Source organism: Phalacrocorax aristotelis, chromosome 25 (genome assembly GCF_949628215.1).
Source record: "Phalacrocorax aristotelis chromosome 25, bGulAri2.1, whole genome shotgun sequence".
Lineage (NCBI taxonomy): Eukaryota > Metazoa > Chordata > Aves > Suliformes > Phalacrocoracidae > Phalacrocorax > Phalacrocorax aristotelis.
Window position 1 is genome coordinate 1,562,974 of NC_134300.1, and position 66,442 is coordinate 1,629,415.

The 66,442-nt window shown below is 61.1% G+C and overlaps 4 protein-coding genes across 14 annotated transcripts; 2 read left to right on the forward strand and 2 right to left on the reverse strand.

Moving 5' to 3' along the window:
- Window positions 1-20,664: 20,664 nt before the first annotated feature.
- On the reverse strand, window positions 20,665-29,070 carry RHBG (Rh family B glycoprotein). Of its 10 annotated transcripts, none has more exons than XM_075075095.1 (11): window positions 26,816-29,070; window positions 25,182-25,368; window positions 24,610-24,760; window positions 24,333-24,399; window positions 23,863-24,029; window positions 23,500-23,637; window positions 23,203-23,336; window positions 22,921-23,042; window positions 22,511-22,584; window positions 22,199-22,280; window positions 21,769-22,020 (listed from the first exon to the last, which is right to left on the reverse strand). In XM_075075095.1, exons 1-10 carry the CDS (start codon window positions 26,994-26,996, stop codon window positions 22,215-22,217), a joined length of 1,287 nt encoding a protein of 428 aa, XP_074931196.1. In that variant the 5' UTR covers window positions 26,997-29,070; the 3' UTR covers window positions 21,769-22,020; window positions 22,199-22,214. The 10 variants fall into 10 exon arrangements, with proteins under 10 accessions (XP_074931190.1, XP_074931189.1, XP_074931192.1 ...); XM_075075092.1 differs by having other exon boundaries at window positions 24,333-24,480; XM_075075091.1 differs by having other exon boundaries at window positions 21,730-22,280; window positions 24,333-24,480.
- A 75-nt stretch (window positions 29,071-29,145) lies between these two features.
- HAPLN2 (hyaluronan and proteoglycan link protein 2) lies at window positions 29,146-31,936 on the forward strand. Its single transcript, XM_075075098.1, has 6 exons — window positions 29,146-29,488; window positions 29,713-29,826; window positions 30,076-30,426; window positions 30,642-30,758; window positions 30,869-31,054; window positions 31,181-31,936. The coding sequence occupies exons 2-6, from the start codon at window positions 29,739-29,741 to the stop codon at window positions 31,462-31,464; spliced, it is 1,026 nt and encodes a 341-aa protein (XP_074931199.1). The 5' UTR covers window positions 29,146-29,488; window positions 29,713-29,738; the 3' UTR covers window positions 31,465-31,936.
- A 499-nt stretch (window positions 31,937-32,435) lies between these two features.
- On the reverse strand, window positions 32,436-49,999 carry BCAN (brevican). Of its 2 annotated transcripts, XM_075075111.1 has the most exons (15): window positions 49,727-49,999; window positions 43,713-43,805; window positions 43,233-43,625; window positions 42,839-43,013; window positions 42,618-42,745; window positions 41,359-41,652; window positions 39,571-39,828; window positions 38,610-38,798; window positions 37,977-38,438; window positions 35,775-35,882; window positions 35,412-35,570; window positions 34,013-34,095; window positions 33,496-33,640; window positions 33,084-33,266; window positions 32,436-32,985 (listed from the first exon to the last, which is right to left on the reverse strand). In XM_075075111.1, exons 2-15 carry the CDS (start codon window positions 43,795-43,797, stop codon window positions 32,960-32,962), a joined length of 2,688 nt encoding a protein of 895 aa, XP_074931212.1. In that variant the 5' UTR covers window positions 43,798-43,805; window positions 49,727-49,999; the 3' UTR covers window positions 32,436-32,959. The 2 variants fall into 2 exon arrangements, with proteins under 2 accessions (XP_074931212.1, XP_074931213.1); XM_075075112.1 differs by having other exon boundaries at window positions 37,977-38,798; window positions 49,727-49,985.
- A 4,332-nt stretch (window positions 50,000-54,331) lies between these two features.
- On the forward strand, window positions 54,332-61,764 carry NES (nestin). The gene is made up of 4 exons (XM_075074961.1): window positions 54,332-55,239; window positions 56,175-56,299; window positions 56,840-56,913; window positions 57,494-61,764. Exons 1-4 carry the CDS (start codon window positions 54,427-54,429, stop codon window positions 61,264-61,266), a joined length of 4,785 nt encoding a protein of 1,594 aa, XP_074931062.1. The 5' UTR covers window positions 54,332-54,426; the 3' UTR covers window positions 61,267-61,764.
- Window positions 61,765-66,442: the final 4,678 nt, after the last annotated feature.

The following is a 66,442-nucleotide window of genomic DNA, read 5'->3' on the forward strand; positions in this document are numbered from 1 at the left end:
CGTGTTACTTGCAGCGACGCAACGAAGGAAGGATCAGGCCTTGGCTGTTCCTGCGGTGGAAGGCGATGCCTTAGATAAAGGTTGAATAAAAGTGATCAGGATTAGAAAGAAATGAAAAGCCGTGACAATGTTATCAGAAATTGTTTATATATAATTAAAGGATATGTACGTATGACTTTATCGTCTTCCAAATGATAATGTTTTTTTATTTTCTTTCTAATGGGGGATTAGGAAGAAATGGGGTATGGCATACATAAAATGAGCGACAGCAGCGGAATAGCCCTGTCTGCTTTATAAGAGAACAATAACACGTTGTCGGGCTGTTATCGTGGTTTCAAAGGTAATAAATATCGTCCTCAAATTTTCCTCGGCGGGCTGAGATGCACTGTCTCGGGGGTGGGTTCGCACAGAGCCCGCCAGCGCGGCCCCGCTGCGGAAGCTGCATGGGGGGAATCGTGCTTTGCCACGAGGTCGAGACGTTGTCCTTGGGATGCAGCGTTTTATAGAGCGGGGGGAAAACAAGGGTTCAGGTTGAGCCAGGCACGGCTGAGTCTGGGGGGTTTTGTAGGTGGTTGTTTTTCTTTAAGGGGAAAATGTGGGGCCTGCTTTGAGGGGAAGGACATGACCCCCACCCCCCCAGCCTGGCCGAGCTCAGCTCAGAGCAATGCTTGGCTTTGAAAGGCCCTTTTGAGTTTTATTAGGTTAAAAAAAGTTTCAGCCTCCCGAAGAAAATATTAAAATACGTGTTTAAATTGCTAGAAATTTTGGGGATATGTCCTTTGTGGTGCTCCCCTAAAGGACACTTGCTCATCTTTCTGTTCCAGCACAACCCTTTTATTCTGAAAATAAATATTAAGTGTAATTTATATGGGCTTTAAGACTTTTCTGCTGTAAAATTACCCTGCTGGGAGAGTGGTCTCCCCGTCCGAGGGCTGGGAAGCCCCTGCCATTGCAGGACCTGGAATATCTAATCTATTACTTCCCCCCCCGCAAAAAAAAAAAAATCTGCGTTTTGGTGACAACAGAAGCTGGTTTAAGGTTGCAGCCAGGAGAGAGCGAGGGTTGGGCACAAGGGCCGGGGTCGGGGGGACACACAAGAACCTCTCGCAGGGTCTGCCGGGGCTCCGGGGTAGCCGGGCAGTGCCAAGGGCTTGCTCCGTGGCAGCGACGGCCCCGCCGCGGCGCGTCTGGGGAGCACGGCGGGTGCAAGGGCGCAAGGCGGCCGCTGCCTGCGCCAGGGCACCTCGTGTCCCTCCTTGGAGCGGAGCATTCCGGGGACAAATTTTCTCTTTTTGCTGTTTTTAAGAGAAAAGCGAAAGCGGGAGGGTCCCGGTTTGTGCCTGTGACTAATGGGGAAGCAGCAGCAACAATCAGCAGTGATTTATATATTTATGAAGATATTTTCCAACCTGGAACACCTTGATTTTTGCTTAAAACGCAGAGTTGAGGGTGAAAAGTTGTCCACGCTTGGTAAATGGCATGAGCCTGGGTCAAATTTGGGTCAAATATGAAATACTAGAACGTATCTGTGCACGCGTGAGCGTGTATGTACACGTCCATGAAGCAAACGCAGTTGCGTTGGCGTCGGCGAGGGTTTTACGTTGCGGAGGAAAAAACTTGTCAAACCTAAGAATTCTTTATATGATAAAAAAAAAAATGTGCCACTTTGTGCCCTGCTTACAATAAATGTAATCAATTAGTGACTGACTATGCCGGCAGGTAAAAAGGACAAATTTAAAGTTTTTTTAAAAAATAAAAATATCTAGTTGCGGTGCTTTGTAACAGAACTGTGCTGTAGATTAAAAAAACAATATTTAATCTCCATGGCTATAAATATAGGAGCTGTCTTTAGGTACGAAAAAAAAAAAATCATTAAACCCAATGAAATTAATATTAGAGGATCAAGGGGAAAGCTTAAACTACATAAATCACTTATTTACTATTTCCCAGCATTTCCAGCAACTCCGCACTGCTATAGCTTGACACGCTGACGGTGCATTCAAAAGCTGAACCCATTTCTATTTCCCAAGTGGGTTGGGTTTTTTGTTTTTTTTTTTTTTTTTTCCCCTGCAAGTGGCAGGAGCTGCGGAGGCTGCGGTTCGGTCGCAGCGGAGGAAGGACCCAGCCCCGCGCCCGCTCCGGCGGGACCCCTCCGCGGCGGGACCCCTCCGCATCCGCGCAGGCTTTGCTGGTGGCGGAGGCAGCTCTGGGGGCTCACAGGTTTTAGGGCACTTTTTAAGCGGCTCTTGCTCCTGCACCGTGGCCCCTTTCACAGTCTTTTCTGCGTTATCGGTTAAAATTAGGAGGTTTGTCTTTTTAATTTTTTAAAAATTACTCGTTTTCTATCTCCCAGCCATTCAAACCTCTTTTTTCTTCCATTATGTCAGGTTTTTTTGCTGTTTTTTCCCCCCCTCCCCATCACTTCTCTCCCCAGAAGTGAAGCAGACTGGAGGGGGGGGTCCTGTGGGGTGAGCGAGCCCTGGCAGGGGGGGCCCCGTCGGGACCCTCCACGCAGGGGTTTCTCCAGCCCCTTCCCCAGTAAAGCACCATGCAAACCACCCCCCACCCCCCCCAACGCTCGCTTTGGATATTTGTAATTTATTTACGATTAGCCCCAAATTTAACAAAGATGACAGATTGAAGGGGGGAAAGCAATTAAATTAATTTGTAATCTTACATTTCATTAGAAAATGCAAGAATAATGATTGCATCCAGCAGGCAGGGGAGAGAAAAAGAAAAAAAAAATTATAAACGGAAATTTCCCCCTCCCAAATCAGATTATAAAATAAGCTTTTTTTAATTAAATTAGTTGATGCGCAGTTGATCAGAGTAACCCCAGATTATGAGCGGAGTAAACAGACCTGGCAAACAAATAGAAATAACAAAGGACACAAAGTTAACTCCTCTCCCCTTGTTTTTTGGGGGCAGCCTTGGGGGCTGCCAGGGGGTCCCAGAGGCGGGGGGCGGGGGGCAGCCATCTCGCAACAGGCCACCTGGGGCAAATAATTCGTTTGCAAACAGGGTTCTGCCGGCAGCTAAAAGATCCGTGCTGAACTCACAGGGGCTGGGTTGTTTTAAACCGGGTTAAAGCCCAAAACCTGCAGAAAAGGGTCTTTTTTTTTTTGGGGGGGGGGGGGGGGGGGGCAAAATCCCTCCCCCAGTTTTAGCACCTGGGGGTACAAGCACAGAGCCCGGATCATGCTGCTGTTCCTCGTTTTAAAATATTCACTGGCATTTCTTTTCGCTCTTTTTGTTTTGTCTCTATTTTTCCCCCCACGAGAATAGCTCCCCGTTTCGGCCCGGGTGGGTTTTGCTCCCCGCCAGCCTCCCCCGACGGCTGGGGGTGTGGGAAAGTCCCAAATACCCCCCAGTTCCCCCCATTCCTCCCCCACCGAACTTCAGCTTCGTTTTCTACCATTTCTCCTAACGTTTTTCCATCCCAGCAAACGGGAAACAAAACAAAACAAAACGCTTTAAATTGCTTTGATTAATTTTTTTTTTTCTTTCCTCTAAAAATAGTCAAAGTGAAATTATCCCCTTAAAACCCAGGAGGGGAAGTTTGGGGTAATATCGTGTGTTTCTGGGTCTGGTCTTGGCTCTGTGCGGGAGCAAGTGTGAAATCTCGCCTGCCACACGTTCAGACAAAGCCGTCTTGTTACCCGGGATTTGTCAGGTCAAGCAGGATCCCGTTTTAAGCCAGTTACTAAATGTAATTCTCCCGCTTTGCCTCTCAATTTAGCAAACGAAAAAATAGTTTTCTGCTGGGGGCATAAATCGTAGTGATCATTTGCCCCCAGAAGTTAAAAAAATGGGGGATTTTAGCTATGTTATTCTTACTACCACTAATGTTTTTTCCCTTACAGGATGAGCGATAGCAGAGAAACGTTTGAACACGCTAAAATGTCAGCATTTGATTAAAAATTATTCTGATAAAATATTGTCTTTTAAATTACAATTTAAAACGTCCACAATAAAAAAAAAAAAAAAAGGAAAAAAAATCTTAACAAGGCTTTTACAGGGTCCTGAGCTGGTGGGAACCAATTTAGCTCCATTGTGTAGCATCATCCCGGGGTATTTCCTATTATTCTTAGGAATTTGGATTGATTCTTTATTGTGAACCAAACATTTTCTTAGTGCTCCCTTTTTATTTTTCTCTTGGAAAAAAAAATATTAAAAACCCTAAAGGAAAATGCATCAAAATAAGAGTGTGTGTTCTGAGACTTATTCAATGCTTATACAGAAATATGAAATTCCAGGTGTGTGGCTGAACAAGAGTTTTTAAACTTGGGTCAATCCTGCTCAAAACTAGTTTTGATTGAAAAACAATCCTTGAGACCATCATATACAACAGCTTAATCACTTACGAAGCTGGTTGAGATTTTCAGACTATGATTAAAGCAAAAGAACAAGAAGTGTGGCGAGTTTTCACTTTTTAAAGGTAAAATAATGTCTTTTCACCCTCCCTGCTTGGAGGCATTCAGAGCCAGTGCGGCTTGTGCAGCAAAGCAATTGCTGCTCCAGGACTTCCCTGTCGCAGTGGAGACGTTTAAATCACAGACACTTTTTTTCTCCTTAAGACAAGTGGGGAAAGGAAAAAAAAAAGCAAAATACAAATGGGTTTTGAGAAAGCTTCTTTGAAAAAATACAAATATTCCTGGGGATTCAGCTGGGTCCTTGCTCCAGGTGGAACTAGCTGTCGAGAATAAGAAAAATACATGGTTTTTATCACACACCCCAGCACCGTGGAGGGCCTTTCAAAGGGATGGGTGACTTTTGAAGGGACGGGTGCCAGTGCCCTCTCCCCCTGGCAGGGCAAGGTGATGGTCTTGGAGCTGCTCTCTGCTCTGCAGCTATTTTAACCAAATTTCAGGCCACTCTCCTGGTGTTTCACAGCTTGTTGGGTTTTACCATTGGTTATAAGATCTTAAGCAGGCTTTGAGCAAAGGATGGTGGCTTCCAGTTGTCTCTGGATACGTGTTTCACCTGGCACAAAGGGCTTCCATGTCGGCTGCGGCCATGGGACAGCGGCAAAACTGTTAGTGCCAATGCTGAGGATGAGGATGCTTGTTAAAAATCTCTCCAGCAAGGTGCAAATGCCCCCATTTTGCCCAAAAGTGAGGCTGAAGGATGGTTAATGTATTTATTTTTTTTCTTTTTTAAATGTGGAAGGTGGAGGTGTCCTTAAAAGCCACCCCACTCCCCCCTGCCTCCCTCGATTCCCCCACCCTTGCGCGTGGTACCGGCGACCAGCATTGTGCACCGCTCTCCAGCCCCGCTTGGCCTTTTGTCAGCCCCCTTTTCTGTGTCAATCAGATGGCTTTTGTCAGGTCCCAGACATGTTGTGTCCACACGCACACAAATATCCCCGCGCAGAGCGTGGGGAACGCGGCACACATTCAGATCATGCGCTGCACCCTCCCGTGCACGAACACACACACGCGGGGTGCACACGCATGCTAAACAGCCGCCATGGCCTCCCCGGGGCGGTCAGAAATGGGGTTCATGGGCGGCTGGAGCAAAAAGTGGCGAGGGTGCCCGTTCTCTAGCGATGCGGTGGGTGTCTGTGCATCCTCGGGGGCTGTCTGTCCCACTGGATGAAGCTGGGGTGCTGCTGGCACTTCTCTAACTCGCTTTGAGTTTTTCTCGCTGTTGCTTTTCTCCATCCGTTGCTTTAAGCTGCTTTTCTTCAGTTTTTCCCCATGTTTCTCAAGCCTGGGGTGACGTTCAATTGAGTCCTCAAGTTGTTTCTAGAAAGTACATATTTTACAGTGTTGTTTTTGTGAGTTGTTGTGTAATTAGTGACACCAGCTGACAAAGAAACCACAACTTAGGTTCAGGTGGGGGGGACACCCTGAACACCCATCCCATGTATCTTCTCTGGCCAGACTGCCGGGCTCCTCTCCATCCTCAGCCACCCCAAGCCCCAGCCTTGCGGCTGACATTAGGACCCCAGCTTGCTGCACGTCAGAGGGCTTCTTTGGGCTAAAACCCATCCCTTTGGGGACTCTGACCTCTGCAGCACAGGCTGGGGCTGGGGGCCCCACTCAGAGGGGCAGCAGCTCCATTCCTCGGCTGTTTAGGCGGGGCCATTTTCCAGCTGTCCCCTCATGGCATGGTCCCCACCAGCTCCCCAGCCAAGAGGAGGCTTTTGCCCCGTCCCCACATTGCTGCCATAACACCAGGCTGGACTGGGCCTGGTGCGGCCATAACCGCAGGCCAGGTTAGGCCTGGCCAGGCCACTCGGTCTCCTAGCAACCTCTCAGGCCTCAATGGCGCCCGCAGGCCTCGGTAGCACCTGCAGGCCCCGATGGCCCCACAGGCCTGGCAGGGGAAGCGAGGGACGAAGAGGAGGCAGGAGGAGAGCATGGCTACCGGCTCTACGTGCGGAAGAGCCCAGAGCAGCAGCCGCCCTCCCCGGGCATCAACAAAATGGCGGCAGAGGCTCCCAAATGGCGGCGCCCGGCTTGCGAGGCCTGGCGGGGAAGGCGCCGGCGCAGTGCCAGGGCCGCTCCGGAGGGCACAATGACTGGCACATAACGGCCCCTTGCGTGGCCGCCCCTCCGCCGCGGCGGTGCCAGCTGTAGCCCCCCTCCCTCCGCCTTGGCACGGGCAGGCGGCCCCGCCATGGCCGCCTCTGAGGAGGATTAAGGCCGCAGTTGTGTCTCCCTCTTTCTTTCCCCCTCAGTGGCTGAGAACAGGAAACGTGAACCTATCTGAGACTAATTGACTTGCAAATTAATCGTTTGTCCCTGTGCCTGATAATTAGTGCTAACGATTTTTACACCCCCCCCCTTTTTGCTCGCTCCTCCTTTTTATTTTAAAGGGGGCTGTTTTCCCTTTCTTTTTCTTCCCCCTCTCCTTTTATTAATCCATCCCCCACCCAGTTCTTCCCTAAGCCTCCCCAGCTGCCCCTGCCATGGGGTGGGGATGACACCGGGTTTGGGGGCGAAGGGGCCTGGCAGGGCGGCCGCCCCGCTCCGGCACCCACAGCTGCTTGTTTGCTTCCCACGACTCGGTGCCAGCCTCCACGTCTGCCCGTGGAGGACAATAAACCGGGCTGGGAGAAGGGGGTCAGGAGTTTGGGGGGCTGTGGAGGGGCTGGAAGACGGGTAAATGGGTCTACTCGGGGACATGGCATTGCTTCAGAGGTGGCTGCAGCCGAACCTGCGTTTCTGAAGTTCCCAAATACCCCAGAAACGGGTTTTAAAAAAATTTCAAAATCAGCTCAAACGGAAGCAAAGGTTGGGGGTTGTTTTCTCCAGCTTTCCCTGTGTCTTTATTCCAGGGATATATCTAATTTTTACCAGTTGGAAGAGGTGTTTCTCCTGAAGGAGGGCAGCTCAACATGGATATCCGAGGCTGGTGACTGATATCACTAGCGTTGGCTGTTGTGGCTTTGTTCAAAAGCCTCGCCTCAAACCACAGTGTTGCAGGGCATGGAAAATGCTGCTGCTGGAGCGTGAGGTTAATGCGGGTGATGGGGGAAAAGTGGGTTTGTGGTCATTTTTGTGGTCTGGGGCTTCTGGGCACGGCCCAGCGGGGCTCATTTGTGCCTGAGCCTGGAAGAAGCTTAAGGCTGATGGGAGAGGACGCGTTCAGTTCGTTGGCGATATGTCAATGGGAAAATGCAGTTTTGTTGAAATCGACACATTTTACAGGAACATTTCGCTGTCAGCATCAGAACAACCCTGCTAATACGTTATTCCGATGCTTTTATTGAGGACTGGTAACATAAAACACCATAAAGTACCTTTGCTTTGGCTGTTTCATTTCAGTAAACTTTTGCTGTGTATCATATATCTAGTGAGACTGTACTATGCAAATAATTTAAAATTCTGCACGTAATTGTCATGTTTTGATGCAATTCAAACCAAAACACTTTGATGCTCCTACACTGGAATTCTTGAGGAATTCCACATAGCAAATTAAAATTTTTTTTTCTTCCCTGTTTGTTAGGAGGAAAAATGTCATTTGGGGTGGATGCATTGGGGTGGAAGGGGATCCTCTGTGGTGTTGAGCTCCCCTTTTTCCCCTGCCTGGATGGGGTTTGCATCCTTCCTGTGCCAGGTGAGGCGGGCAGTAAAACAGCCCCTCTGTGCCCGTGCTCAGGACCCCGAACAGCCCTTGGCCCCTGGCCCATGGCAGAGCCAGGGTTTGCCCCCCCTCCCTGTTCCTGATGATGAGCCAGGCTGCGGGTGGGACCCCCACGTCCAGCCGTCCCCTCCACAAGGTGCTTCTTCCGCTGGTGCCCAACCGTTGATAATTAAAGGGATCCTTTTCTTTGCAGCTCTCCTCCCCAAACGCTCCTGGTGCCTGACACAATTTGTCAGCCGTACCCCTGCTGTAATCCTATTTTTGCCCCCCTCCCTGCCCTGCTTTGTGTCCAGGGCTCTCTTTGCCTCTCGTTTTGCAGCTCCCGCTGCTCAGGCGTTGCCGGTCCCCCTTCCCTTGGAGCCAGGAGTCTATAAACCCTGATGATGCTCTTAGACTCCACGCTCATGAACTCGGTCTGTTTGGTTTGACCAGAGTTAATTGCACACAAACTCCGGCCTGTCGGCACACAGGGGCTCTTTGTTCCTGCAAGAATCACTTGCCCTTCGAGGTTGCTGTGGCCGCGACCTGCCGTCCCCAAGGGTCGCCCTGCCGACATGCACTGTCAGTTTGATCCCAGCACCGTGGTGGAGGGTGGGATGGTGCAGGTTGCTGCGGGGAGAAAGCCGAAACGGGAGCGGGATGCTTAGGGAGGAGGCATTGGCGGAGGCTTTTGGGTCAGGCTCATTGAAGTAATGTGATGATTAGCGATGACTGTCGAGCTTTATGGCTGGGGAGGGGGAGAGAGGGTGAAAGAGATGTTAGGGGTGGATTAACCCCCGTCAGACCTGTACAAGAGGTTTCCCAGATTAAATACAAGTTCAGTGGTCTGTAAACGTTCCCCTTTTGCCGGGATGCTTCGCCAGAGCTGCTCTGGAGTTAATGAAAGCTCTGCAGCTTGCGATCAGGGACCAGACTTTCATGGCATCTCAATTCCTGCTCGTGCTCACCGGGCCCACATCCTTTCAAAGGGAGGATGGGCTTAACTCCCCTGAATTAACACCTCTGTGTCTTTAGAGACCCCAAATGCCAGATTAACCTGGGTACTTTGTTCCTGTTAGTTTTCCAAGCTGCTCAGAAGCCTCCAGTGGACTTTTACTGGGCTATTGGTCCCTCCAAGAGGATTTGGGTGATGGTCCCACCTACACAACACTCTGTGCCACTGCCTGTGGCGCCAGAGGCTGCACCGGACACTGCTGTAACGCGCCTGGCACTCCATGGCAGTGGAAGCCCTGGGGTCCTGGGTGAAATTTGGTGCTGCTCAGAGCCAAGTACATCAGTCAGGGACAAGTCACTTTGCCCTCCTGCCAGCTCAGCTTTGTGGAGGGGCAGGGGTGTCTGCGATGGTGGGTGCTGGCAGGTACCAGGGCAAGGAGCACTGATCCTGGTGGAGGGCTGGAGACAGCACTGAGGGCTCGGTGGCCCCTGGGCAGGACTGAGACCTCCATGAAGACCCTTTCTGACCGGCTCCCCTTCCCAGCCATATCCTTCTCTGCTGCTGCTGCGGAAGGCAATCCCTTTCCTCTTCAGCATCCTTCAGTCTCCGTCTGAGTGAGACTAAGAGATGAGTTACAACTCATTTCAGAGGGTAAAGGGGCTGATAGCTGGCAGCAGCGGTGGGAACAATGCCCTTCAAAGCTCTCCAGGGTGGCGGAGGGCCCTGGGTGCTCGGCAGTGCTAGAGGGGATGTTCCCACCGACCATCTCGTCCTCGGGTCCAGCCTGCAGCCCGAGCAGGTGGGAACCATCCTGGAGGTGGCCAGCCCTGTGCAGACCCCTCCGTGCTGAACAGGGCGGGCTGGCGAGACGCTGCCTCGAGGCGGTTTCCCAATCCTGCGCACCTGGTACTCTGTCAATGCAGCCACTTGGCTAAATGTGGGTCATTGTAGGAGGGTGCAGCCACTCGAGCAAACAAGCCTCAATTGCCCACTGATTGGGGTGGCTGAGAGCACCATCACTGAAATTTCTGAGGGGGGAGGCATTAATAATCCCCATTCTGTCTCTGCAGCCCTTGCCCCCTTGTTATTTCCCTCTTTGTGTCTTAATTTGGCCCATTATTATTATTTTATAAAAGGGCCTTTTCTCCACCCCCTCCCTCTTGAAGACACTCCTTAGACCGATGGGAAAATGGCAAGGAATAATTATGAAAAACATCAGTGGAGAGAGGGCCATCTGAGAGGGATTAAAGGATTACAATTAAAACTCATTTTAGGGAGGTGATGTGACATTAGCGTTTTCATTCTTCCCCCTCTACCCCCCTTCCCCAAACACCCTCCAGGCTATCTGGGTCTAAGTTGATTAAATGACAAACTCCAGCTCAGGGGGAAACAACAACAAATTAAAAATAGAGTAAAATGAAGAACAACAACCCAAAAATGATTTACAAAATTAAGTGAAAATGAGGTCACTGAGAATTACCCAAAGTCTAGCAGCAGCTGGAAATGGGGTGGACAAAGCACCTGCTGCTAACAGTGGGTTTCTGAGGGTGGGAGCATCTCCCCTCTGCCTGGTGCAGCAGGCGGGTGAAGATGTCTGAGGTCTCTCCTCCAGGACAGGACTTGATTTTCAGTTGGGCAGTGGAAATGTCTGCTTTGACAGATGGTGTTGCAAGGTTGGCGCTCCCCATCGTGTTTGTCAGCCCTGTGCTCCGCCGAGGCAACACAGGGCTTGGCTTCGGGGCCCCGGTGCAGACCCTGCGCTTGCTCGGCTCTTCCTCCAACAGCCTAAAGCAGATTTGCAAGGGGAGAGCACAGCCCGGGAGGTGCACCCATGCAAAACCGGTGCTGGAGCGGCAGAGCAGCGCCAGCCCTCGTTCCTGCCTCGGCTCATCCCTTTCTGGCATGGCTCTGTGGCCCATTTTCTCAGCTCTTATTGCTGCTCAGACTCGCACTTTGCAGCTCCTACTAGTGGCTGGAGCCAGCCAGACCCTGCCTTGCCGCTCGGACAGGTTTCGTGCTGGCCGTGGCACGATTCCAAGGGCTGGAGGTGTGCTCCGAGTCTCCCCGAATAAAGCAAAGCAGAGGGTGATGCCTGTGGCACGGGGACCTTCCCTCTCTCCTCCTCGTCCATCAGGACGCACAAAGGTTTCTGGCGCGGAGAATCCTGACGGAGCTGCTTATGGCGTCGTTAAAATTCAGTGCCGTTGTAAATCTGGGGCGGTGGGAAGGGCAGCGTGCTCAGAGCGGGCTGCTGTGGGGAGCTGACGTTTCCAAATGGAAACGAACACTGAGCTGGGACTTTATTTCGATAAGGAAAACAAATTCGAGGATGATTGCTGGCCATTTCAGCTAAACGGTTATGAAGCCTGGGATGGGGGATTTCCCTTTATAAACCAAAAATGTCTGTAAATCAGATGATTCTGATGATGCGGACACCTAAACCCCCGCTGACAGCCTCGTTCGAAGGGGGGATGACGGGAAGGTGTGGAGGCAGAGACGTGCGACTCAGACTCCGCGGTTCACCACGCTTAGGAAGTTTTGGCTGCCGGCATCTGATCTACAGGGACTGCGATAGCAACAGCGGGGCTGAGTCCACATCCTGCCCTGAAAGCACGGGTCCTACCGCATAAACTACACCACAAAACCCTGCAAGTGCACAGCCCGGGAATGCTTTTCCCCCAACGCCTGCGCATTTCGGCAGGGCGCAGGTCGGGAGCGGAGAGGAGCTTCTCTTTTCTGCATCCTCCTGTTTCTCTGGCCGAAGGGGTCGGGCTGCAAACCCAGCCTCTCCCCTTTCGCCTCCATCCCGCAGCCTGGCATAGCTGGGCATCTCATCACGTGGCCGCGCACGTGGCCGCGAACACTCGTCATGTGAGGTGCCATATAGTGTCTCATATTGGGAGGCAGGGAGAGCTGCAAAAAGCTTAACGGAAGGGAAACTCCCCCTCCTCCCCCCCCCACCCCACCCCCCCCGGATCCAGCCTATTTTCTTTCCTCTCCTTTTGTTTCTGATTTCCGGAACTATGCGGCAAAGCAAAGCGTGGGGAGAAGAAAGAGGCTGAAGAGAGCTGGCATCTGGCAGGGAAAAGAACAAAATAGCAGAGCAGGGCTTTGCTAGGCAGGAGAAGCGAAGGCGGACAGTTCGCAGGGCCCTCTGCCTCCTCAGCAGTGACCCGGGCAAGCCCCAGGAAAATTCGGGGTCTAAACACGGGGCAGGCTCCCTGGCAGGTATAAACTGCAGCGGAGCAGCTAGAATTTTATCTTGCTCATGGGCATCTTGCTGGCTCCCCGCCCCATCCACAGCATCTATCCCTTGCTCCCCGCCCTGCCGTAAGCTTCGCCCACCCGAGCATCCCCAGGCACCCCCGTCCCACCAGGTAACTCCCCGAGGACCTGCACCGCGCCTCCGGCACGGCATCGAAAGGCTGGTGTGCAGCCACACAGCCCCATCCCGGGCTCTGTTTGCAAAAGAGCGGAGGTCGAGGCGGAGGCGATTCTCCCGCAGCCCCTTTCTCTGAGGCTGAAATGATCGGAGCGGCGCACTTCTTTCTGCGATGTCCCTTTTACAGTCAGGGCTGGGAGATGCCTGAATATATTTTATTCCTGTCTTTTTCCTCTGTCCCGGCCAGTACAGAAAGAGGGCTTTGCATACAGACCCAATGAAGATAATGTTAATTAGGTAAATTAATTAGGACCAAGATGCAGTGTTTTCCCCCTGAGGAGGAAATACAGTAAACTCCATTTTTGTGGGCTGTTTATTCAGCCAGGGGGGTCGAAGGAGAATAGCGGTGTCAAAGAAGCTGCCATTTTCAAGGTCCTTGTGTCCCTTCTGCGCCGCCCCAGAAAGGGAACAAAACTCTGTTGACAGCAAAATCTCAGCAGGAGCCCCTGGGCTGAGGGGCACGGGGAAGCGAAGTGGAAAGGGTGCCAGGTTTCCGAGCGCCTGGAGGGAACAGGCTTTGGTCTCTGGCGTTTCAATGGGCCGGGGAAAGCAAATCAGCCCTTTCAAGGCCAATCACGCTGTTCTCGAAGGCACACACTGGAGACAATGTGCCATTGGCAGCGGGGCAGGGGGAAAGGGACTGGGTGGCCATGGCGAGGGCGAGGGGAGGAGGGCTCCCCGGGGCCAAGAGCCGGCGGCCACGCTCCTGCTCCGTCCATCTCTGGAGCACTTGGAGAGGTGCTGGGACCTCCTTAGCCCATGGAGGTTGTTGGGTTGGGGGGATGGGGCACCCATGGGTGTTTCTCTCTGTATTTTGAGTTGTCCTTTGAGACGCACATGGCTCTTCCCTCTCCGCCAGCAGGGTCGCAGCTTGCATGGTGAAGAAGTGTTAATGCACCGTGTTTGCTCAGTGACCCTCTTCCCACTCCAGCCTTTGGTTTCACAGTTAATTCATTCCGCTCTGAAAGCCTGTGACCAGGAGACCGTGATCCCAGCCCACGTGCTTGGTCCAGTGCCTTTCCCTGGACACGGTGTGTTTTTGAGGGGGTCGATACCCTCCGTGAGACGTGCTGTGGGACTGGACGGGTTCGCGGCTGCTCTTGAGCATCGGTGGGTTGGGGTATTTTCATGCCGGCGGCTGCTGCTGTATCTCCTCAAGAGGACCAGCACTGATTTTGCCGGCTCTTTCGCAGCCTCTCCCAGCCCAGCGCTCTGCCCACAGCACCATCTCCCGTCGGCATCGCTCCGGCTCGCAGGGGCAGTGCATCCTGGGAATTTCTTTCCCCGGTGCCAGAATACCTTCACCCCAAGCCCGATCGTGCAGACGATCTTCCATCGTCATATTTAGCCCCCCCTCCCCGTCACTGACCAAAGCCAGGATGAAAGCAGCAGGGTTTTTTCCCTCTTTCTTTCTTTCTTTTTTTTTTTTTTTTAATGGCGTTTCATTAGCCTCCAAATCAGACAGGCTAAACAATGGTGTTCTGTCAGCGATGGGCTTTCGTGCTGATTTCATCTCCTCTCTCATCCGTATGCAAACCAACCTCCAGCAGGCTTTGGTCATGCCATGGAAACCGAGGTGCAGGCCCGGAATGGGGGTTCTCGGAGTGAGAAATCTCCTGTTCGCTTTTTCCCATTTGCATAATGCAACTTTTCTTCCCCCAGACACTGAGGCGCTTTGTTTATAGAAAGCCGAGAGAAAGGGGGATGCCGGGGACAGAGGAGGACCGTGGGGAGGGGGGAAGCGCCCGGTGGGAGTGGAGAAGAGGAGGGCAGCTCTCGCAAAAGAAGAACGCGCAGAGAAAAGCGCGGGGTGACTGGAAGGGAATATATATGAGGATGGGGACTGGGAAATGGGGCTGGGCCAGTTCCCCGTGATCCTGGGACCCGCGCGCTCCTTTGGCCTCTCTGTGCCAGCCGAAGGGTGTCGGGGGGACTTGGCGTGGCTGAGGATCCAGCTGGGAGCCTGGATCTGCACTGAATTAAAGCCGGTTGTCATGATAATGCCCCCCAGAGGAAGCAGGAACCTTTTCAAGCCCTGCATGAAATACCTCAAAGGGTTTTGTGCAAGAAGGCCCTAAGAACCTCAACTGGTGGAAACCGTAGGTTGTTTGGAGCCATAGTGGCCCGCAGGGTGTGCGGGAAGGTGGCTAAGTGACAGCCAGCAGAGCGTAAGGGCCGGTTGTCCCGGGAGGCGAGGAGAGAACCCGGGGGGGGCGATGAAATCATCCCAGATTTATTCAGAAGGGTGCGTGGGGCTGGGAGGGTAGGAGGTTAAGCCACGCAAAATCGCAGTCCATTTCCCTCCCTTGAAATACAGCAAACTCCAGGGCTGCACAGGGAAGCAGGAGGATGAAGGGATCGGATAGTCCAGTCCCTACCGGTGCTCCCAGTTTACTGGAGGCAAGTCACCTCCCACCTCGTACCTCTCCTTCCGCAATCCGACAACCTGGTTCTCTTTTGCAAACCAGTTTAACACCTACTAACGGTGGGGGCAAGAGCTTGCTCTTACAAGTCTCGTCATCTCCGATGGCCGCACCTCCTGAAAATGGACCCTGGTCATTGCTGGCTCCATCCCCGTCAACGGGGTGTTCGATTTACGAGTTGGGTGGATGCAGATTTAATAGTAATAATAACAATAATAGCAATGAAATGTATTAATCAGTGACGGATGACAGACAGGAAACCTGCAGTTAAAAGTATTTTAGGATATGTAAAACTCCCTGTAAATGATTTGCAAATGAGGCGCAGCCAGTAAAGCCGGCAGTGACGGGGATATTTTTGGGCTTCGCCTCAAAGCGGGGCCACTCCGGTTTTAAGGTGCTTTAATGCAAGTTGGATGTACAGACATCCGCTACCGAGTTCAAGTCTCCTGTGGGTACTGTAAAAATGTGATTGATGCTCCAAAGAGCATCAATGCTTCACCAGACCCGGCAAGGTCCTGCAGGATGGGCTGCAAGGGCAGGGCCGGCGAAACTGTGGGCAGGAGCCTCGGTGGTGCACGGGCTCTCGCGGGCACGTGGAAATTGCATGGGTTTAGACTGGAATTAGTTCAAGCCCCGCTTGTGCTGTTTGTGCTTTGAGGCTCCAGTGGCACACGGGACCAGTCGTTCCTCCATCCCCTTTAAAGAGCAGCTGGGATTCATTTTGGATGATCTACGGAACGTAAAATATTAAATATCTACCTGTGGGCAGGAAAACTCTGCAGTCTAATCCCAGCATCTGACGATTACAACATTCTGAGGCAGGGGGAAAAGGGAAGGGAAAAATATTAGTGCTCTGGAGGATTACGCTGTAGCTCCGCAGAGTCCCTTTAGCCAGCGGTAATACCCACCTTGACATCCCTCTCAGGCGGTACCTTCGTGGAGCGCAGTGCTGCGCCGCCGCCGTACCGCGCGGAGCGGCTGGGACGCTGCTAGCGCTCTGGGAGAGGGACGGGGATTTTGAGGCGGCCGATTTGGGGCTTTTTCTCTTGGTTTTTAGTCTGGTTTCTGCAGAAAATGAGATTTCTGCCATCACAAGGGTGCATCTGTCGTTTCTCACCTCTCTCCCAGGAACTTCTGAAATGGGATGACTGCAGGCCCGTTTGGCTCAATGTCAGTTTTTCATCCCCAGTCTATGGGAGCTGCGTTGGGGGCTTTAGTTATATTTGTTTTTCAGAAGCTCATTTCTACAATTGGCTCCAAAAAGCAGTTTTTACTTCGAGACAAAAGACTGGTGAAGGGCTGTGACCCTTCCCTTTGGACAGGGAGAGGAGAGGGGCTGCCTGGCAGGGGTTTGCCAGGGTGCAAACCGCAAGTGCCTCTGCCCGGGACTAACGAGCTCTGCGGTTAACGAAGCATCCCAACATCTCAGCCCAAGAAGACTTCAAACCAAACGGGCTTTTCTGAAGGAGCAGTGCCTGCCTGCTCCTGCCCGCGTTGAGCCAGAGCTGCTTGTGGAGCTGGGCGAAGCCCATCGTGGCAGCCTTTGGGCAGCGATGTGGGAGGAGAGGAAGGAGCAGGCTGTAATTAAAACACTCAACTTGGGTGTAAAACCGCTTCGCAGGTGACTCGTGCCAGGACGGGAAGGGGCAGCCTGCCCGCGGCAGGCAGCGGGTCGGTCTCTGCCGGCGCAGGGAGAGGGTTTCCCGGCATCACTTCCACGCTCGCCCTCCCACCCTCCGGCCCGCTGGTCATGCCAATTTGTCACCAATCTTGGATTTCAATTAAACCCCAAAAGGAGGGGTCAGGGGTTATACAAACACAGTGGTAAAGGCCACTCGCCTGGAGGGCTTTCCTGGGGCCGCCGGTGCCGGCCCCTTGCTTTACACAGTCCCGATTGACCCAGGCTGAGGGCCGGCATTGTTCCCTGCGCTCCATTCAAGAGGCAGTTTGTCAATAAAATTGACCTCTCCGCTCCCGGGGGTGCTGTCGCCTCCTCTTCCTCCCTCTCCCACCGGTTTGGCCAGAGCAAACGGTCCCTCCGTGGTCTTCACGTGCCGAGGGCGAGAGCAGGGACGGGAGCAGAACGGCCATGTGCTGCAGGGCACAGCAGCGACCACAGCAGCCGCTTCTCCCCACGTTGGGGGTTATTTTTATTACTTGGTTTTGCCCTTCAGTCTTTTGCATCTGAGGGCAGTTTCCAGCTGGAGCACTCGGAAACATCATCGCGAGCAGCGCATTCATTCATCGTCTCCTTTCACTGCCATTAGCTACCACTCTTGCAGCCGCTCCCATGAGCATCCCGGGATGGTTTGCTTTCCATCACCCCTCGAATAAGGTTGATGCAGGGACCTGGAGGTCTCCTCCAGCAGAACCAAGCCCCATCATCCCTCCCTGTTGCACAGCCGACTCCGAAGCCCCACGCAGGGCAGCGTCTCTCCCTACCAAGCCGTGTGCCCGCCGGCACACCCGAGCACGATCCCGCTTTTTGGGGAGACGCGAGGTTTCCCGGCGGGTTTGGGCGGTGGGACTGCATCGGCAGTGGCTCCCGCCCGCTAATTGCGCCAGGCAGCATTGCGAACAAGCAGTGCTTGAACCTGCAAGCCTGAGGAGGCCATTTCAGCTGCAAGATAAATGGATATCGCGGAGCAAGTGGCAATTAGCGTGGGTAAAGAGCCCCTTAGTGACTGTCCCTTACACAACACCTTTGTTCCAGGCCCTTCACTTCATATTCAGTTTGTAAATAAACTTGACTCCCAGTTTTACTGGGGCCTTTATTCCCCTCTCTATTTTATTTTATTTTTCTTTTAAACCAGCGAAGAACGAGCCGATTGTTCACCCGTGGGGAGACGTGGCACGTTGAGGCGCTGCCTGGCCTGGCGTTGCCCGCTCGCCCCGAAACGGGCGCCGGCAGCGGCGAACAACAGAGCCACCCACGTGGCCGCCATGCCAGCGATTTTAATTGCTTTGCCCCCACTGACGGTGCCCGGAGCCTCATTACGCTGCTGGCGATGAATGGAGGCCTGAAAACGGAGCTTCGTAATTGCAGTGGGTCGAAGGCGGTGGGGGCTTTCGTTAGGGGGTGGCTTGTTAGAAGGGTTGAGCTCTGCCCCCCAGGTTTGGGGTCGGGGAGGGAGTCTGGGGGGCCTCTGGATCAGCCCCAACGCAGGGACCCATCTCTAACTCATGCTGTGTCCTCCCCGTCACCGTATAACCCGCGGGTCCCGCGAGGCTTCATCCGCACCCATGGGTGGCCTCTGCTGGGCTGGCAGCGAGAGGATGCTCCGGGGCACGGCGGGGTGTGCCTCGGCGGATTTGGGGTGCCTGGCTTTGGGCACACTGCGGGTCTCGACGGCTCTCCTGCCTTCAACCTGCATGCTCAAACTGTGGTTTGCTTTTGTCAGGTCCTTCCCCAAAGGGCAGGGGCTGCGTGGGGAGTTACAGAGACGTTTAGTACCGCGAGCGGTGGCTCTCCCTCCGCTGCCAGCGCGGCCTGGGCTCTTCCCTTGCCATGGCCCAGCGCTGCTGGACTTCCAAACGGCCCAGCGCTGGTGCTGGCGATGCTGTGCCGCGATGGGAAGCCGTTGGGCACTGCCCTTTGTTTGGCACGGGGATGGTCGGGCCCCTGCTCCTCTCCTGAGCCTTCCCTCTCCCATATGGTGCCCATTATTAGACGTGTGCACCAGCCTCGTCTGACAAGGAGCTTTACAGGTGTCGCTCGGATAATGATTCACACTCTAACGAAGGTGGGAAAGATGATTAGCTGGCTTTCTATCAAACAGCACATGGCATCAGCTGTTCCTGGGGGTGGGGAGGCGGTGGGGGCTGCGGATGTGTAAGGACACGTACGCCGGGAGCTCCGGGAGCCCAGGCTTTGTCCTGCCTCTAATTCCAGTGGACTCTCGGGCGCTTCTTTGTGTGCCTTAGTTTCCCCAGCTGTAACAGATAGATGCTGTTATTGCTTTTCCTTGTAAAACACCCTTTGAGCAGCTGATTGAGCTCCTGCATTAGCAAGAGGTGATTTAGGCAGGTCTCTTGGCAGCTGGGCTGCCGCAGGAGAGGGCAAGGGAGCTGTCAGAGTCAGGGCTCTCAGGGGACAAGGCTGGCGGGTGGTGGTGGGGGGGAACATGAATTAAACGAATCCCCCCTGGAAGCAGGGATGCAGCGTGGTACGTCTGGAGCATGTCCTGCGGGCTGCGAGAGCCCCGCGGCACGGGGAAGGGGTCCCTGGTGCCAGCGTGGCACGGGCAGGCGGGCAGGGCTCGCTCCACGCAGATGTGCCCGTGCCCTCCCGTGCCTGCGTTGTGCTGGTGGGGCCTTGGGCTTTTCCTGCTGATGTATTTCAAATAAAGGCTTGTTTAGCAGGCAGGTCCCAGCATCCCTGAGCCTGACACACGCACATGGTGCACCCTGCAAGCTGGCAGGATTTCTTCTCCAAGTCTTTCCACATCTTGAATGTTGTTGGAGAGAGAGGCAAAATAGGAAAATGAGAATAAAATGAGCTTTCCTCAGCTGTCCTTTGCTCCTGTGCAGGGAAAGCGGTGTCTCGCAGCACATCTCCCCGCGTCAGGCTGCGATCTGAGGGCGAGCCCTGCTTTGCAAAGTGACGGAGCAGAGACCTCCCTGCAGGGCTGGGGAAACTGAGGCACGAGCGGCATCCGGCACCCAAACCACCCTCGAAGCAGAAGAGGCGTGAAGGTGGGGTGCTCGCCCAAGCTCCTCACGGCCCGCCGGGGTGCAATCGCCCAGCCGCTGCCACGAGCCGCCTGTCCCGGGACGGGCCCCCGGAGCTGCGGGCAGAGCCGGTGCTGCCTCTCCCCGGGCTGCCGGGATTATCTGCTTAGCTGCACCATCTGTTCGCCAAACTGCCATCATTATGTTCAACTTGGGAAGAAAACGGCCCCTACAGAGAAGCAATTTGTTCGCTGACTAAACCTTTCAGGCTCTCGCCGTCCGAAGCTACCCTCGCCGCTGCCCGGGCGAGCTCTCCGCTCGCGCCCGGCTCGCTTAAACAATCTGCGGGGAGAGTGGCGGCGCGCAAGCTGGTTGCACTGGTAAATGGGAGCGGGGAGGGCGCAGGGCTCCCCTAATCCGATTACAAAACATAACAGCCTTTCAGAGGGGACGGGAGGCCGGGCGAGGGGAGGAGGAGGGAGGTCCATTTCACACCCGACCCCTACGTCTGGGGGTCTCGCAATGATCTCACTGGAGGGGCTTTTCTTCCCGTCGCAGTGGGTTGCTTTTGAAACGTGCTGCGAGGAGATCAAAAAGGGGAAAGGGGCTGCCTGGGAAAGAGGAGGAGAGGTGGGAGGGGGTGGCGCGGGGCCGGGGGTGAGCCCCGCACCCCAGGCTGGGGGGTGGCGACTGGAGCCTGGCACCCCCTTGCTGGGGCACCAGCCGTCGTGTCGCTTCTCCCTCTCGCATCCCTCCTCTAATGCGGCCCCGGGGAGCGGTGCATGCCACGGGGACGTGGGCACGTGGCACGTGTGTGTCCCCCCCCCCGCCACCCAAGCGTGGAGTGGGGCTGGGGTCTCTGCGCGGAGCAGGGACAGCAGAAACCCTCCCCGGGGAATGGAGCTGCGTGGCCCGCTTGTCTGTGTTTTGTCGTGGAAATTCAGTGGCCCCAAAGCGTTTAGCAGATATGTTGATTTCGCCAGGTTTTCTGTAGCAAACTGAAACTGGAAAAGTTAAAGTGAATGGTTTGATTTATACCAAAGTGAGTCGTCTTGAATTTCTGCTGCAGAGCAATGCTTCACACTCCAGGTTTTCTCTCATTTGATTTAATTCCTTTTAGAAAGGATAAAAAGCCCTGTTTAAAAGTGATGTTTTATGGGCAGCCTGCACCCAAATGACTTTTATTCACTTTTTGCCTCTTTGATGCAATCATTTTAAAAAACCTTTGTGTTTCAACGGCTACACGTATTAAAACAAGATGGTCCTGAATGCGGCCACTTTGGTTGGGTAGCGAATCGCTCACCCCAAACCTCACTGCGCTGGCCCTGGGCCCCCTGACCCCTCTGCGAAGGATGGGGATGTGGCCCCCTCCCCGGGGGATGGTGCTGGCAGCTGGGGACCCCTGTGCCTGCGGGAACCCCACATGGCAAGCGCCGGAGTCTGGCGCCGGAGGTGTGAAAGCGTCTGGCAGCCGCCCCTGGGCTCCCGAGAGGTGGGTCCCCCCCAGGCCTCCTCCCACTGGGGACCCCCAGCACAGCCACCATCGCCCCTCCGGCAGCCCTTTGGGGCTGCACCCTTGCTCCAGGTGCTGCAGGACCCGCCTTGGCTTCGCTCGAGCTGCCACGGTCCCAGGGTGCTCGAACGAGCTCCTGGGCAGGAGGTTTGGGGGCTGCTGCCCACACCCAGGGCAGGCAGGCAGGGTGAGAGCCTCTCGGGGTGGGGGCATGTGGAGCCGGGGTGCTGGGTGCTGCTGGGGGTCCTGGAGAGCAGGGGGACCTGGGGACTGCAATGGCCAGGGGAACATCCCTCTCCCAACAGGGCTGAGTGCTGCGGGGCACTCTCCTGCTTTGAGGAGGGGGGCTTTTTCTTGGCCTGGCCAAGTCCCCGGTGCAAGGCGATGGGTGGTAAGGGGAAGGCAGGGGTCACCCCTGTGCTGGGGACCCCGGTGTCACCCTGCTCTTGCCCCTGGGTGCTGGTTGCTCAGGGCTGTCGCACCCTCTGGTGGCCACGGCTCCAGGAGGGTACCCCCCTCGGTGGGGGGACGATGGCGGGGATGGAACAACGGTGAAACCCACAGCATCCGTCTTTAGGGTGAAGGGGGGTCCCGGGGGCTTTGCTTTCCTCCCCTGAAGGAAACCTGAAGGAAACTCAGCCAGCAAAGCCAGGCAGGTGCTGTGTGAATTCACTGGCAAATCCTAAAGCTACAAAAGATCTATATGATTTAATTGTTGTGTGCAAAAGTGTCCGTAGCAAGTCTTTGCTGCTCTCTGTGGAGCCTGGTACACCCCTTCCCCAACACAGCCCCCTCATTGCCTTCCTCTCTTTGGAAAGCAATGGATGGGGAAACTGAGGCACGGAGCAGAGACTGAGCCAAGTCTGGACACCCTGAGGCGTCCCTGGAGCAAGCCGGGCCGCTCCCACTGCAAGCACCCATACCACTGCAGCACCTCTTCACCCTGCAAAGGCCCGTGGGCACCCGGCTGCTCCCAAAACCTTTGGGACCAGGAGCTGGGCCCCACATGGGGACCAGGCTGGCTGTCTCCAGAGCAGGCTGCTGGGAAATTCAGGCTGCCAGAAGCTGCCCAGCCCTGGCAATGCCGGCAGAGGGTTGAGCCCGGTGGTGCAGGACCTCACCGAGGGGTCGGGGTCATTACACCAAGGTGCTGGTGCCCAGCTCCTTTCTGCTCGCCCCAGGGTCGCATCCTTCCTCAGCCACCTGCGGAGGAAGACGCAGAGACACGGAGAGGGGCAGAAATGGGCCCTGCTCGGGGCAAATCAGGACTGGATGGGGGAGGACCTGGGGGGCTTTAATTAAGCCGTGTCCCACCCCAAACGCTGCTGCTAGAGGAGGCAGGGCACAGGCAGCCAGGGAAGGAGCATCCAACCCCTGCAGCTGCCTGAGCCCCGTAAACCCCTTTTTTACCAGCAACCCCACCCCCGCTTTACCTCCCAGAGGACCGTGTTTTCCAGGTACCGCGTGTCCGAGGGAGACCTCAGCCCCTTCATTTGCAGGACGGCTCCTGAGGATGCCGAAAGCCGGGCGAGGGCGGCTGAGAGCCGGGCGGCCGGTCCAGCCCGGCTCCTCTCGCCGGGCTTCCCCTGACATCTAGCGGCAGCGCTGGGCTGGGCTGCGGGGAGCCCCGGCCCCGGGGGGAGCCCCGGCCCCGGCCCCGGGGGGAGCCCCAGCCTCGGCCCCGAGGGGCGGGTTTGCGCAGCGCCGAGCACTGCCGGGCTCTGACCCCCCCCCCCCCAGCTGATAGGGAGGGTCTGCTTTGGGGCTGCTCCTGGTTTTTCCCCCAAATCCATCAATATCCCTTCGCAGCCTCCATCCCATCCCACCCGGAGGCTAAACTCACCCGTGAGGCTGCCCCCGAGCGCGGCGAGCAGCAGGGTGACGGGCAGGGCGCAGAGCTGGCAGAGCGCCTGGTCGCTGGCTGTCCGGCTGCCCTGGGCCACCAGCGGGAACACGAGCTCCAGTCTGCAAACAGGAGACAGGTTTTTGGGGAGCTTGTTCTCCTGGGCAGGGAAATGTGGTTGCTGTAACGGAGGGTGCACGGAGCATCCTCGATTTCAGGGGTTGTGGTGGCCCCAGTTTGGTGCGTGGGGTCACTGGCACCCCTAAATCCGGCTCTTCTCACCTGCCACCATAAGCATCTGCAGTGGCCAGTGCCGCCAGCAGCGTCCCCAGCAAGGCACCCAGGATCCCCGGCAGCCCGTGGATGTTGTGAACCCCACATGTGTCCTGGGTTTTCAGCCTGGAGCGCAGGACGGGCTGGAGAGAGCGTTAAGGAGGAGCCGGGGTTCGGACGGGCATTGCTTGCCCAGGGAGGCTGCGCTGCAGCTCGGGGTTTGAAGGTTTGGGAGCTTCAAGTTGTCAAAGCAGGGTGCTCCCCTGAGCTGGGACTGGTGTCCTCGGCTGTGCCGGGGCGACTCACCGTGAGGAATCTGAAGCCGAGTGGGGGGATCAGGCCGGCCAGAAACCCTGCGCTGAGGGCCCCGAAGGGGGTGACGAGCATCTCCCCAGCCATACCCATCATGGCCACGCTGGCCAAGGTGGCATCCTGGATCTGAACCTGATGGAACAAGGCATGGTAGGGGGGAATTGGCCGCATGGAGGGCACCAGTATGGGGCCTGGGGGCGGGGTTGGGCTTCCTCGGGTATCAAACTGGGTCTTAACGAACCTAAGAAAGCCTAACGGGCATCCCCTTTTGCCCCGGGTGTATTCATGCTCGCCATCCCTGTAGGACAGGACTTGGGCTGTTCACGAGACTTGGGTTTGTCCCGGGGGAGGACCTACCATCCGCAGGGTGCTCTCCTCGTAGAGGACAGGCGAGAGGACAAAGGTGGCCAGGGTGCTCGCCGCCAGCGAGAAGTACGCATTGAGCAGTGCCCAGGGCTCCGTGTTGTCACGGGCTGTGGTGGCTGAGGTGAAGCTGGGCCAGAAGATCCACAGGTAGATGGTTCCTGCGGGGAAGGGGAACAGGCAGGTTTTGATGTTGGGGTTGATCCCTCATGGGAAAGAAACTTCTTGCTAGTACCAAGAGATGCCAGCGGCTGCAGCTTGCAGTGCGGGAGGCTCGGGTTGGACTCGAGGAAAAGCTTTTTCCTGGAGAGTGTGGTGTAGCCCTAGGACAGGCCCCCCGGGAGGTGGAAAACCTCTGCCCTTGATGGTTTGCAGGGCTCTGCTGGTCAAAGCCACAGCCACACTGTCCTAATGTTGGTGACCATGTCTGTGACTCCGGCGTTGGAGGATTTGAGCTCCCATACCGACCACAGCAAAGACATCTGGCTGGTGCCCCGCGTCCTGCTGCTCTTTCCTCTTGTCCCTGTGGGGCTGGTGCAAGATCCGTGAAACCAACAAGCCAAAATAAGCACCAAAGGTGTGGACGGTCAAGGAACCCCCGCTGTCGCTTACCTGGAGAGTACAGAAAAATGCTGTGCAGGAAGCGGGGTTTGTCTCTACAGATAAGGCGGGTCTTGACAGGAGGAGCCTAAACCCATGTTTACCCCCTTTCTGGTGGGCTCCCCCCAAACAGTGACTCACCCCCATGAGACTGAGCAGGATGTATTCGTTGAGAGCGAAGAGGGTGACTCCCAGCAGGGTCAGCAGCAGCATCTGGATGGGGTTTACCCTGCCCAGAAGAGCCCCGGAGGAGACCAGAACGGCTGCGGTGCAGAAGTCGGCACTGACCATGCTGGGAAGGAGAGGGAAGGCGTGGGGCTGGACCCAGCGCTGCTGGGGGGGGAGCGCGGGAGCTGGGGAGAGCAGGGTTTGAGGGGGGGACGGGAGCTGAGCCTGCAGCCCAGACCCTGCGTCCCACCGCCCCTGCAAGCTGAACAGGCAGCCCGAGCCTTGCGGTGTTGGTGACAAAGGGACAGCTGAGCTTGAGGCAGGTGGGGGCCGGTGTGCCCCCCTGAATGCCTCCTGTAGCGTGGGGCAGTACCCGCATGGCCCTCACTAGTGTGGTACGCAAATAACCCAGAAGCCTGGTCCTACTTGTCCTCATAACCCTCCTCCAAAGCAGAGCTGCGAGTTTTACAGAGGAGGGAGCCAGTGTGCCAGGGTTGGGCCTGGGACGATGACGGCTGGGAAGCAGCAGCTCCCTCCCGCCTTACCTCTGAGCTCCCACATAAATTTTGCCATTCAGGAAGAAGTATAAAAACCCCTGGATCAATACGGCCCACTGGACGGCGAAGGCCACGATGAGGATGCTGATGGCCACGCTGCCGGGCCCATAGCGGCCGAGGAAGGCCATGAGGAGCCCGAAGCCAAGGAGAGCTTGGAGGTGGACATCCCGGAAACCTGGTGGAGGAGAGGCAGAAGGATGGGTCTGGAGGCATCAAGGGCAGGCAGCCACCCCCCTGCCTGCTGGTCCCCATGAGGGGGCGCAGCCACCCCCTGCTCGAACAGGTTTGGGGGAGCTGAAGGCTTCAGCTGATATAAATCAGCCTTGCTCCACCCACGTGTCTCTGGAACCGTGGTGGATCTGCCCTTGGATCTCCCTTGGAGATCTCCAGCAGAGAACATGAGCGGTTGCTGCTTGTGCTAGTGACGGGTAAAGCCATATACGCCAGGTAAAGCCATATACGCCTGGCGTGGCCCCCGACACCCTTTGTAGTGGCTCCTGGCCACCCTCTTTACAGCCGCCCTGTGCAGACACCTCGGTACATGCACGTGGTTCACCCTGCAGCCCAGAAACCTCTTGGGGTGGCCGAGAGCCATCTGCACCCATCACACCAGCATGAAGGTGGGTCTGAGACGTCAGCCACCCCCCGGGACCTCTCCGCTGCTCCTGAAAACATCACGTCCTGCTTCATGGGACAAGAGGACCAGAAGAGTGAACAGAAAAATGGGACCAGTCTAGTACCATTTGGTGGCAAATCAGAGGAGGAGGGAGCTGATTTTCGCTGGGGCTAAATGCCCTTTGCACCCCTCAGCCATGCCGAGAGCTGTGTCCCATCCTTCCCCATGCGCCGGAGCCGTGAGTCACTGCCTGCGCCGGGTGGGGTGATGTGGGCAGGCGAAACCGGGAGAACCTGCCTGCTGCCTGCCGGGCAGCCCGGCTGGGCTCAGCTCCCCTCCCTCGGCCACGGCGCTGCGGAGGTGCCTTTCGAATCGCCTGCCTTGCCTCGGAAAAGCCGGGGCCAAGCCCTCATCCCCCAGCCAAGGATGAGTTTTGCAGCGATGCCCGACACGCAGGAGGATGCTCCCGGCGGGTGCAGAGCCCCAACCCCGCGTTAGCCACCGTGGCCGCACCGAGGGAGCTGAATCCTCTGTGGAAGGGGCTTGGTGCAAATCCCTTGGCACCGCAAAACTTCTCACTGGGAAGCTTTGCAGACCCCAAAGTGGCAGGAGCAGCTGCCGTGCTCCATGCCTGCGGATGGGAGGATAATCCCAGGTTTATCACTGCACCGAGTGATCCCCTCTGCGCTCCAGCTGCTGAAACGCATGTCCTAGACCCAAATATCCCTGTTTCCAGCCTAGCTTTGCCCAAGCATGTGGGAAATCCTTGCAGCACGTCCGCTTTCCACCCACCAACCCCTCCTCGGGAGGATGCATCGGTACCCCAACCCTATGGCTTGATGTTCCCCCTCCTCTGTTTTACTCTGGAGTCCAAACTAGAGCTGGACGGTGTGACAGGTCTGCAGCTTGGAGCTAACACGGTGACATCCCGTGTCACCCCCCCCAGCAATGCCTGGGGACCAGGTAGAGCCGCTCTCTGCACCCACCCGGGGCCGGGGGTACTCACGGGGGTGCTGAAAACCCGAGTCCTGGTTTCTCCAGCTGCAGTTCAGCTGCTGGGAGCAGAGGCCAGGGCTGCTCTCTGGGCTGTACCGGACAAAGACGGCAAAAAGGATGATGGTGAGGATTTGAAGGAGGAAGCACAGCCCGGAGAGCCGGAGCCTTGAGGCAGCAGTGTGCTCAGGCATGTTGTGGGGTGGCCGGGACAGTCAAACCCCCCCCGAAATCGGGGAGACACGAGGAGAAGCGCGCTGGAGCTGCAAACTCCGCCTGCCCGGGCCGCTGCCAGGTCCTGCCTTCGCCTCGGTACTTCCCAAGGGCGGAAGAGCCGGCCGGGAGCAGGATGGTGCTGCCAACACGGAAACCCCGGGGCTGGCTGCCCCGGCACGCCTCGGCACCTGGTTTTGCCACTTCAGGGAGCTTGGGCTGCCTGTGCTGGGGGACCACGGGGGGCTTTTGGTGCCTGCATCCATCTCGGCTGCGCGCCAGAGGGTCAGGGTGGGATTTGACCTGCAGGGAGAGCTGTGGCTGGGGGATGCCCGAGGTTTCAACCTTCCCGGAGGTTTGGCACAGGAGAAATGTGATGGTTTGGGGGGATCAGGTCAGCCAGAGGGGACGGGAGGTGGTGCAGCGAACACAGTGGGACTGACCCGCTGCAGAGGTGCGGGGCTCCAGCAAGCTCAGCAAAGCCAGGTTTAAACTACCGAGTCAGTGGGAAAAATGATGGTTCAGGGGGACTTCGGTGAAGAGGTTATCTGTGGGGAGGAGGAGGAGAAGCCGAGCCTTGAAAATCACGGGTGGGGAGCAGAGTCAGGGGGTGCTGTCAGCAACCCGTGCCAGGAGAGGTTGGGGGGGCTGGAACACGAGGGTTTCCTTTGCTTTTCTTTGGCTGCTTCTGCTTTTGCAGAGAGGTGTTTGTAACGCACCAAGAGCGGGTACAAAGCCCAAAAAGGGAGAGGAAGGGAAAAGGAGCCGAGAAGTAGAACAGCCTGCATTTGGGAAGTGGCTCCAGTAACTCCTTTCCGCAGCACGAGGCCAAATTATGATCTCAGATCAGCAGCATCGGGCTGGGGTCATGCCCTGACGCCAACGGGATGGGGAAAGGGAATGAGTCACTTTTGGAGGCCCCGGCAAGTGTCCTGCTTCAGGCTGTGGTTTTGTGGGAGCCGAGGGGTGTAGCTATTGCCTTCACTTGGGAAAAATGCACGAAACAACTCAGCTTGTTGGTGGTACCACGGAGCTGGGAAACAGCATCCTCCAGCCGAGGAGCCCCGAGCCACTGCCCGGGGCCAGGCGCTGCTGGGAGGGGTCGGGGTCCGCTTTTGCCACCGTGGGCATGGGAAGGAGCAGGGAGTGTGATGGAGGGGGATCGTGGATGCTCTCTGAACAGCCACAGACCCACACGTAACTGTGGGGAGCTGCGGGAGAGGAACGTGCAGTGCTGCTGCTGCTCAGCCTTTCTCTGCGTGGGGAGAGAAAAGCTCTGGCCATATTTTGCCCATTAAAATAAGCCAAAACACTGATTATTTTGAGGTGGGAGGACCTCACAGGCTTCCAGTCCAGCCTGCTGGCATCAGAGTGAGGGCAGGTTATTGCACTAACCCCTCCGTACAAGCAGCCAAATCTGAACAGGGGCTGGGAGCGGGCTGGGGGCAAGGGGCCGGGGAGCCAGTGCACACCCCAGCGCCGCTTCCCCCCAGGGAGGTTTGTTTTCTGTGCCGTGCGTGCCACGGCGAAGCCGGGATCACTGTGTCCTTTGGTGCTGGGGACAGACGCTGCTTGTCTTGTGTTTCCTTTGAGAAGAGCTTCCTCCATCCCTGGAGATGGACCCTGGGGGAGGGAGAAGATAAGGGAGCCCAGAACACAGCCCCATTGTGTGGCCTTGTTTTGCTCCCGGCAGCATCCCGGCCCCAAGGTGACGATGGGGAAGCCTCTCCGATGCCTTTTTGCAGGGCAGGATAAGGCCGGTGGGACGCAAGAGTGGCTGGACCCCCCTTGCACAACCCGCAGGAGCCAGGAAGGATGGGAGCAGCATCCCCCCCCTCTGGAGACTTGAAGAAGGGGCCATGAAATTAACCATTTCCCTGACGTCTGCGGGAGCACGGGGGGCCGATGCCGAGGGAAGGCTTTGCCGGCCCGAGGGGCTGCCGGAGCCCTGTGCGGTGCTGCATTTTCCCTGAATTCCCCAATGCTGTGGTCTGCAAATAAAGGGATGTTTGTTAGCCGGGTGCTGTTTTGCCGAGCAGAACAATAAAGAGAAAGACACTCACAATGGGAAATTGTGCTTCCTCCTCCCCGTGCGTTCCTCGGGGAGGTGTTGGGGGGGGTGGAAAAAGAGAAGAAAGCGGGAAGAGACGGTGACAGGGCAGGGAGCGAGGGCACGGCCGGCGCTCGCCGCTCCCGCACGCCATGGGAGCAGGCACCGAGGGACCACGAGGCCGCAGGGCTGCGGGGACGCTGCCAGCGCCGGGACGGTGACAGGGCAGGGGCTGGCTGGGAGCACCTGCTCGCCGCCTCCTGCGTCTCCGTGTCCCCTCTTCCCGGCAGCACTGCGACGCAGCTTTGACCTTTCCAGAGCCCTTGGCCCCACGATGGGGCGGCTGTGACGGAGACGGGTCGCGGCGGGTGCTGGAGGCGTTGGATGGGAACGGTGGCTCCCCGGAGGACGTGGCTGGGGACGGTAAGAGGTGCGGGGTGCCGGGGAGGAGGGGAGGCACATTCTCTTGGCTCGGCCTCCTGCGAGGGGATGTCCCCTTTGCACAGTAAATGTCGGTGAGCCCCCAACGGGGCAGGGCCATCCGTCGGCCCCATGGCATCCCCAGCAGCAAGACCTGCAGATGTCCCCCGCCACGTCCTCCAGTCCCCACCGAAGCCAGGGTGCCTGACCCCTGCGCTTCCCCCCAGGCACCATCGTCCCCCCAGCTCTAAGGATGCACCAGCTTCTCCTGCTTGGCTCCCTCTGGCTCTTGGCAGCACCCCCGGCATCAAGCATCTTCCAGCGGCCGACGGGGAGCCCGGGTAGGGAGCAGGGCCTGGGGGGAGGACTAGGGACTGGAGGAGGGAGGTGATGCTGGGGGTGGGGGTGTCCAGCCAGGGCAGGGGCTGAGCTGTACATCCCAGGGGTTGCAGGAGCAGGGAAAAGGGGTCAGGATGGGTGATGGAAACCAGGCTGGAGATGCCAGTGATGGTCATCGGGTTGAAGGGGTGGTGGGGCCACAGCAAGGCTCCACCATGAGCCGACGCTGAGGCTGCCCAGGTGTGCCGCAGCCCCCCCACGCCTGCAGTACCTGCTGGAGCCCCTCCACACCGCGGTGCACACGCAGAGGGGTGCCACGGCCACCCTGCCCTGTGTCCTGCGAGCCCTGCCCCGCAACTACCGGGTGAAGTGGAGCAAGGTGGAGCCAGCCAACTACCGGGAGAACATCATCATCATCACCAACGGGCTGTACCACAAGAACTACGGGCCGCTGAGCCCTCGGGTGCACCTGCGGCACAGCCACCGCTACGATGCCTCGCTCACCATCACCGACGTGGCTCTGGAGGACGAGGGATGCTACCGCTGCCAGCTCGTCAACGGGCTGGAGGATGAGAGCGTCTCACTCACGCTGTACCTTGAAGGTGAGGCTGGGCTCCCTCCCACCACATCCCCCAAGGATATGGGGGAGAGTGGAGAGGGGACCCCGGACTGGACAGGGGGTCCATGGGGTGCCTCCACCCCTCGTGTCCCCTGCGCCCCAGCCTTATCATCAGCACCAAATCCCTGGGGATGATAAGCCAAAGCCTCCTCGGGGAGAGCATCTCCTTCACCCTCCGTCCCTGTCTCTGTCCCCCAGGCGTTGTCTTCCCCTACCAGCCCAGCAACGGGCGCTACAAATTCAACTACCATGAAGCCAAGCGAGCCTGCGAGCAGCAGGACTCCCGCCTCGCCACCTACCAGCAGCTCTACAAAGGTGAAGCATCCAAGATTAAAAAAACCTCATCCGCCCCCAAAATGTGCCTCGCTGGGCACGGGAGCAGGGAGGAGGGAAGTGTCAGTGCTGAACCGCCTCTTGCTCCGCAGCCTGGACGGAGGGTCTGGACTGGTGCAACGCCGGCTGGATTCTCGACGGGACTGTCCACTACCCCATCATCAATTCGCGGGAGCCGTGCGGCGGCCGCCTCCTCCTGCCGGGTGTCCGGACCTACGGGGCCAGGGACAAGCAGAAGGACCGATTCGATGCTTTCTGCTTCACCTCTGCTCTTCAAGGTAGTGCTGGGGTCCCCCGTCCCTCCCACCGAACCCCGATGCCCACCCGGATTTGCAGCCGGGCTGGGGTTGTTCCCAGGTTATCCGTGGTGGCCGCTCACCCACCGTGTCCCCATCCACCCCCAGGCGAGGTCTTCTTCATCCGGGGCCACCTGAACTTCAAGGAGGCCGGGCAAGCATGCCGCAACCACGGGGCTGCCATCGCCAAAGTGGGGCAGCTCTACTCTGCCTGGAAGTTTTCCCAGCTGGATCTCTGCAACGGGGGGTGGCTGGCAGACGGCAGCGTGCGGTACCCTATCATCACCCCCCGCGAACGCTGCGGGGGGCTGCCGGACCCCGGCGTCCGCAGCTTCGGCTTTCCCAGCAAGGAGCTGCGGACTTACGGCACCTACTGCTTCACGAGGGAGTAGGAACGCTGGGAGGAGAGGTGGGCTGAGCGGAGGGGACGGTGGTGGGATGCCGGCCCTCGTCACCCAGGTGGAGGGCTTGAGGCAGGGGATGATGGGGGGGGGACCTTCCAGTGATTTCAGGTGGTCCGTGCATCCTCCAGTGGAGCGGTAGAGCCAGGTTTGGGTGCTCGGTGCATCATCTGATGGAGCTGCTCCCCACACTCCAGCCTGCTTTGGGGCTTGGTGGGTGCTCGGGGCTTGCTGGAGAAGCCAGACCCATCACTGGGCCAGGAAGGGGGTCTAATCCAGCCCCCCCAGCAGGCAGCACAGGCTCCCCATTCCCCAACCTTGCTGCGTCTCCCACCCCGTCCTCGCTCCCCGCGGCCACGAGGACTCTGGCTGGTGCAAGCGCACTGGAGGGCCGGGCATTAACGAGCGTGACTAATGGAGTTTCGCCTTCTCGATTAATAAAGCAACGGTAAAGCTGCACGGCAAAGCCATGCTCTGGCCTGGCCTCTGCCCCCCGGCACTGTCTGGCCTCTTGACGAGGGGAATTTGACAAGGACTTTCTGTCCAAGCAGGGGGGCAGCCAGCGTGGGACCCCCCCCGGCCACCCTGTCCTGGGGGTTATTGGCGTTCCTGGCTCCGCGTACTGGGGGTTTCTAAGTTTTGCTGTTCGACACAGCCAGGGAGAACTATAAAAAGCACCGGAGCTGGCACGGCTCCCAAGTGTTTGCCGGGAGCAGCATCCCAGCCCGAGCCCTGAGCAGTCCCCAATGCCACCGCGATGTGGGGGCACTTTGGGCTGTGCCCCCTCGTTTCTGTGGTCCCGGGGGATGTCGCTGTGCCCAGGCTGTGCCGGGGGCTCTCCAGTTCCACCGTGCTGGTGGGTGCTGCCACGCTGCCCATTTTGGGGCTGTGCAGCCCTGTTTTTCCCACCCCTGTGCCAGGGCTGCCCCGAATGACCAGGCCACCACTCCGTGCCTTCCATTTACTGGTTTTAATACCCACAGAAGCACAGAGGGGGGGTCTGGGCAATGCGTACCCACTTTGAATCTGCAGCAGCGGCTCCTGCCCTTCCTGGGAAGCGCACAAGGGCCCCCCTGCACCCTGGGACGGGAGCTGAGCTGCAGCACAGCTTGATGTCCCTGTGGCACCCCCCAGAAGGGCGTCACAGGGTGAGGACCCTTGGGCCAGAGGTGGGAGAAAGTGGCTGGAGGTGAAGCTGGCACGTCGATGCCATCACCTGCCCACGGTCCCCCACCTGATTTTGACTCTGTTGTGACTCCGGGAACAAAACACCCCTTGTGCTACATTTTGGGTCGTTGTTGGTTCCTTTTGAGGGGATCTTTAGTTATTAGGATTTCTTTGTACAGATATAAAACAAACAAGGAGGCAGACACCCAGCAGTGAGGTTTCGTGCCATGCCGGCGTCCACGCTGGCGTCCCAGTGCCGTCCCCATCCACGCCGGCTCCAGGACCCGGGGAGGTGGTGGCTTCTGCCCTGGGGTCTGGCTCAGTCATCGGGGGGCTGAGCCAGGCCTGGTGGGGGGGGGACACAAGAAGCCCCAGGTGAAGGGAAAGCCCTGAAGGCAGATGTTGGGGAGGAACGGGGGAGCTGGGGGGAGCCCCGCGCTCACCAGGGCGGCAAACCAGCTGGGGGGGCTCCCACGTCCCGTCCTCCCGGCAGCGGATGATGGGCGAGCGGCGCTGGACGAAGCCGCGGCGGCACTGGTACCGTGTGATGGAGCCGATCTCGTAGCGCTGCTTTGGTTTGCCAAAGGCGCGGGCGTTGCTGACAGCGGGGGGCGGCCCGCACTGCACTGCAGGGAGGGGGGGCAAGGGGTCATTGCACCCAGCCATGGATGGACACCCCCCAAACCGGAGCAAAACACCCCCCCAATAAACCCCAAACACGCCGAAAGTCCCCGCACACGACCCATTTCCCCACTGTGGGGATGGGGGAGAACCCCCACTTCGGGGTCACGACGGGGTGCAGCCCCAGGCCCCCAGCCTGGGGCAGGGGTGCGGGGAGGGGGAGGCACAGCTTACCCAACCCCATTTTGCAGGTGTAAGAGAGGTGGTAGTTGCAGGGCACGTCGCTCCACTGCCCCTCGTCGTGCCACACGATGACCACGCAGTTCTCCCCAGAGAGGAAGTAGCTGTCGGGCTGCCCGGGGTGCCAGTTCTCGTAGAGCTGGGGGGACAGGCAGGACGGGGTGCACAGGGCACCCCAGAGCACCCTTTAAAGGGCGGGGGGTCCACACCAGCATGCACCCGTCTGCAGCCTCCTGGCCGTGACAGACCCGTGGGAAACGGGGTGCCACCTCTGTGCCCCATGGCATGGCCTTGGGGCCCCAAAGCTTGGGGTCTGCTCACCCACGGCACCCCCAAGGATGCCTGGCTGAGGCAAGCGGCTCTTGGGGGAGCTCCAAAGCCTGGTCCCAGGGTCAGACCCCATCCCCTGGGCACATTCCCATCCGATGGAGAAGGATGATGAGGTGCCGGGGGGGTGGGGGTGGTGGTTCTTCTCCTGGGGGGGCACACCAGGGCTGGCAGTCCGACTTACCAAGGGGCTCCCATCAGACCACTGGAAATCCCCCTCGATGGTCCGGTCGTTCAAGCCGATCCACTGGTACTCCCTGTACTCATCTGGGAAGGCAGGGGGGTGTTTGGGGGGGGTGGCACAGCCAGGTCCCCCCAGCACCCCCTGTCAGGAGGGGGCTCAAGGGAGCTGGAGGCTGAGTTTGGGGAGTTTGGAGGTCTGGGGGTAAGTGCAGGGAGGTGTGGCGGGGGGAGAATTGGGATATGGGGTTTGGGGACAAGGGGACCCCCGAAGGGGACACAGCGGGATCCCCCCTGCACCCCCGGAGGAGCGGTGGGAGGGGGTTGGCCGGGAGAGGGCGGCAGAGCCCTGTGTCCCCGCGTCCTGCCTGGCCTTGCCTGCCCCTGCCTGCCCCTGCCTGGCCCTGCAACTCCCTGCCTGGCCCTGCCTGTTCCTGCCTGCCCCTGCCTCCCCCTGCCTGGCCCTGCAACTCCCTGCCTGGCCCTGCCTGTTCCTGCCTGCCCCTGCCTCCCCCTGCCTGGCCCTGCAACTCCCTGCCTGGCCCTGCCTGTTCCTGCCTGCCCTTGCCTGTCACTGCCTGTTCCTGCAGCTCCCTGCCTGGCCCTGCCTGTTCCTGCCTGGCCCTGCAACTCCCTGCCTGGCCCTGCCTGTTCCTGCAGCTCCCTGCCTGGCCCTGCCTGCCCCTGCCTGCCCCTGCCTGCCCCTGCCTGGCCCTGCCTGCCCCTGCCTGCCCCTGCCTGGCCCTGCAACTCCCTGCCTGCCCCTGCCTGTTCCTGCAACTCCCTGCCTGGCCCTGCCTGGCCCTGCCTGCCCTTGCCAGGTCTCTCCCTGCCCCTTTGCTATTTCACCTCCTCGTCCCTCCAGGCCTCTTCCCTCCCTGCCCTGTCCCCACCGCTGCCGCCCCTGCTCTGCCTCCCCCTGCCTTCTCTCCACGTTTGCTTTCAGGCAGGTTGCTGCTGCCTTCAAATTTACTTGTGTGTGGCCAACCTCTACTGGTCTGTTCGCCCATCATGCATCCATCTGTCTGCTCCCATGTCTATCCACGTACCCATCCATCTTTTCTCACATCTATCCATGTATCTGTCTACCTGTCCATCCATCCATCCGCCACCAGCCCCGCGATTCTGCTGTGTCTCGCACTTCCCCTACCTCTCACTAGCCAGTGAGCATCTAACCGCACTCCGGTCAATCCATCACATCAGCTATTTCCTTTATTTTCTTTGACTTCCCTAGACCGTGTCTGCCCCTCCCTCGGCACAGCGGGGTAGGGCTCTGCCTTGGCTCTCGGCCGCTTTTTGGCGTAAGGTTTAAAACTTGAAGCCTAGCGTTGAAGGATGCTGAGGGTCCCAGGGCAGAGGTCCGGGGTCAGGGATGCAGCGGGCTCCGTCGTGCCATCACATACTGTTGATGAAGTCCTGCTCTTCGGGGGTCAGGATGGTGGCCAGGTGCCCCCCGTAATGCCTGCACTGGGTCTCCGCATCCTCCCAGCTCCTCCGAGTGGAGAAGTGCTTGTAACAGGCTCCCTGGAAGCTGTCCCAGCCGGGGCTGCACTGCTCCAGCGCTGAGCCGCAGGGGGAATCAAGGGGGGAGAGAGGAGAGGGTCAGCGTGATGGAGCCCAGCTCATCAGCAAGCAAAAAAAACACCGCAAAACCTGATTTCCCCACGTTTATGCCTTCTGGGCTGCTGGTTCAGCAGCTGAGGCTGCAGCGGGAGCTCCGCAGGGGCCCAGCTGGCGCGGTCGTGGGGGGGACCTGGGGGACTCACATCTTTCACAGCTGCTGCCTCCGTAGCCGGGCAGGCACAGGCAGGTGAGGTGGGCGCCGTCCTCCATGCAGGTCCCTCCGTTCAGACAGGGGTTGGGGACGCAGCCACCTGCAAGGCACACGCAGCCTTCCTCACCGCGGGGGCTCAGAGATGGGGAGCGCCTCGTTAAAGCCTCATCCCTGCAGTGAGCACCCTACAGCAGTCAGACGCCTGAGCCGGCCACCTCAAGCACCAAGTCTGGGGCAGGGGAAGGACTCGGGCGCACGGCGACGTGCCCGGAGCCGTCCCGTCTGCCCACGCTGCCCTCGGTTTATGGGAAGCGCTCAGCTCGGCCGCCGCGGCCAAGAGCTGGCTGGCCTTGGTTCTTTGGCCTCTCCCCAGGGCACGGGGACGTGAGCTGGATGCCCTCATCCTCCACACCAGTGGGTTCGCTGCCATGCCAGCCCCTGGCCCGCTCCTGCCGCCCGGGGCCGGCTCCCGCTTTCCCCTGGAGCGGAGCAGCGAGTGCACTTTGGGATGGGACGCGCAAAGGACACGCGTGCGGCATGTCCTGGCCGCACGTCCTCAGCCTGGCAGCAAGGTGAGCCTCGCGCCTGCCCCCCCGGTGTCACCTCCAGCCTGGCCGAGGCTGATAACTCAGCCGGCACCGTCCCTGACCCGTGCGGCCCCGCTAGCCCGTTACGGTCATTAAGGCGCCTGGAGCACATCGTGTGCTCCCAGCCCTGTCTCAAGAGCATGATTAAGGGCTGCCGCCAGCGCCGGCGGAGCGGAGACTGAAAGTCCTTGACACCCTCCAGCCTAATGATGCCCGTTTAATGGTCCTTGGCTCGGAGGACGATGCTGCCATCCCTCACCCATCCCCAGACACCATCACCTCCCTGCAAGGTGCCAGCGGCTCACTCGGGACACCCGGCTCATCGCCAGCAGACCGAGACATGGAGCGGGGTGAGCTATTTAGGGCTCTAAAGCCACATGGCCGACTCTTTCTGAGCATGTCTCCTTGCCAGGGCAAAGGCAGCCGTCCTGCGAGGTCTGGCCACCTGCATCCTCCGTGCCACGGGACCGAGCAGGGCACTGCCAGACCCGGGGTGGGCAGGGACCCCGCATGGTCCCCTCCGCTGCAGCTGCCCTTGCAGGGAGCCAGGAGGGCAGATGGGACAGGGGCTTGGCTGCTGTAAGCAGGGTCGGAGCTGGGAGCACCCTGGCGTGGGTCTGGGTGGGTGACACCCACCTGCGGCAGTTCACGCACCCACTGCTCACCCATCTCAGCCCCCGTGTAGGGGGAGCGGGGCTGAGGGGGGGACACTGTGCTCCTCGGAGGGACTGCAGCGACTTTGGGGTGCTTGGCCATTGAGGGCTGCATGAGGTGGGGGTGCGCTCGGAGGGGGTCTGTACCCCATCACCCACCAGTGTCCCCTGCATCTCCAGGGTAAGCCCCCGCTGCTCACACCATGCACCTTCCAGCCCTTGTCCCTCCTCCCGGGGCAGCACGGGGTAAACCAGCCCCGGGGGGGGCTCACAGGGGGCGCGAAGCAGCCGTACCCCACCTCGCACTGGGGTCCCATCCAGCCCGCTCCCGGGGGCTCGCGGGATTGGGGGGGGGCTGGGGGATTAGTTCGTCAGTGGGAGAGGCGTGCGGGCGGTGAGCGAGGCAGCAGGCGCGAGGACGAAGGGAAGAGCTAGCCGAGATGCTTGTTCTAGAAAGCTTTTAATTCCCTTTATTAGTATCACTGTTAGTCAGAGTGGGGTTTGGGGCCTTCTTTTTATATTTTTTTTTTCATGGAAACAGTCATTAAAACACTTCACAGAAGTAGAAGAGATTTAAGTGCATGCAGAGCTCGGACCAATTTGTTTGACAAATATGTGCTTCTCCAGACCTGTAACCTTCCCTTACCCAGCTGAGGAGGAGAGATAGAGAGAGAGGAGAGACGGACGGACGGACAGAGGGAAGCACAGCATGAAGGAAAGGTATTGGCTTTCTCTAGTGCCAGAGAGCAGCCAGGAGGGCTGCCCCGAGGGCGAGGGTGGTGCGGCGGGGACCCCCGGCCGAGCGGGTGCCCGCCCCGACGCTGGCCCGTTCGGTGGGGAGTGCGGGCAGGGGGGCAGCTGTGCTGGGGGCCGGGTCCCCCAGCGGGGTCCCCGCCGGGGCCACCCCAGAGCTGCCGGTACGGGGAGAGGTGAGGCCATCCCTGCGGGTCCCACCTGGTTCTCCAGGAACGGCTGCAAGGAAACCCTCCACGGTTGCAACGGAGGGAGCGGGTTGCTCTTCCTCCTCCTCCTCCTCCTCCTCTTCCTCCTCTTCTGAAGGTGCAGCAGGCATCCCACGGTCAGTGCCTGGGTGTCGCGGCACAGCCTCCTCACCTCCTGTGGCCGGTATGCTGCTGCTGCCGCCAGGCACCTCTGTGTGCCACGGTGTGACCGCTGTCACCTCCGCCACAGGGACCGTGCTCCCGTCCCCTGGGGACGTGGGCGAGGGGAGCCACAGGGCCCCCGACTGCTCCTCTCCCTCCTCCTGCGGCTGCGAGGGCGCGGGGGGCAGCGGGGACACCCTGGGACTTTCGACCACGTCTCCCGAGAGCTCGGCATCTTCAGCGGTGGGGATGGGGGTGCTTGCCCTGCCGGACTCGTGGCCCCGGCGGGGGGTCCCACCAGGCTCTCGGCTATCTGTCGAGGTGGCAGAAGCGACACTGGTCGGCGACGTCACCCAGTGCCCGGGTGCCCCGGGGCTGGCAGTGTGGGCTGGCCGCCCCACGGCGTTCCACGGGTAGTCGGGACGGTGCGTGGAGGCAGCGGGGCTGGGGGGCCGGGGAAACCCCTCCGGAGGCTCCGTGTCACCTTCTGCAGCCCCTGCTGGGGATGGGGCGCTGGTGGGTCCCTCTACGCCCACCCGTGCGGCCGTGGAGAGCGTCTGCGTGCTGGTGGCTCCATCCGGCTCCATGGGCTGGCTGGGGTCTTGCCCTCCACCTGGGCTCTCTGCCGATGTGCTGCCAGGATCCCTGCCCGGCGCTGCTCCCTGTTCCTCCTCTGCAAAGGGCAAGGCAGAAAGGCATGAGCCACCGGTGCCAGGGAGCCAGCCAGACCGCGGGGCCACGGGCACCAGCATCGCCCACCGGTGCTGCTGATCCTGCCGGCGGCGGGCAGAACTGGGGGGGCGACACCGGCACAAAGATGCTCAGGGAGACAGAACCGGCCCCAAGCCCGTGTGACGTTGTCCCCTCTGAACCAGCCCAGCAGACCGAGCTCCGGCTCGGCCACCGCCAAGCCCAGCCCCGACACAGGCTTCCCTGCGGCAGGGGCCATGCTCAGCCCCTCACCGCTGCGCCTGGCCTCCTCTCCCTTCGGCTGCCAGCACCCTTCTCTGGCTCTTTGCGTTGCTAAACCATGGTCCGGCACTGAGCCTGCACGCTACACCCAGCCGAAGGAAGGACGGACAGACGTCCCCGCGCCGGTGACTTGTGCACAGCCCTACACCAAGACACCAGCCCCCCGGCCATGGGTGCTCCCTCCATGGGAGGGATGGGAATGGCTGGGGTGACCCGGGCACCCACGGGCGCCTCCAACCTCTCCTGGCATTCCCGGCGCCTCCGTCCCTGCGGCTCCTCTCTGCACCCCATCCCTGGCACCGCCGCAGCGGGACGGCTCGCGCCCGGCTGCTGTGCCCTGCCCAACTGTCCCTGTCACCCCATCCTCCTCCTCGCGGGGGACGGGCTCCCCGGTTTTGCACCACAGCTAAGCAGGACGCCTGCCTCGGGGACGGCCGGGGCCGTGGGGGAAGGGGAGGCAGAGGTTGGGTGACCTGAGGACACGGAGGTATCTAGCGGGGGGTGCCGGGCCCCTGGCCCCAGTGCGTCTTCGGGGGACGGGCTCGGCTTTTCCAGCTCAGTGTCCTTAAAGAAAGGGACGGCGTATATAGCCCCTCGCGACTCAATCTCCACTTGCGCTTTGGGCAGCTGCAGCTCCTCCAGCTTTTCTGCCACTGTAACAATCTCCTGGAGGCCCTCGGGCTCTCTGGCTCGGTATTTTCCTGCAGCCTCAGGGAAAGAGTTTGTCCCTTCTGTGGGCAGAAAGAAAGTGGGATATTACTGCCCCATCCTGGCCCCGCGGCAGGCAGAGATGCCCTCGCTCCGGCGCGGGGCTGGAGCCCTGGGGACAGCCTGGCACCCCGGCGGGGACCCAGCTCTCCTCGACCTCCCCTTTCCCCTCTATGCGGGGTCAGCGCGGGGCAGGATCAGGCCCTCCCCAGGCGCTGCCGGAGCCAGCGGGGCCGACAGCCCCAGCGGGAGCTGTGGGGCTTGGCAGCACACCGCGGGGCCGGATCCTGAGCCCTGTTTCCCCGGGGCGATGCCGATTTACGCCATCTGCGCTGGCCCCAGAGCCATGCTCCAGCCCAGCTGCCCCCGCAGCCGCCCGGCCAAGGCTTGTGGCTTCGGCAGGCATCCAGGCAGCGCCGAGTTTTACGCTTGCAGCATTTTCTGCTCATCCCTGCCCTTCCCATCAGCGGCTCTTCCCGCTTCGCCTCCTCCCCTTCCAGTGAACCCTAAACCTCGATGCACACGGGCACCCCCACCCCGGGGGGACCCCTCCACGCCCCCATCCCCACCCCGGGGAGTGCAGTTAGTGGGTTACAGGGGTCACCGATTCATGGGACGTGTCCATCCTGCCTAAGCCATGGGGTTCCCTGCCAAGAGATGGGGAAACTGAGGCACAGAGATGCGCGGCATCCAGGTGATCCGAGAGAGAGCGTCCCCCTCTGCGAGCGCCCGTGGCCCCGAGGGGCGCACAGAGCCCGTGGCCCCGTGCACTGAGGTGTGGGATCAGGAGAGGAGGAGCGGCTCTTCCTCCCTCCGTGCCTGCTATCCCTGCCAGCCTCCATCCTTGCTTGTCCCCTCCCGGCTTATCGCCACGTCCGCCAGCGCGCAGGCCATTCCTGGAGCGCCACTGCCCGCGGGTCTCATTTCTTAGCAACTATCGTGATATATATCGCCCAAAACCAGCCTTGCAGGGAGCCAGCTGTGACCCTGCTGGCCACACCGCTGGGGGATGAGCACCCCCAGAGAAGTCCCCACGCAGCTCACACAGACCGATGGTGCCATGCAGGACATCCCTGTTCTGTCACGATATAGTGGTGTGCAGTACTGAAGACACGCAGAGCATCCCTATGCTGTCACGATATATCAGCGTGCACTGTTAAGACCATGCAGAGCATCCCTCCTCTATCACGGTGTATCAGCATGCAGTATCGGGACCATGCAGGTTATCCCTCCCCTATCGCGATATAGAGACCACACAAGGCACCCCTATCCTACCCCGGTCGGGTGATGCGCATGAATGAGACGGTTCCAAAACTACTCTATCGCGATATCGCGACACGCAGCACAGAGAGCGCATGGGGATCCCGATGCCATCCCGACCCTGCAGGGCATCCATCCCAGCTCCGCTGCACCCAGTGCCTCGGCACGCGGCGGGCCGGAGCCGGCACCCCGCACCCACCGGGCACCCGCGCCCTTGCCCGGAGGCTTCCCAAAACCTCACGCTGGTCCCCGCCCGGGAGCATCCGCGGGCCTGGGGGGGTGCCCCTCTTTACCTCGAAAGCAGTACGCATCGTATCTGCTCTGGGCATCGGGGAATCCCGTCTGGTTGCGGAAGAGGAAGATGGTTTTGACACCTGGCAGGGCCCCGCCGCAGCGTTCCCGGGGGGTGACGATGGGGTAGCGCACGCTGCCGTCGGCCAGCCAGCCGGGGCTGCAGGAGTCCAGCCCCGCGCTCCAAGCCGCGTAGAGCTGCCCCGTGCTCGCCAGCTCGGCGCCCAGCGCCCGGCAGCGTGCCGCTGCCTCCTCCAGTGTGAATTTCTCTAGGGCCGTCTCCAAAAAGATCTCCCCTGCGAAGAGAGGAAGGAGACGGGCGTCAGAGCCGGGGAGAGGGGCATGGGCTCCGGGAGCCCCCTCGCCTCCTCCGCTCTCTGCACGACCCCAGGAGCTGGCTCGGAGATGGGGACCTCCGGCGTGGAGGGCCCTGCCTGCCTCCGCTCTCCCTGCACATGCACGCGACAACCGTGGCTCGGGCACGGCCGGAGCTCTTGTGCCACGTGGGATACCTGCCCTCGCAAACGGAGCTCAGATTTTAAAACACCCATGAAAGGGACTGCGGAGGAGCAAGTCCGCGCCCTGCACAGCGCAATCCGCCTACGGGATGTTTCTAAGGGGACCCGCAAGCCCAGCTGATGCTGTGGCGGGGCTTCACGGCGAGAAGGGCTGGAGAGCGGCGGCCCGAAGCCACACGCCGCGTGCCAGCCGCCGCGACCGCACCGCTCTCCCCATCCCAGCGTGTCACGCCCCGCATATCGGCGACCTGCACCACATCCCTGCCGCCCGCCTGGCATCACCCCAACCAACCCCACAGCAGCCGCGGCCGTCGGCGGGGAGCACCATCGAGGGAGGGACCGGCCACCCCCGCGCCTGGGCGGGATGTGCCCGAGCTGCAGGACGTGCAACGCCCTGGCGCATGCGAAGCGCGGCGTGAGCTTGCCCGAACCCCAAAACACCACGCGGCGCGGTACCCACGGCGTGCCGCCAACCCGGGGCAGATCAACCTGGGCATCCTCCAGGGAGAGAGCCCCGCGCCCCACAAAACCCAACCAGGAACGCTTCGGGAAGCAGCGCAAAATCCCTGGGCTTGCGTGAATCGAAGCGCCCAAAGCTTTGCAGAGCTCAGGGGTTTCGGAGCCAGCGCCTGCGGTTCACGGGGGGGCTTTTTCACTTGGGTTTACAACGGGTTATTGGGGCGAGTTAGCACGGCCGCAAAAAGCAGGGGTGGGTGGGATGGGGCTGGCGGCACCGCAGGCACCTGGGAGGTCCTCGGCGTAGCAGTACACGTCATACATGTCCTCCGGGTCCACCACCCCGTAGTTCCTCACCCCGGGGAAGCCGTTCATGTCTCCGTAACAGGCCTCGCGGGGCGTGTGGATGGGGTACCTGGGGCAGGAAAGCACAGGGGAGGGCTGGCAACTCGCGGAGGGGTGAAGGGGAAGGCGACGGGCGCGAGACCCGGGCGGCGGCGGTACCCACCTGACGGTCTGGTCGGCGATCCAGCCGGCGTCGCACTGCTCGTAGCCCCCGAGGTAGGCAGCGTACAGCTGCTCGGGGGTGGCGATGCGGGCGCCAATCCTGTCGCAAGCGTCCTGTGCCTCGGCAAAGGTGTAGGCATAGCGCATGGAGCCCTCCCGGTAGTGAAACACCACCCCTGCGAGGGGGGGACACGGGCATGGGCAAGGGGCTTTACGGCAGCCCCCACCCACATGGGTGCATCTAACCCGGGTGCACCTTTGCAGCAGCCCCCACCCACATGGGTGCATCTAACCTGGGTGCAGGAGGGGTTTCCTGAGCCAGCACAGGGCACCTGGGCAGGTTGGGTGTCTGCTGCCCCCCACCCCAAATCCCAGCGCCCCCCACCTCGAGGTACCTTTGACTTTGACGTCGAGGATGTCGTGGCCGTCCTCGATGCCGTGCTGCACGTCGCAGCGGTAGATCCCCGAGTCGTTGGGCCGCAGCTCGGTGAGCAGCAGGGAGGCGTTGGTGTAGCGCTGGTGGAAGATGGGCAGGGAGGCGCGGAGGCGATAGTCCTCGTTCACCTTCACCCTGTCCCCCCGGGCTACCAAGATCTCCACCTCCCTGCCCTCAGCGATGAAGGTCCACTTGACCCGGGGGGTTCCCAGGACCGCCCGGCGCCCGGCCGTGCTGGCGGTGGGCTGGGGGCCGAGGTAGGTGATGAGGCAGGGGATGGTGATGTCGCCCGCCAGCACGGCGTCAAGGGCTGGGTGGCGCGGGATGGAGACCTGCAAAGCCTTGAGGTCCTCTGGGTGGGAGAAGAGAGGAGCCATGAGCGGGACCGGCGCGGGGTGCTCCCCCCAGACCCCCACCACAGGGCAGAGAGCTGAGTTACCTGTGCCATCTCCGGGGCCGAACACCTCCGGGACCACCGTGGGGGCAAACACCCAGAGCAGCAGCAGTGGGAGGGCTGAGGCCATCCTCTGCCCTGCAAGGAGGGAGGAAAAACCACCGGCTGTGCTTAAAATTCAAAGCAGCATCAAAAATATTCTTTCCCTGCACGAGGGGGAGAGGTCAGGGGGAGACCCCAGCCCGCCTGCGTGGGGACGGGGTGATGCATGTGGCATTGGGGCCCAGAGGGAGAGGCCGGCACTGGCACGGCCGCGGGGCAGCCTGGACCCTTCGATGGTGGAAAGGAGAGGGGAGAGGAGGAAATGTGCCCTGGTTAACAGGAGGAAGGAGAGAGCACGAGCAACTGGGACCATTGGCTGGGCTGCACTGGGTCCCATCCAGCCCCACCAGCCTTCCCACGGCGCCAGGTCCCCTGGGGACAGCAGAGCCCAGCCTGGCTCCGACGGCACGGAAAGTCTGAGCCCAAAGCCTGGCCGTGGCGGGCAGGGAGGCAATGCCAGAGCTGGGGCTGCGTGTTCGCAGGCGCCGCAGTGAAAAACCTCAGAAGGGGGTTTTATTTAATAGCGGGTGTTTGGCAGGAAAGAGGCAGCGAGCCCCGGCTGGGGAGGCGAGTGTGCGAGCGGGGTGTGCACGTGTGGTCTCGTGCTGCCGCATGTGCGTTGCAGCCTGCACACGTGTGGGTGTGCACATGCGTGTGCGCTCGCGCACGTGTGCGCCGCGACGGGGTGGGTTGTGCGGAGGGGGTTGAGGTCAGCGAGCTGCCGGGCCGAGGGCACACAAAGCACCGGGGCGGAGGGGGAGGGAAGGAGCAAGAGGGCGTCTCTTTGCCATTCAGCTCACGCCAGAGGTTCCCCACACGCTGGGAAAACCAGGGCCGACCAAAGCAACCATTATATTCCAGGCCTGGCACAAAGGGCTCTCCTGGCGGGCTGGGGACCGGCGCTGAAAGGAGAACCCAGCAGCAAGCACTGCCATCGCCGGCCCCCGGCCCTCCCTGGGATCCGCTGGGGGTGCCGGGCATGCCACGGAGGGGCTCCGGCTGCCCACTGCCTCTAGAGAGGCGCCCATCCAGATGCAACCATCCAGAGAGGAAGCTGATGCTGGGGATGCAGCACAGCCCCGATACCCCCTCACCCCTGCGCAGAGGCTCCTCAGGGGGCTGGGGTTCTCCTCAGCTGCCCATACTGGGGGTGCACCGTGCGGTTCCCCGGGGATGCACCACGCCATTCCCCAGGACAGGAGCACAGTGACCCCGAGACTCAGAGCAGCTTTGTAATTTATGAGCTCTTTGTGCCGCATTGATTTCGGCGGCCACAGAAGCGGATTTGGCACCTCTGTGGATCTCTCTGGGCCTCCTGACAAGAGGCTGTCCTCGTCGCCTGCATCCCTCTGCAAATAGCGCTCCCTGAGTTTACCCATGGACCGATGCACCAGGGAGGGGGGGTTTATACAGCCCCCAGCACCACACACCACGCATGCACAGCTCCCAGCACCACGCACCATGGATGTACAGCCCCTGGCACCATGCACCATGCATGTACAGCCCCTGGCACCACGTACCATGCACATACAGCCCCTGGCACCATGCACCATGCATGTACAGCCCCTGGCACCATGCACCATGCACATACAGCCCCTGGCACCACGTACCATGCACATACAGCCCCTGGCACCATGCACCATGCATGTACAGCCCCTGGCACCATGCACCATGCACATACAGCCCCTGGCACCACGTACCATGCACATACAGCCCCTGGCACCATGCACCATGCACATACAGCCCCTGGCACCACGTACCATGCACATACAGCCCCTGGCACCACGTACCATGCACGTACAGCCCCTGGCACCACGTACCATGGATGTACAGCCACTGGCACCACGTACCGTGGATGTACAGCCCCTGGCACCATGCACTGTGCACGTACAGCCCCTGGCACCACGCACCATCTATGTACAGCCCCTGGCACCACGTACCATGGATGTACAGCCCCTGGCACCATGCACCATGGATGTACAGCCACTGGCACCATGCACCATGCACATACAGCCCCTGGCACCACGTACCATGGATGTACAGCCCCTGGCACCATGTACCATGCACGTACAGCCCCTGGCACCACGTACCATGCACATACAGCCCCTGGCACCACGCACCATGGATGTACAGCCCCTGGCACCACGTACCATGCACATACAGCCCCTGGCACCACACACCATGCACATACAGCCCCTGGCACCATGTACCATGCACGTACAGCCCCTGGCACCACGTACCATGCACATACAGCCCCTGGCACCACGCACCATGGATGTACAGCCCCTGGCACCACGTACCATGGATGTACAGCCCCTGGCACCACGCACCATGGATGTACAGCCCCTGGCACCACGTACCATGCACATACAGCCCCTGGCACCACGCACCATGGATGTACAGCCCCTGGCACCACGCACCATGGATGTACAGCCCCTGGCACCACGCACCATGGATGTACAGCCCCTGGCACCACGTACCATGCACATACAGCCCCTGGCACCACGCACCATGGATGTACAGCCCCTGGCACCATGCACCATGCACATACAGCCCCTGGCACCACGTACCAAGGACAATGACCATCACGTGCAGACCCCGACCCCCCTCCATTCCCAGCAGGAGCCCAGCACAGGCAGCCAAAGCCTGATCGCCCAGGACCTGGCCAGCGGTGGCAGAGCCAAGCCAGGGGCTTTCTCTGCTCTGGCTGGATCATTTGAATTCAGCCCCACAGCTCTGGAGCGAGAGACAAAACCCTCCTGCTCAGCAGCCATGGCTGGGCTCCAGTGCGGGGGCTGGCTGCTGTCCCCCCCCGGGCGGCCAAGTGAGGAAGGCTTTTGTCACGGGCGCCTTTTCTTCCCGTTCCCAAGGCACCGCAGTGGCGTGAGCACCGGCCGGCAGCGGCCGTGAAGCCCCAGGGAGGAAATTCAAGGGATAAAACTCTGCAGGAATGGGGCAAACTGGGCCGAGCAGGTGCCTGCTCCCCTCCCGTGCCCATCGCTGGCTGCACCAGGGTGCCAGCACCGGGAATGGGATGCGGAGAGGTTTAAACCTAGTTTTATCTTGCCCATGGGTGATGCCCTGAGGTCCTGGAGTCCCCTGATGACAAGAGAATCTCAGACGTCATGTTTGGGGTTTGGGGTTGGATTTTTGGGTTGTTTTTTTTTTTTCCTATTTGCCACAATTGGAAAAATTTTCAGCCCACATGTCAGGGGGGGAACAGCTGGGAGCAGGACTAGGGAAAGGCAGCCAAAAAGCTCAGAGAAGGCAGGGATGGTGGCGGCTTGAGGGGCTTAATCATCTCTGAGACCTCGTAGCTCAGGAGCTGCCAGGGAGGGACCAAGACATAGGCACGCACCCAAGTGGCAGAGCCGGCTAACCTCCATTTCCGTGGGAAACCAGGTGGAAAATGGAGCTGAAGTCTATTTTGGGACAGGAACAACCTTCCTGTCTCCCTCCAAGCTTGACCCCACTTCCAGAGGCAGCTCCTTGAACACGGGACCAGCTCGATTTGGTGCTGCAGCACGTGGTCCAGGGTGAAAGGCAGGAGATGCTGCGAGGGGACGGCCGAGAGCCGGATCCCTTCCCATCCCCGGAGAGGGGCTTTCTCCTCCACAGCCCCCTTGTCCCCTCCACGTGATGGTTACTCATCCCGGCTCACAAGGTGCCCTGCCAGCCCGCAGCGAGCCGGAGGGGAGGGACAGGCAGCGGAGCGGTGGCTTTCCAGGGATGCTCAGCTGCAGAATGAGTCAGCAGCCACGGGCAGAGTCTGGCCCCGCTCCAGGTGCAAGCGGGCAGCCCCATCCCCACCACCAAAGGGCTTCGGACACCCTGCTGCCACCCCAGCCAGCCGGACATACCGACGTCCCCGTCCACGCTCGCACCCATCCCAGCACCCACGTGGCTGCTGCCGTATCAGTTCCCCCCCACCCCGGCTCCTTGCTGCAAACTGGTCCTGCATCCAGGATCCGTCCCCACCCCTGGATGTGCATGGGGTGCAGCCGCGCTCGGAGGGGTCCCTGGTGCGGGGCAGTGCGGGGGGGGGACAAGCCAGCTCCCCTGGGAGGGGGCTGGGGCGCAAGGGCTGCACTTTGTGCAGGGGATGCAGCAGAAAGCGCCCGGCAGCCTCTTGGCAGCAGCCGCTGGCAGAGCTTAAAAGGCCGGAAGCAGGTGGGGAGAATGGGGGGTCCCTCCGGCTGCCAGAACCACTCAGCCCCCCCATCCCAGCAGAGAGAAAGGGGCTCCTTGTTGCAGGGCTGGGATGCAGGGATGTGCCCCCCGTAGCAGAGGGAACTGGGGGGGGCCCGGGAGGGTCTCTGCAGAGATACAGTCCCTCACAGAGGGGTGGAGGTCGGAGCAGGCACCACAGGGACCCCCACATGTGAAGGTTTGCACCCCCATCCCCGCCTTTCCCAGCTCTGAGGCTCTGATGGGGAAACTGAGGCACAAGGTGGGGCAGGAGAAAAGAGGTGGAGGATTGGGGGGGGGGTCCCCAGATTTCGGCACTGCCACTCAGTGGTGCCTGCTACTCCAGGGCTCCCCGGCCCCTCTCCATGCTCACCAGAGGACATGCAGCTCCTCGCTCCCAGCTCAAGATCACGGTGCCCTGGGGAAGGACCTGGGCTCCCAGTTTCCCCAGTCTAAATGCACCCCTTGAAAAGCAGCCCTAAAGCATCCCCACCACCCTCTCACTGCCGTGCACCCACCCACCAGCTGGAAAAGGCTCCGGGCTGGGGCAGAGGGAGTTATTCCCACCCCTCCAGCAGCCGAAAGGAAGAGCAACAGGTTCTGGGATGGACTGAGACGGGAGAAGTCAGCGTGATGGGAGAGAAGGCGGCTTTGGCCAAAAGCGGTCCCTGGAGGGGATGCTCAAGGGCAGCCCCTTCATCCCAGGGACAAAATGCAGGAGGGGAAGGGGTTTGCAGCAAACTACCCCAGCCCAGGGAACCCCACGAGGGACCTGGGGTTCACGCTGGGGCTGCTCGGTGGGGAAAAGCCATGTCAATCCTGCAAAACGTTTCTGTTTTCCACCAGCCCCTCCTGTCCCTGCCACTGGGACCGTGGGCAGAGCTGGGGGAGGACGGGGAGCTCCAGCGGTGCCCTGCAGCCACCCCAAACCCAAGGCACCTCTGGGTGCAGCTTTGCCCCTGAAAACCTCCCCATGGAGAGCAGCGACATGGCCGGGCAGAGGAGGAGGGAGCCGAACCCCTGGGTCTCTGTGCAAGCCCCTGCCCAGCTCCGTGCCTCAGTTTCCCTTTCCACTGCTACCCTGACTGCAGCCTCCCTGGGGCAAGGACCCGCCTGGAGGCTCTGTGGGACCACCAGGGTGGGCTCCCCCATGACGGGACACCCCAGATCCATGCTGAACCCCCCAACAGATCTCCCAAAAGAAGGGTCCCATGGCAGCAGCTGCTGAAACCAGCCCTCAAAACCCCTCTTACCCCCAACACCTTCTGACCTGAAAGCTGACCGGGCAGCGGGAAGGGCTGGGCTCCAGGCTGCAGCGGCCGGGCAGCACCAAAGTCCTTTTTCCATCCAACTTAGCACGAAATCCCCCCTTCAGCCCCCACTCTGCCTCCAGCGCTGCAGAGCCAGCACCGGTACAAGCTGATCCATTAAAAAAAACTTGCGGAGCGATTTTGTCCTCCCAGGGGGGGTCGGTGACAAGGACAAACCTCCCTGAAGCAGGACCACGGGGACCACCAGCTTCGAGCATCCTCCGCTTCAGGGCAAGAGGATGCCCTGTGCCCCCCACCCCACCCCGTGCCTGCATCCCGCAAGGAAAAGCTCAGCATCCCTAAGCCAGATCATCTCTCCTCTTACTTTCCACCAGCGTGGAGGTGAAACAAGATATTGAAATTAATAGCGCAGTACGGCAGCAGGCAGCTGCCTGCCCAGACCACGCATCGCCCCGCAGTTGACCGTCGGCCGAGCCCAGCGCGTTCCCCGCATCCCACCTTGCTCGGTGCGCGGCGGCAGCCCCGCGGCGGCCCTTCGTCGCGGCGGGGGGAACGGCAGCGGCGGGGGGGGGTCCCCTTCCCCAGGGCCCCTCCGCGGGGCTGAGCTGCGGCCTCTCCGGGGCAGCGCAGGCAGCGGTCGGCGGCAGGTTGGCAGGACAGCTGGGAACGAGCTCCACCAGGCATAAGTGCAGGCGCCGAGAAAAGAGGAGTCCTCTGTGTGTGTCCGTGTCCTCGTCTCTTTTTTTTTTCCCTTCCCTTTTCCCTCCTCCTTTTATATTTATTCCTTCCCCTAATTAAGAAAAAAAAAATTATTACCGTGTTGGCAGGCGCTTCGTCCCTCCCCTTCCCTCCCTCCTGGCAGCTGGCAAAGCCAGCACGAGATGCCGAGCGTGGGGAAAGGAGGATGTTCAACCCGGGCACGTTATTTAACCCAATGCAGCAGAAGTGGAGGAGCAGCCAGCGCTGGCTCCTCCGGACCCAGCCGGAGAAGGGGGACCCCCCGCCACGACCCCCCGCCACGATACGGGAACACCCTGTGGATGGTTATTTTCTAATATTTGGTAGCCTTAGCTGGATGGGGAGGGGGTTACGGGTGGGGGTCCCGGTGGCCAGCGGAGGCTTTGTCATGCAAAACTCCCTTTGCAGCAAGGCTGGTGGATCCCCACGTGGGTGGAGGCACCGTCCGGGGGGCTGGAGGGACCCAGGGGCTTCACGGCACTCGTAGCCGAGCTCAGTCCCACGGAGAACACGTGCCGTACCTCAGTTTACCCGCCTGCATCCGTGTCGCAGGGACCCAGGATGATTAATGCATCTTTAGGTTTGATGGCTCGCAGATTGCTCCTGGAGGAACGTGTTGGGAGCTGGGTGCACTGGGCACCCCCTGGGATTCCCTGGGCACCCTCTGGGATCCGGGGTGCTGTTGGGGACCCTCATTTGCAGACCCAAGCCACTTGGGAGAAGGACAGCACCCACAAATTGGCATCAGGGCTTTTTTTAACCAGCTTGCTCAAACTTTCTCTGGCGTGGAGCATCCTCTGCCCGGGGGGGCCGGTGTGGAGCCTGCCAGATAATTGCTCGGGTGAGTTTGCAGAAAGCTGCAGCTCCCGAGCAGAATTAATCATTCGTCACCCTGGGAAATAATTACGGGCGGCGGAGATGGTCTGGTTAGCAGCGCAGCCCGGCGGGTGATGCAAGCCGCAACGCTTTGCCCCCGAGGCAGCCGCATCGTGGTGCGGGGCCGGGACGGATGCCGGGACGGACGCCGGGACGGACGCCGGGACGGACGCCAGGACAGGCAGGGGTGAAACCTGTGGGCTGCCCCAGGCTCTGCCCCCCCATACCCGACCCATGAGGTCACATCCTGCACCCGGCACTTTTGCGGCAGAGGGCTCGGGGCTGGGGGAAGCGCAGAGTGCCTGCTCAGCAAGGAGCGTCCCCCATCCTAATTGGGAACAAATGTTCCCAGCCTGGCTGGGGTTTCCTTGCTGGCTCAAAGCAAATATTCCAGGGCTGCCGCTCAGCCTGCCCCTTCCCAGGGCAACTCCTGGGCCGGCAGCATCGGCGAGGCAAAGCCCTTGGGACATCCAGCTCCTGAAAGGGACAGGAGAGGAAGGAGAAGAGCAAGACAGCAGCAGGGCACAACCCTTAGACATCAGAGAAATCCCCCGCCCTGCCTGCAGCCCCAGAGGTGTTGGGGGCCTCCCAGCCTTTCCCACTGCCCCAGGCCCAGCCCCAGCCCCAGCAGCCAAGGGCATGGGAAGGGGTCCAGCCCCATGGGGACCCCGTCCAACAAGCGCAGTCCCTGGCCACAGGCGGTCCCCAGCTGCGTCGAGGCTGAAAGGGCCCTGATGCCCAGCTGTGCTTCCTCCGCCTCCTCCTTCCCCCTCCAGCCCTGCTCAAAGCCACGTAGCAGCATCTGCCGAGTGCCCCGTGCCAAGCTCGCTGGTCCCCCCAGGGCCTCCCCCCCGGGTCAGCACGTGCTGTGGCACCCAAAAACCTGCCACCCCCCACAAACCTCCGCTGCCACAAAACGGCAGAGATACCCCACCCCAGGGGTCCTGACCCCGAGCATCCCCCAGGGACATGGATGTCCCCACCCCACATGGAACCTGACCCCGAGAATCCCCCAGGGACATGGATGTCCCGACCCCAGGGGTCCTGACCCCGAGCATCCCCCAGGGCCATTGAGGTCCCCACCCCACATGGATCCTGACCCCGAGCATCCCCCAGGGACATGGATGTCCCCACCCCACGTGGAACCTGACCCCGAGCCCCCCCCCAGAGACATGGATGTCCCCACCCCAGGGGTCCTGACCCTGAGAATCCCCCAGGGACATGGATGTCCCCACCCCAGGGGTCCTGACCCTGAGCCCCCCCCAGGGACATGGATGTCCCCACCCCATGTGGATCCTGACCCCGAGCATCCCCCAGGGACACGGATGTCCCCACCCCAGGTGGATCCTGACCCCGAGCCCCCCCAGGGACACAGACATTCCAAGTGACACCCAACCCTGAGCACCCCACAGGAGGAAGGGATCCACAGATGTCCCCAACCCCAGGGTACCCCCCCAGCCTCCCCCAGGCAGGGAGGTTCTGGGACCCCTCTACACCTTGGGGATCCGCAGTCCTCCCTGGGCTGCAGGATTTGGGGTGCCCCACTGAGCTCCAGTGCCAGGTGGGGGAGAAGGGACAGGGCACAAGGGGGAAAGCCAAAGCAAAGGCATCAGGAGGAAGAGGGGAGTGAGGCCAGGGAGGAAGGAAACGCTCCATCCCCAAGCACTTCCCTGCACAGCCACGGGCACCGAGGGCCGCCTTGTGGCAGACACCAATATTGGGGGCCAGCTGCCCTTGGGCAGCCCCGGGGCACCCAGTCCCCCCTCGGGCACCCAAGAGGAGGAGCAGACTGGGAGCTGGCGGAAAAGCCGAGCAGCCAGGCAGCGGGGAGGGCCAGCCCCGGAGAGGATGTGCTGTGGGAACGAGGAGAGGGAGGACGATAAAGGTGCACGGCAAGGCTCCATCGCCCTGCTGCCGGAGCTCCGGGCACCTGGAGATGACTTGCCCGACCCTGGCGCTCCCTGTGCTGCTTAACGGCATTTCAGCCCTGGCTGCGAGAGGCAAAGCAGAGCCAAGCCAGGGCTGGGGCCGGGGAGCCAGACGGGATGTCTGGCCGGAGATGAGCCGGGAAGACGATGCCTTCGGGGACCCCTGAGCCGGGGCATCCTCCCTCCATGCCAAAGCAGGGGCTGGGACCCCTGTTACTGATGCTCCCAGAGGTGGGGGGACATGGGGGCCCCACCAACTCCCGGGTGGTGCAAGGCTGGCAGGAGCCCAGGGCCGGCTCTGGGTGGCTCTGAGTGGCCTTTGCCAGCAGAGGGGACTGTTGCTTGTCTCTCCGGAGGAGCTCGCCTGGAGCCTGACCCATGAGACGGCTCAGGAGAGGACATTTACTCTTCTCCTCCTTGCCCTGGCGAGGACAGATCAGGGATTCTCCCATGGGAAAACCATCATCTCTCCCGGAGAGGGAGGACCAGGAGCAAAAGCTGGCAACCAGCCTCACCCCAAATTATGTTTTCCTCCCTCTTTTGTTCACAGAAACCTCCCAAGTTTCAATTTTTAAACCTCTTCCCCTCGCCAACCCGCTGCCCTCCCCCCAGATAAATCAGCTGGGAGGAAAAAAAAATTTAAAAAGAGAAGAAAAACACTATTCCCCAAATGCTCCCAACGAAGCAATTCATAACCCCACCGTGACGGCTCGGCCGTGCGGCTGAAAGCTGTGAACGAAACCAAATGTTGAGCTGCCGCTTGCCAAGTTTCGGAGGCTGCCGGCGAAACCGGCGGCCAGCCGCGGCCGCGAGTCCCCACCGGGCTCCCGGCTCCGCTCGGCGCCTCCCACAGCGCACATCTGGAGAGAAAGAAGGTTGCAGCTGGGCACAGCTGGATGCAGCACCCCAAGGCGGGGGGGTTGGCTGGGATGATGCCCTGTGCCCCCCGCTGCCTCCCCGAGGCGGTTCTCCCTGGGCAAAGGGATGCCCAAAAAAATGATGCAAAGCTCAGCCGCGCCTTGTGCTGAGCCCAAAACTGCCCTGGCCACTGAGAGGCACTGGTGTCCCCAGTGAAACCATCACTGCCCCGGGACTGTGAGACCCTCGACGAGCCCCGCCTGGGCTCCCCGGCCCCGGGTTTTGGAGCGGCATGGTGCCAGTGAGCCACGGCGGAGGGATGCCTGCAGCCAAGCCCTCGAGGACACACACCCACCCACCACATCTCCCAGCCTCCACGCCGAGCCCCACGGCAGCCCTCTGGCACCCCTCCGGTACCCGGGCATGGCACTCAGGCTTCAGTGGGGGGATTTTCCCAGCCAACCCACACTGGCAGGGGGGGAAGCCAACCCCTCAAGCCACCCTCCCAAAGTGCAAAGAAACACCTTGTGCTTCCCCAGGGCTGAGAAATCACGGCGGCGTTTGCTGGAGCAGGGCTCAGCCCTCCCGCAGCTGGCGTCAAGCCCACGTGGGCTGGAGCCAGCCCGGCTGCGGAAGAGTTAAGCCCCGCTGCTCACCCGGGTCTCAGGGGCCTCCCACTCACCCGGCGTGGAGTATGAATAGCTGCGCTCCCCTCCGCTCCCAGCCACTCACTTCCCTCCCTGCCTTCCCTCTCATTCAGAGCCCCGGCATCCTCCCCGGCATCCTCCGGCAGCGCCGATGCTGAGCATGGAAAGTTTCGCAGGGGCGAGAGCCCTGGGCGAGGAATCGCTGCAGATGTGGGACCTCAACAAGAGGCTGGAGGCGTACCTGGCCCGCGTGAAGTTCCTGGAGGAGGAAAACGAGGTGCTGCGAGCCGAAATCCAGAGTGCCAAGGGCAGCCCCGCCGGGGACTCGTGGCGGGCAAAGTACGAGGAGGAGCTGCGAGCCCTGCGGGATGCACTGGACCATGCCTTCAGGGAGAAGTGCACAGCCGAGCTGGCCAGGGACAACCTCTACGAGGAGGTCCAGCAGGTGAAAAGCAGGTGCCAGAAGGAGCAGGCAGCCCGAGAAGAAGCCAAGAAGCAGCTGTCCTTGAGCAGGAAGGAGCTGGAGGAGGAGAGGAGAGCGCAGATCTGGCTGAAGGAGAGAGCCGTGCAGCTGGAGAAGGAGGTGGAAGCCTTGCTGGAGGTGCACGAGGAGGAGAAAGCAGGGCTGGACCAGGAGATCGCGAGCTTCTCACAGAGCCTGGAGAGCTTCCGCTGCGCGCCGGTGGCTTTCCAGCCGGTGGAGGTGGAGGACTACTCCAAAAGGCTCTCGGAGATCTGGAAAGGGGCGGTGGAGACCTACAAGACGGAGGTGTCACAGCTGGAGGGTTCCCTCTGCCAGGCCAAGGAGAACCTCTGGAAGGCGGTGGAGGACAACCAGCAGAGCCAGCTGCAGCTGCAGCACCTGGAGAAGGACCTGGCGGGGCTCAAAGCACGCAAGGAGATGCTGGAGGAGAGCCTGGCCCGGCAGTGGCAGGAGCAACGGGGGGAGGCAGAGAAGTTCCAGGTGGGTGAAGGCACTGGGGAGGTGCCTGTCCGGAGTGGGAGAGTGGCGTGCTGTGGGTGCCTGGGGGGATGCTCAGGGCACCCACCTCCTGCAGAGGGATGGGGGAGGTGGATAGCAGGAGGCAAGATGGAGGGACCAGGGGAGGGATGGATGGTGGCCCTGGGTGAGCTGCAGATGGAGAGGAAGCTGGGGAGGGTGGGAGGAAGAGCAGAGTAGCTCCAGGACAACCTTGTCCCCATCACAACAGGGACCCGGGGCCACCCCACTGCAGGGGAGCAGCACCCAGACAGCAGGTCCTCCCCCACCCTGCCCAGAGCTGCTGCTCCACATCCCGCTGGGCTCCAGAACCAGGGTCCCAGGGGAAAGGCAGGCCCTGCCCGCTGCCCCCCGGGTGCTGGGTGCAGGCAGCAGGGTGCAGGCAGCGGAGGGGGGTGTGTGGGGAGGATAAACTCTGACCGACTTTGCTGCAGCTGCAATGCAACAGCTGCAAAAGTAATTCAGCAGAGGGAGGTGGCGGGGGGGGGGGGGGGACGGGGCTGGAAATGCCAGGGACGGTGCAGACGCCGCCTGGGGAAGGGTCCCTCTTTGTTCCAGGTCTGGAGACTGGCCAGGGGCACCATGGAGCAGAGGGTGCCATGGCCTCAGCTGCTCACCCAAAAGATGCTTCTTTCCCATGCCGGTGTCCTGCAGTCCCAAACTCCCCCAGCCTTTCCTCCCTCCTCCAGCAGCCGCCTCCCCCCTCGCTTTTCAGCCCCGCTCCTCTTCTCGCCCCCTTCTCCCCACCTTCCGCCCCTCTATGCTAAAATCGAGAGCCAGCACCCCTCTCCCCGCAGCACCCCGAGGGGTGCTGGGTGAAAGCGAGAGCCGCCTGCGTGGTCCCACGTGCGGCAGGGCTCAGGCAGGGTCCCTGACCCCCCTCTCCGTGCCCCCCGCAGCTGGCGATGGAGGCCCTGGAGCAGGAGAAGCAGACGCTGCGGGTGCAGATCGCCCAGGTGCTGGAGGACAGGCAGCAGCTCATGCACCTCAAGATGTCCCTCAGCCTGGAAGTGGCGACCTACAGGTGAGGTCCCCGACGGGGACGAGGCTGGGGAGCAGCCCCTTCCCCGACACCCTGCACGGCAGTGGGCACAGGAGGGGGCCTGGGGCACAAGGGGGGGTCTGGGGCGCAAGAGGGGGTCTTGCACAGGGGCAGCCCATGCCCCTCTTCCAGCCCTTCCAGATGGCCCCAGACAAAGGCAGGCTGCCAGGGGACTGGGGGGACAATTAGCATGAGAATAGGGGCTGTCCCTGGCCGGCCAGAGCTGAGGGGCCTCCCCGGCAGAGCATGATGTCACCCGGCAGCGAGGACACTAATCCTGGGGACTGGGGGGGATGGGAGGGGAGGCAGGAGCAAGGGAGATCGATCCAGTCCCCTCCATCCCCCCATCGAGCCAGGACAGGGCAGCAAAACCATCTGCAGTCCCTTTTGTGCCTCAGTTTACCTGCAACGCAGCCACGGTTGCCCCAGCGGGGTGTGCACAGGGGGCAGCTCAGCTCTCACCACGGTGCAGACGCCCACCCACCCGCCCCATAGCACCCACCCCCCCGCCTCTCCTTGCAGGACGCTGCTGGAAGCAGAGAGCACCCGCTTGCAGATGCCAGCCGGGGAATACAAGCTGGCCAACGGCTTGCGAGGTAAGGGAGCACCACCGGCACCGCCGCGTCACCTCGGGGAGGGCTTCGGGGGGATGAGGCTGAATATAGACGCGAGCATTTTCCTGGCAGCGCTCGCTCGGCCACGATAGGAAGGTGCAAACAGCGGCCAGGGGCTCCTGGCACGGGTCTCACAGCCACAGCGCTGCAGATAAGGCCTTATCTGCTTCTTTGCCTCTTTTTTTAATTCCTCCCCTGCACGGGAAGGTCAGGAGTGGATCCACGTGCCCAGCGGGGCCGCGGGCTGTTGTAACAGGCTGGGGATTTCTATTTTCCTCCAAAAAAACAAAAAACCAACAAGGAAAGCCTGTCACCTGCGCGCTTCCCCCAGCAGCAAGACCTGACTGTGGCTACAGCCAGGAAGAGCATCGTCCCCACACGGTGCCGAATCCCCTGGGAGCATCGGCTGCACTCGAGGGAGGAATTTCCCACTTTCCGTGAAGGGGCTGTTTAAAAATAGGAGAGGGGGCAGCGAGAGGCACCCAGGCGGCAGGGGAGGGATGGGGGAGCCGTACGAGCGGCTTTTCGGCGGGCTCACCGCGCTCCCCCTCGCTCTTTGCAGATCTCAAGCTGGAGGTGAGCAGCGGCAGCAAGCTGGCCCCGGTGAGCGCCGAGGCCAGGCGGCTGCTGCCCCGGGACCACCGCACCAGCCCCTCCATCTTCCCCAGGGCAGAGGGGAGGGGGCAGCCAGCAAAAGCCCAAAGCAATGCCCTGACACCCAAAAGCCAGAGCCCCGGTACCAGGGAGCTCCAGAAAATCAGCTCGGTCCTTCATGCCACGGCACCGCAGGCTGCCAGCATGGCCAGGGAGGCGGGTGCCCCCAGCCACCCCGCACCGAGCCCCTCGCAGCCTGGCAAAGCCGCCCCTTCTCTCTCCCCAGAGCCCCCCAGCCCCGTGCCACCAGAGCCGGGGAGCCTGGGGGGAGAGGGTCCCGCCTGGCCAGGGGGAGATGGGGGTGAGACGAGCCAAGGGAAGGAGCATCCTCTGCTCGGAGCCACGGCAGAGACCCACGACGCCAGTGCCGAGCCCCCGGGAGTGGCACCCACCCGCAGCCTGCAGTACCCAGCCCAGCTGGTCAGCGAGGTGCTGGAGGATGCTCTCAAAGAAATGAAAGACGATGCTCAGCCCAAAGAAGAGCCCACACTCAGCGCTGCGTGGGCCCCCCGGGATGCCCGTGCCCCCAGCCCCGTTCCCCTCCCAGAGGCTTGCAGAGGGGCCAGGGGAGGGCAAGACCCCTCCGAGGGCGCCGGGACCGGGGAAGCCCCCGAAGAGGAGGAGAGGGCTGGGGAAGCCGTGCTCCAGGAGCTGGGTGCAGAGAGCAGCGCTCTGCGGGACAGAGCTCTGTCCCCGCCAGGACTGCATCCCTGCGGCACGGCTGCTTCCCTCAGTGCCGCGGTGAGCCGGGAAGAGATGGGAGTGTGGGAGGAGGAGGAGATGCCCACCGTGCTGAGCCCAAGGGAACCAGAAGTGGTGGCCCAGGAAGAGGACATGAACAGCCCTGGCCAGACGGGGACTGGCTGGGAAGAGCCAGAGCGAGGGGAGGACGAGGTGGAGATCCCAAGCATGGAGGCATCACACCCCTCGGAGGATGAGGAGGAGAGGGGACCCCGCAGCCCCTGCGGGGAGGACGGTGATTTCCAGGGTGAAGAGATGGATGCACAAGAAGTGGAGTCCCCGCAAAGTGAAATTGAAGCTACTCGTGCTGTCCCTGTGGAAAGCCACCTGGTTTTGCCCATGGAAAGTCACCTGGAAGAGGGGCTTGTTGATAGAGAGCAGGAAAAATTTGAGCATCAGGAAATGCCTGTGTGCGAGACGGATCTGGATGCAGAGGAGGAAAGCGGCCAGGAGACGTGCCCAGGGCAGGAGACATGCCCGGAGCAGGAGCCCTCGATCATCCATGAGGCCATCCCAGCAGAAGAGGCTTCATCGGGGGCTGAGGAAGATGCCATGGGAGGAGAGGACCCAGGTAGAGCAAAAGATGGTGAGGGAGAAAAGGGAGAGGCCAGCAGGGAGGCGCTGGGAGGAGAAGATCCCCAGGCAGGAGAGGCTGTGGGACCTGAAGCCATGGGGCAGGAGAGCGGAGCCCAGGAGGAGCCTGGGGACCTGCAGGAAAGTGGCTTTGTAGAAGAGGTGCTGGAGCAGGAGGAGCTGGAGCCAGAGCTGGGACAGGAGCCCTGGGGTGGGAGGGACGATGGCAACAGCCAAAAGCCCCATCCAGAGGACTGGAAGGTGACAGCAGAGGACACAGAGGGGGCTCTGGGGCCAGAAGAGCCAGCCTGGGCAGATGACACCCCTACGGGTGCAGGAGGGCTGGAAAGCGAGGGCAGACACAGCATGTCACCAGCAGAGCTGGAGGAGACCCAGGAAGATGATGAAGATGCCGAAAGCCAGGGGATGAGCCAGGAGCAGCCACTGCTGGAGGCTGAGCCGGCACCAGGGCTGGTGAGGGATGAGCAGGAGGGCACCGCAGGGCAGCCCACATGGGCACCCACGGATGCCCCCGGGCAAGGGGACAGCCAGGAGCCGGCCGAGGCTCCGGAGGAGTCGTGGGAGGTGCAGGATGAGGATGCTGACGATGAGCTGGGCTCAGAGCCGGGGCAGCTGGAGAGCAGCAGCACCGGCCACACGGCACTTCAGCAGGTGGCGGGTGCCGGTGCCGAGAGCGGTGAGTCGGCGGAGGAGGATGCTGGGCGATCGGGAGAGCTGGAGCAGGCGCCGGGGACGGGCAGGATGGTGGAGCTGGAGGACACGCTGCCAGACAGCACGCCCTTGCACCTCTACGAAGGGGAGATGGTGGCTGTAATCGCACCCGGCCAAAACCCTCCAGAGACTGAGGAGACCACAGAGACCGCCCCCACATCCGAAATAGCTGCGGAGGATGAAGGATGGCTGGAAGGCGGGGACAAGCCACCAACTCCCACCGTGCCAGAGAGCCACGAAGAGGAGGCAGGGATTGAGGTAGCCCCTGCTGTAGAGGGTGCTGAGGAGGAGGAAGGCTATTTCATGGTCTCTGCTCCCAACCAAGAGATGTCCAGCTCGGAGGAAGCCGAAATCTCTGAGGACTTTGAAGAAATTAAAGTTGAAACAATCGAAGCCAGCAAAGATGATCTGGAAGCTCCTGGAGAAGCATCTCCGGTGCCAGAGGACGAAGGGCACTTTGAGGTGTTTGTTGGTGAAGCAGGTGAAGATGTGAAGATGTCCACAGAAGAACCTGAGATGCCAAAGGATGAGGATGAGGAGGATGCTGGGGGTTTTACTGCCGAGCTGGAGGAAGGTCAAGCTGTGCCCGAGGCAGATCCCCAGTCCCCTGGGGCCGTGGGGCCCTTAGCAGGAGGTGCTGATGAGTCGGCCGAGGGTGCCGCGGGCTCCGACGTACAGGAGGGACCAGGGTGCTCGGAGGGCTTGGCCACCGAATCGGTCGAGGAGCTTGACGGCACGGTGGAGCCGGAGAGCGATGCCAGCAGAGCCGAAACGCTCCCAGGCTGTGACCTGGGGCTGGTGGGGCAGCAAGAGGAGGAGGAAGAGGAGGAGGAGGAGGAGCCCATCCCTCCGGTTGGGCTTCAGGCGCAGGTGATGGCAGTTTCTCCGCTGCCTGACCAAGCAGAGCAGACATCGGATGAGCAGCCGTCTGTGGAGGAGGAAGCACCGGACGGTGACAGCCCTCCCCTGGCCGGGGACGAGGAGCCCCCCGAGGCTGACCCACCTCAGCCAGTCTCTGCATCAGAGCAGGGAGGTTTTCTGGAGGTGATTAAAGAACCCCCAGAGGTGGATGACCTCTCTGTAAAGATGCCGGCAGACGTCATGAAAGACTCTGATATTTTGGAAATTGTCGAGCAAGCCCTGGAGTTCAACCAGGAGGTGGTGATGGGGGCGAGGGCGGCCGAGGGTGGGCAGCGAGATCCCAGCAGGACCGAGCTACACCAGGACACTGGGGAAGACTCCCTGCCCACCTCACCCAGCGAGGAGGAGCCGACGGTGCAGGAGGTACCAGCAGATGCAGCACCGGGGACAGAGGGTCCGGTTCGGGCTGAGAACGGGCTGCACCGGGAGGCCAGCCTGGAGGACCTGACCGAATTCACTGAGGAGGTGCTGAACGGCATCGCCGGCGTGCCACCGGCACAGGAGTTCCCTGCGGAGACCACAGACCCCACCGCAGTGATGCCACCACAGCTCCCTGCTCCTGGAGATGCCACCCCGCGTGGCAAGCACGGTGGGGCCGACACCGTCCCCATGCCGTCCTCTTTGGGGGATGACGTCTTGTGCCTCACGCCTGACCAGCCGCCAGCGTGCCGGCTGAGAGCCGAGCAGGAGCCCTGGTCCTCGGGGGACGAGTGACGACGGCGGGGGGGGACCCCTCCGGTAGCCCCCTCCCTGCCAAAACCCAGTACCCTCACTTCTCCCACCCTCCCATCTAACGCTTCTCCATCTCCTTACGATTTTTAACATATCTGTGTGGAGTTTTTGCACCCCTTTTCAGAGTGAAGAACCACCAAGCTCAGTTCCTTCCCCCCCCGCCAGCCCCCCAAATTTGCATGCTTGCTCTGGGACCCCAGCCTCATTTTGTGCCCCCTCTGGGTGGGTTGCTGTGGCTGTATTTAATTTAAACCCCATGTTTCCCCCTTCCCTGTGATCTCCTCCCTTCAGCTCCCCCCCACCCCAGCACAACCACCCCAGGAAGACCAGCTGGAGGCTGGGACCCCAACACACTGCACCCCGGGACCCAGTGCCTTGGGGCAAGGGCACCCCGGGGTCCCCAGCCCCAACCCACCGATGCTCGCGGGGCTGACCCACGCCTTGACGTTAATTTAATAAAGCCTCATCCTCCTGCTTGGACCCGCTGCAGCCTGGCTCTCTTCATTCCCGTTCTCTGGGGGGACAGGAGGGGAGGGGGCAGCAGACCTGAGGCAGGGCTGGGGGGGGCAGGGGAGGGCATGGCTTGGCGGGGGGTTGCACTTCCAGGCTGCTTTGTGCCAGGAAAGCATGCCTGGGGCCATCCGTCAGCATGGGCTGTGGACAGGGTCCCCAGGACGATGCTCACCCATCCCCAGGGCAATGTACCTCCCTGGGGCGATGCTCCCCCTTCCCTGGGGTGATGCTCCCCCATCCCTGGGTTGAGGCACCCCCCTGGGGCGATGCTGCCCCATCCCCAGGGCCCTGCGGATGCCGCTCAGGGCTCGCCGCTGGCCGGGCACTTCGCCGCCCGGGCTGGCCGGCGGGAGCGGGACGCGATGCCAGCCCACCCCATCCCCGTGCCAGCACCTTCAGCAATGAGCCAGCAAAACCAGCTGCTATTCCTGCTCGCATCGGGCAGGCTGCCCGCGGGACAGCCAGCAGCCGCACAGCCCCGGGAGCCGCTGGGTGCCCCCGGCATCGCAGCGGGGACCCCGTCACCCCGGCCGAGGCGGCTTAGCCCCTTCTCCCAAAGGGTGCTGGGCTACGAGGAGCCAAGGGGGCTCAATCACCCCGTTGTGCGGCCGGGCGTGGGGACGGCACAGGAAGAGCCGCATAAATCAGCCTCCGGCCAGAGAATGGGCTCCTTTATGCCGGGCAAAGGGCTGAGTCACCCCAGGCAAGGGGACAAGAGGACCCGGGTGGCCACGGCATCCCTGGGGACCGACAGCCTCGCACCCACGGGTGCACTCAGCATCGCTCCTTGGGTGCTCGGGGACTGGCTGCCCGCCTGGCTGGCCCCGCCGCTCGCCCACGCGCCAGATTTAGCCCGGCCATGCCCGTGCCAGTGCCCGGGGATGCTCGGAGCCAGGGACCGATAAGGACCCAACGTTTATCTGCCTTCCTCCATGTGAAGCCCCCGGCCCCCTCCCCTGCCCGAAGGCGACGGTTTCCTTTTAAGGCTAAACTCCAACGGATCCAAACACTGTAATAAAAAAAAATAACCCCTCCGATTAGTTTAATCAGGCGCCGAGCCTGTGTTCAATCAGCCCTTGGCCCGAACGCACCCCTCCGGTGAGGCCTGGGCAGCGTCATCCCCGTCGGCGGCCGATGGCAACTCCAGTAATGCCCCCCCCCAGACCCGCTGTGTCCCCCCGAGTGGTGCCCCGAAAGCAGGGCTGACTGAACGCTGGGGTCCCCGGGCGAGGAGGGGCGGCAGCGGGATGCTGCGGAGGAGCTTCGCAAAGCGGGGGGTGACATTCCTCCCGAAATTAATCCACATTCCAGCCGGTGCTGACAAAGCGACGAGGGGGGACAGATGGTGGGGGGGAGGGGAGCCCCTTCCTCACCCTGAGGAGGAGGAGGAGGATGGGAGAAGGCTGCTGAGGGCTGGGGGTCACCCGGCGGGGTGGGGATGGCTGCCGGGTGCTTTGCAAACCCCGAGGGCTGCAGCCCGGAGAGCAAAACCCCAGCAATGCTCAGCTGCAGACTGCAAGAAATGCACGAGTGAGTGTGCATCGGCGGGACCGAGTGTGTCCCCAATGGGACTGAACATGTCCCCAGTGGGACCAAGTGTGACCCCGATGGGACTGAGTGCGACCCCAATTGGACCAAGTGTGTCCCCAGTGGGACTGAGTGTGACCCCGATGGGACTGAGTGTGACCCCAATGGGACTGAGCATGTCCCCAGTGGGACCGCATGTGTCCCTGATGGGACTGAGTGTGACCCTGACAGGACCAAGCACGTCCCCGTGGGATGAAGCCCATCCGCGATGGGACCGCATGTGCCCTGATGGGACTGCGCGTGCCCAGGTCCCCCCAAGCCGGACCCCAGTGCAGGGCTGCAGCTCGGATGCCCACCAGACACCCCCTGCCCCAGACCAAACCCCACCCGGTTCCAACCCACCAGCCAAGCACGCGCAATCTGATTTTGGGGACCACGCTGCTTTCGGGGGACAGAAAGATAAGCAGAGGTGCCAACCCTGCACCCAAAACCTGCTCACGTGCCCAGATGGAAGCACCGTGCCAGTGCACATGTGCGTGCTAAGGGGTGCAAAGTCGGGGTGCAGGGGTTCCCGGGGGCCGCAGTCACGGAGGGGGCTGTGTGGGGCTGGCCATCCTGGTGCTTTAAGAGCCCCCCACAGCCCCCCGCAGCCTGGCCCCCCGCCAGCCGGGGAAGGGTTTTGTTTCCTTTAAGGCTGGGCAAGAGGGGGATTTCAATGGAGCCCACACAAAAACTCCCTGTGGGGTGAGCCAGCGCCGGGACGGGGAGGGGGGGACGAGGCGGGATGACCTCAGCGATGACTTCATTCTGCTTGCAGCTCCCAAAAATCATGGGAACCTTATAAGGAAAGGACTAAAAATACAGCTGGAGGGGCGCGGGCAGCCCCTGCTCCCCCTCCTCAAAATGAGCCCTTGGAGATGCTAAATCTGGGCAAGCAGGAGCCACGCTGGGGCCACCAGTGCCCCGGGGCTGTCCCCGAGGGGGACGTATGATGGGGACAATCAATGGGGACCCAAAAACCCCCACGGGAGAGGCAGGCTGGTCCCCCACGCGAGACCAGGGCAGGGATGCGGGCAGTGGGTGTCCCCCCAGCAAGGCATCGCCTTCCCCAGCCAGCACCGTCCCTTCCCGCGACACCCCCAGGGACGTGCCGGGGGGGGTGGGTGGCTCGCCCACCCCCCTCCCCTGCCCTTCACCCAGGTCAGACACCCCCCAGGAATAGCTCCCGCCAGCTATAATAAGCTCCATCCCGGTTTTGGGGGCTCGCCCAGCTGCCGGGTCGTGACCCCTCCGGCAGCACCGTGCCCCAGCGCCGCGACAGCTGCTGCCAAATCGGGGCGACGCGGATGCCTGCGGCCGAGCCCCGCGGCACGAGCCCCGCCGGGAATGCACGCCTGGGGCCGTCCGTCAGCATCAGGGAGGATGATGGGGTCCCTGAGGCGATGCACCCCCATCCCTGGGGCAATGCCTTCCCCCCCCCCGGGTGCCAGGCTGCCGCAGGGCTGACCCCCATCCCCACGATGCTCCCTTTGCACCAAAACGGTTGGAGGAAAACGGGGGAACTGGGACACCCACCTGCCACCAACCAGCACCCCCAAGACCCCCTTCCTCCACCCCAGCCCCAGTAAACGCAGCCCCAGCAGCGCCGCGGAGGGCCACAGCACCCATAAACACGGCGCAGGATGTGGCACGCAAGCAGTGGTCCGTCACCAGTAATTAAGTGGGGGCGTGGGGTAGGAGCGGTACGGGAAAAGGGCTGTGGCGTGGGAAGCAGCCCAGCCGGCTCCCGACACGTGCGTGCCAGCACCGTGCCTCAGTTTCCCTTCTCATCCAGCCTGCCACGGGCCAGCCGCAAGTGGGAAGGGGCTGAGCTGGTAATGGGGAGAGGGGAATCACCCCCCCACAGGGCACCCCATCATCCCAGGGCACTCAGCTGCACCCTCCCCGTGCGAGCCGAGGGGCACCTGGGATGGGGGGCAGCGGGCGCAGGAGGTGACTCACCCCCGGACACGGCGGCCGGAGGAAACGCCGACAAAGCAGCTCCTTCCTCGCGGCGCAGCCGGTCGCCGGCATGCAGGTGGCACCGGGACAAACAGTGCTGTCCCCCACGCCCCCACCCCCCCCCGACCCCGACCCCCCCGGGCCAAACCCGCCGTGGATCCAGACTTTCGGGATCAAATCCGCCGCGGGCCCGGTGGACCCAGACCCGGTGCCCACGGGAGGTTTGCGGCACGGTGCCAGGCGAGGGTCACGCTGTTGGTGACAGGATGTGACCACGGCCAGCCCTGAGTCACCGCGATGCCAGATCCGGCCCCGGGTAGGGATGGGAAGGTCCCTTGGATCCCAGTTTGGGGACCATGTGACCAGTTTGGGCACCCCCTGCCCAGTTTGGAGACTGCGTGCACAGTTTGAGGACCCCATTCCCAGTTGGGGGACCCCATTCCCAGCTGGGGGACCTCATTGCCAGTTTGGGGACCCCATGTTGGACCCCACTCCCAGCCCCTCGCCATCGATCAGCCGACAGCGGCGGCTTCTTGCAGGAATTTGACCCAAATTCCCCCCCCCGAGCAGGTGGGATGAGGGTTGTGAAACCCCAGCGGGGCGACAACTGCCCGGTGGGGTTGGGTTTCGGGGTGGGGGGGTTGGGGGGAGATTTATCGCCTCCAGGTTCATGGGACCCCCCCTGGCATTGCCCGGGGCGCTGCTGCCGCCCCCCGGCGTGGCTCTGGGGGGGGCAGGGCCGCCCCATGGAGGGGAGCAGAGAGGGGCCCGGCTGCTTGCCCAAACATGGCCAATGATTTCGGGGGGGGTGACACAGGAGCTGGCTCGAGGGGCGGTGGAGGGGGGGCCATCGGGGGTGGGGGTGCACCCTGTGGGGGGCACCCACACCCCACCACGACCCCAGCAGCACCACCCCAATGTCTTCCTCCTCTTCCTCTTCCCAGGGGTTTGTTCCTTTGTAACCATGGGGACATAGGACCCCCCCCAAACCCCTCCCTGCTGTTGGCAAACCCCCCCCCCCCCCCAAAAACAAAAAAGCCATTTTGGGGAGAGGGGGCACAACCAGGCACCTCCCCAGAAAGGCTCCCGGCTGGGAGCACAAGCGCACCCCCAAAAG

Excerpts from the sequence above, each read along its gene's own strand:
- RHBG (XM_075075087.1), bottom strand. The coding sequence starts at position 26,996 with ATGCCTGAGCACACTGCTGCCTCAAGGCTCCGGCTCTCCGGGCTGTGC. Across the intron at positions 24,761-25,181 it reads ATTTATGTGGGAGCTCAGAG|CATGGTCAGTGCCGACTTCT; the intron begins GTAAGGCGGGAG and ends TCTCCTTCCCAG. Across the intron at positions 23,043-23,202 it reads GCAGATGCTTATGGTGGCAG|ACTGGAGCTCGTGTTCCCGC; the intron begins GTGAGAAGAGCC and ends TCCTGTTTGCAG.
- HAPLN2 (XM_075075098.1), top strand. The coding sequence starts at position 29,739 with ATGCACCAGCTTCTCCTGCTTGGCTCCCTCTGGCTCTTGGCAGCACCC. Across the intron at positions 29,827-30,075 it reads GCGGCCGACGGGGAGCCCGG|CCCCCCCACGCCTGCAGTAC; the intron begins GTAGGGAGCAGG and ends GGTGTGCCGCAG. Across the intron at positions 31,055-31,180 it reads CTTCACCTCTGCTCTTCAAG|GCGAGGTCTTCTTCATCCGG; the intron begins GTAGTGCTGGGG and ends ATCCACCCCCAG.
- BCAN (XM_075075112.1), bottom strand. The coding sequence starts at position 43,797 with ATGGCCTCAGCCCTCCCACTGCTGCTGCTCTGGGTGTTTGCCCCCACG. Across the intron at positions 43,626-43,712 it reads CGGCCCCGGAGATGGCACAG|AGGACCTCAAGGCTTTGCAG; the intron begins GTAACTCAGCTC and ends TCTCCCACCCAG. Across the intron at positions 35,883-37,976 it reads AGCCGTTCCTGGAGAACCAG|GTGGCTGCGTCCCCAACCCC; the intron begins GTGGGACCCGCA and ends TGTGCCTTGCAG.
- NES (XM_075074961.1), top strand. The coding sequence starts at position 54,427 with ATGCTGAGCATGGAAAGTTTCGCAGGGGCGAGAGCCCTGGGCGAGGAA. Across the intron at positions 56,300-56,839 it reads CTGGAAGTGGCGACCTACAG|GACGCTGCTGGAAGCAGAGA; the intron begins GTGAGGTCCCCG and ends CTCTCCTTGCAG. Across the intron at positions 56,914-57,493 it reads GCTGGCCAACGGCTTGCGAG|ATCTCAAGCTGGAGGTGAGC; the intron begins GTAAGGGAGCAC and ends CGCTCTTTGCAG.